The sequence below is a fragment of the Lactuca virosa genome, chromosome 9 (assembly GCF_052849685.1).
Source record: "Lactuca virosa cultivar CGN04683 chromosome 9, Lactuca_virosa_CGN04683_v6, whole genome shotgun sequence".
Classification (NCBI taxonomy): Eukaryota; Viridiplantae; Streptophyta; class Magnoliopsida; order Asterales; family Asteraceae; genus Lactuca; species Lactuca virosa.
Genome location: NC_136434.1, coordinates 49,005,399 through 49,077,487, shown reverse-complemented (window position 1 = coordinate 49,077,487; position 72,089 = coordinate 49,005,399). Strand labels below are relative to the sequence as shown.

The 72,089-nt window shown below is 43.0% G+C and overlaps 2 protein-coding genes across 3 annotated transcripts; both read left to right on the top strand.

Moving 5' to 3' along the window:
• Nucleotides 1-50,906: 50,906 nt before the first annotated feature.
• On the top strand, nucleotides 50,907-54,166 carry RCF3 (RNA-binding KH domain-containing protein). The gene is made up of 8 exons (XM_079071175.1): nucleotides 50,907-51,835; nucleotides 51,925-52,401; nucleotides 52,495-52,743; nucleotides 52,829-53,077; nucleotides 53,391-53,470; nucleotides 53,552-53,660; nucleotides 53,753-53,879; nucleotides 53,965-54,166. The coding sequence occupies exons 1-8, from the start codon at nucleotides 51,125-51,127 to the stop codon at nucleotides 53,979-53,981; spliced, it is 2,019 nt and encodes a 672-aa protein (XP_078927301.1). The 5' UTR covers nucleotides 50,907-51,124; the 3' UTR covers nucleotides 53,982-54,166.
• Nucleotides 54,167-63,065: 8,899 nt separating this feature from the next.
• LOC145141374 (Tetratricopeptide repeat (TPR)-like superfamily protein) lies at nucleotides 63,066-66,320 on the top strand. 2 transcript variants are annotated; one of them, XM_079074658.1, is made up of 9 exons: nucleotides 63,066-63,297; nucleotides 63,739-63,963; nucleotides 64,148-64,388; nucleotides 64,478-64,628; nucleotides 64,810-65,032; nucleotides 65,120-65,211; nucleotides 65,301-65,436; nucleotides 65,499-65,830; nucleotides 65,936-66,320. In XM_079074658.1, the coding sequence occupies exons 2-9, from the start codon at nucleotides 63,740-63,742 to the stop codon at nucleotides 66,184-66,186; spliced, it is 1,650 nt and encodes a 549-aa protein (XP_078930784.1). In that variant the 5' UTR covers nucleotides 63,066-63,297; nucleotide 63,739; the 3' UTR covers nucleotides 66,187-66,320. The 2 variants fall into 2 exon arrangements, with proteins under 2 accessions (XP_078930784.1, XP_078930785.1); XM_079074659.1 differs by having other exon boundaries at nucleotides 64,076-64,388.
• The last annotated feature ends 5,769 nt before the right edge of the window (nucleotides 66,321-72,089 follow it).

Sequence of the window (72,089 nt, the reverse complement as noted above, 5' to 3'; positions counted from 1 at the left end):
GGTGGCTCAACTACTTTCTAAGTCACATAGTGAGTTCTTTTGGGAATCCTATGAAACAGACTAAGACAAGACCCTTAATGATCTTATCTATTTGCTAAGATCAACTTCCTAAAACGCTATGGACATTGACAATGATGCCATTGGATATCCAGTAAAGCTCTCTCTTCCCAATGGAAAGGGATCGGCCATAGTCAACTCTGTTGACCCAATGGTAAAGAGAGAGGCGAAGTCTGAGATAGTCCCATTATCAAGGATCCATAGGTAACTATTGCCAAAGGAAGGGGCATTGGTTACGAAGCTGCCAAATTTACCTAAGGATGTTAAAGTCAATAAGTTTGGCTCTACTTCAGGTAAAGTCCATTGTCTAACTCTATTAAGTACACGCTGATTCTGATCGCGAAGATGGATTTCAATCGCATGGTTCGGTGATCAGAATTTTGGGCTATTACTTAAGAGTTATGATATTTATATTGCTTAGGAATAGATAACAACAAGGTTTTCATATGGATTGTAAGGATAAGTTTTTCCGCAAAGTTTTAAAATAAAAGAAAAAAAGGTTTTGATTTTATTTATTTTAAGTATCCTTACAATGGCATTTGTGAAAAGTTGTTGCTTATAAGATTCCATTGATAGCAATATTGGAAAAATGGATTTGATTCTTTCGGTTGTGGTAGTGTCTAATATTACCAAATAAGGAAAGATTCTCATCACCCAAGGTTCAATTGGACCGAAATTTGGAATCATGCAAGTTGTATAGTATGATGAATGAGAACTTTCAGCTTGGAAAATTAAGACTAATTCCTTATGTGAATAAGGAAAGGACTAAGGGATCGAGTACACATTCTTGTGCACTGGTCAAGTCCACCACAAAAGATCAAGAAGACTATTCGTCATGATTTACTTAAGTTCAGTAAATATGGTTATACTTATAAGTTTAAGTATAAGTCTGTAGCATTGGAGAAGTTTCAATGTGAGACAGAACGAATAAGAAGAATCAAAGTATGGCAGAAAGATAAAAGTTTCTCAAATCTGAAAAGATGGGAGAGTACTTTAGTATCATGTTTATGATCATCTTAATGATTAAGATACCATATCACAATTGGTCCTCTAAAGTCAAGAAGAGGAGTCATGAATTGTTGAAATGGTTAAATCAAAAAGATGAGTCATAGTTCGTTCCAAAACAATTCTTAGAGTCATACTCCAAGATTGTAACTTGAGTGACATATCTTAAAGAGGGTTTGTTAACACTAGTCAAATGTAAGAGTAAAAGGTTATCTACTCTTGTACATTTGAAATTGGTAAGTTGTGATGTTTTGGATAAAACAGAGACCAACTTAGGCCAATTGTGTAAAGTGTTAGTCTTGATAAAGAATCCGCACTATCTCTTGAATATTTGACAAGGGAGTCTTATATGTCAAGAGGACAGTGGGAGTCTTAAAGCTCTTGAAAGTTTCAAGACTTAATCAAGAATAAAACCTAAAGTCCTTCACTAGCACACGACTTGAGGTTTATAACCTATCGTGTTGAAATTTTTGTGCCTATTCAAGTTGGCTTTGCATAGGAGTTCTGAGAGTTCTCAATTGGTTGCACAACTACTTGGAAGCACTGGCAGGCACCTGAGCTGCCAAATGGCAAGAATTTAAGATTGCACAAGTTTAATCAATATGAGTTTGGATTTGTCACTAACCTTGTCTTGTGATTATGGTTTTGACAAATTCACATGGATAAGAACACATACACTATTAAATCTAAGTGTCATAAGGTTTCTCTCCGATTCATGAAAATGATGGTGAGGAAACACTTTCACTAAGTAGATTTTAGCTAGATATCAATTGTGATATTTGCATTCTCAAAGTCGTTAGTGGAGTGTGTGTGGTTTACCGGCACACTAACATGGACTTGTGAGAAGTGGCAAAGGTCTAAACATTTGAGACTATGATTACGGCATCCCTTTTCATAGTTCTAAAATTGTTTAGACACACATGTGTGCTATCTAAGAGAGGTGTATGATTTTGATAAAGTTTTATCAAAACAATCTAGTATCAGAAATATGAGCTTTGGTAAGAAAGTCAGCTGATTTCTGAGTACATGTCAAAGCTAGTGGGAGCATAAGTGTTATGCTAATAATCATCATGTTAGTGGGAGCATGATAATTATGACAAAGGTTGCAAGTTAGCAATGTTAATTATAGAAAACAAAAGTTTCAATTCGTGAGGTTGCAGGAGTTGAAAAAGTTGTTTTGCTATAATTAAGGGAGAGGAAATTATACTTCATTTCAATTCTAAAAAGCTTAGATTGAGATTTTAATCGTATTTAATCAAGGATATATATATGAATTTCATGTTGGAATGACTCAACATAAGGAAATTCTATATATGGGTCCATTATTTGCGTTCTAAAATTCGATTATGATTACGGCATCCCTTTTCATAATCTGAATTTTGAGAACTTGGCAAATTGAAATGGAAATATTATAGCAAAAGACTGGTTTAGTCTTTATGTGAGACATCATGAATCGTGTCCCATATGCTTCGGATATAGGATCGATTACATGTGCTATATTCATCCTTTCTAAAATTTTCCAAATGCCTGGGGCATTATGAAGGGAAAAGGTCTAGAATTGGATATGACTAAAATGATTAAGCAATTGTCGAGGACAATCTAAGGTTTACCAAAGATTGGTTGCTCAAGGACAGTTGGAAGTATAATGTTAATTCTGGAAGGACCATATTGACATAATTTGTAAGGAGGCAACTCTTGTTCAGAAGTGATAGTCAAAATGGAATATGGAAATGTTTCAAAGTTAGAAATTATTCAATCTGTGTAAGATTAGGAAACTTAATGAAAGAAGGATGTTTCCAAGGAGCTGATCTCCTTTGGAATGCTCTTTAATGATTGTTGTCAAGTCTTTCTGACTTTGTGCATAATCATTAAGAGGATCAATGCATATAAGTTTAGAATCTAACAGATTTCAGTAAATGGCATGAATTTGGAATTCTTGCATTTGCAATAAGGATTTGGGACTGTGAAAAGAGGATCATTGGAGTGATGTTCAATTGATCTATTTTACAAAGTAAAGATCATAGACAAACATAGTATGCATACTTGGTGTATGGCATGACTAGTGTTTAGAAAACATAGTGTACATGCTTGGAGCATGGGACAACTATTGTTTTAAATTCAAGTATAAAGTTGATAAAACCGAAACAATGAATAATGAGTAATCAGTATGGTGATAAATAAAAGTGTTTATTTATATTCATAGGGTTTGATACCATATTTGATTCATTTATTTTTGTGTTTCACTTTGCATGTTTTGACTTCCAGAATAACTAAGTCGCTCTTCCTGAATGATTAAGTTATTCAAACCATCCACAGTCGGTCATATGTTGGAAGTAGATATGAATCAAGACTGTCATGGGTTGGTTTGTAGAGGTCCAAGTTGGTGGACAAAGTGGTGCTACAACACTCATGAGTGCTCATAAGTTCTGAGTATTGGATTCAACCCGCGCTCATTTGAATCACTTCATGGATTTTATCACGAGTGATCATGAGACGATAATATCTTATATTCTTCAAACCTAGAGATATGAGTTGTTACTATGAGTTGGTTATACATTGATTGCACGAAAACGCATTGGTAACTCGATGTTATAAAACGTGCCTTTGTGTATGATTCAACAAGTAGTAGAACAAGCCATATGAGTCGAAGTTTATCCATTCCTTTTACCTTCGGGATAAAAGCGATATCTGTGGGCCCCTCGATGATTTAAAGATGATACATGTGAGTCCTTGGCCAAGCCAGGACTGATTTGATTTGTTCAATCAGTCAGTCATCATGAATCGGAAATCGGGAAACAACAAATGGACAGAGAGAATGATTGATAATCCATGTCTCAGTCCATATGATATCTAGAATGGAGGAATATATGATCCCTTATCTAATGGACAAGTCATTGACAAAGGTCAGAGTTCATCGACAAGGTCAGAGTTCGACAGAAGCTTTTGAGAGCTACGATTGCTGATCGGTTCCTGAAGTCATACGCAATAATAGTTTTAGACTTATCCAAGTGGGAGACTGTTGGATTAATGTCTAAGTCCATAACTATAATTGGTAAGACTTGACCCGACCCGGCATGGTCCATTTGGGTTGCATGGCATCATGCATTTGGATAGACTATAATGAGAGAAATAACACTTAAGGTTGGTTAATATATTATAAGTTCTAATATATTAATAAGGTTATTTAATTAGTATTGATCAAGAATTAATTTGGAATTAATTAAGTGATCAAAAGGAGACTAATTAAATATATGGGTTGATTGTGTAAATCATTCATTCTTATATATGTGGGCTTGTGATCCAAGATTCCTTATGTTGGACTAAGTCCATGGGGTGACCCATGGATACTCCATGGAGGTTAAAATCCATGGAGCATAAGGAATGGGTAAAGTTATGAGTTACATGGTGTAACCCTAATAGCCACCATATAAAAGAATCCCATGGCTCAAGAAATCGTGGACTAATGTGTGAGTGTGAGGGGCTAGACGATTTCAAGGAGTGTTCAAGTTTCTCTCAAGTTATTCCAAGTGTATTTGGTGTTGTGTGAACCATTTGAGGTGTCACACTTGGGGCACTAGGCACTCAAGCTTCATGAAGACATTCTACATCAAAGAGGTATGTATTCTATCTTGTTATATTTATTATTTTGTATGCTAGATTAGGATAATACCTTGGATGTTCATAATTGTATGTATAATAGAGAAAACATAGATCCAAGGTATTTAGGGTTGCATGTACACTTAGGAGTGTTAGAATGCTCATAACCCAACAATTAGTAGACAGGTACTTCTAGGCTTTTGGAGAAGTCGGCGCGTTAGAGTCACGTCTTTCGATTTTACTTTTGTTATGAATAAAACCTTGTATTAAAACAATGTAAACCTTTTTCATATATGTATTCAATGTTTGGTTGTGTTTACTATGCTTGCTATGATACAACTGTTGTGATACTACGCATGACATCAACCACCCCCGAACGTTTCCGTCGTTCCGGTTTGGGGGTGTGACATATTCCAATAAGACCCTCTACAAGGTGCATGGAGCAAAACCAACCATTTGAAACCCATTTTTATGATTCAAGACCCTCCCAATGGTCTGAAACGACAACTTAAAGGGTAAATAACATGCTTTGTTCATGAAACACCACATTTGGGACAAAAAGAACTTAAAACTAACCCAAAAAGATCTACAAGAAACTACACCAAGTTCGAAAATTGATACCTAAAAATAGTGCCAAAATGTGGTGTGATCCTGGATCTAGAGAGTTTCATGTTGGATTAGTGTCTAAGTCCATAACTATAACTGGTATGTACTTGACCCGATTTGGCATGGTCCATTTAGGTTGCATGGCATCGGAACAATTTGGATAGACTTTTGTGAGAAAAGGATATTTATGATTTATTAATATATTATAAGTTCTAATATATTAATATGAAATCATATTATTTAATTAGTATTGATCAAGAATTAATTTGGAATTAATTTTGTGATCAAAAGAGACTAATTAAATATATGGGGATTGATTGTGTAAATCATTCATTCTTATATATGTGGGCTTATGATCCATAGTTCTTCATGTTGGGCTAAACCAATGGATACTCCATGGAGTTTTAACCCATGGAGCATGAAGAATATGGAAAGTCATGAGTTACATGGTGTAACCCTAATACCCACAATATATAAAGACCCCATAGCTCAAGAAATCGGCCCTAAGGATTCATATGAGAGGGTAGCCGATTTTGAGCATAAAAACTTTTCTCTCAAGTTATTCCAAGTGGTTGGTGGTGTTGTGTGAACCATTTGAGGTATCACACTTAGGGCACTAGGCTCTTAAGCTCCATGGAATCAAGCTACAGCAAAGAGGTATGTTATCCTAACTAGTGTCTTATATTGTTTGTGTAAATTGCATGCTAGTTATAGGATTATTACCTTGGATACAATTTGCATGTATAATTAGTGAAAACATAGATCCAAGGTATTTAGGGTTGTATGTGCACCATAGGATGTTGTAGTATACTAAAACTCAACACTTCACTCCTTCAAGTTGGTCTCCTCTTCCTTCCTTCTTCTTCAAGAGCACCAAAACACACACATAATCTTAGAAGTGGCTCCTCAAGATGATACTAGGGCTGCAAACACGTATAAGAGGGTTGAAGGCAGTTGAGGTGAAGGAAATAAGGCCATAAGAGTGCTTAAATACGAGCCAAACCCTACAGATTAAGGTTTCCTTATCTGGAAAGTATGCCTTATGTACACACGTATACATGGTGTACTCCCCCAAGGCCAATATTACGAAAATGACACCAAGGCCCTTTTGCATACATTTCTCGAACTTTGGGACCAAAATGTAATATAAATGAACTAAAGGGTTTAAATTAGAAGTACCTCACATCGGGATGTTACAATTCTCCCCCACTCGATCCATACTTTGTCCTCGAAGCTGGCAACGGCGAATAACTCAGGATAATGCTCTCGCGTCTCGGTCTCCGGCTCCAAGGTCAACTCGGAGCCTCTCTGATGCTGCCACTATACATTTACCAGAGGTATCTCCTTGTTGCGCAGGACCTTTATCTTCCTTTCTAGGATATCCACCGGTCTTTCAACATAGTTCAGACGCTCATCGACCTGAATATCATCCAAGGAAACCACTGCCTCATCATTCAATATGCAATTTCGTAACTGTAAAACATGGAAAGTGTTGTGAATCTGACTGAGCTCCTCAGGGAGATCCAACCTGTAAGCCACCTTGCCAACCCTAGCAATCACCTGAAAAGGTCTAATATACCGGGGACCCAATTTCCCCCTCTTCCTGAAGCGGATCACACCCTTCCAGGGTGAGACCTTCAGGAGTACCATACTGCCGACCTGAAACTACAACTCAGATTGGCGCCTGCCGGCATAGCTATTCTGCTGAGTCTGAGCGGTCTGCAGTCTCTGCCTGATCTACTGAATAAGCTCCATGGTATGAAGGACTACTTCAGTCCTTCCCATAACCCTGTGACCAACCTCTCCCCAACAAACAGGGGTACAACATGTAACGCCCGGTTCCTGCTTGAGAAGGAAGAAGAAGCTTGGGAGTTCAAGAGGAAGCAAATAGATCCAGAGGTTGTGTTCCATTTCCATCTCTTTTGACGTATAAAGTTTATACCTTGATTATTCATTTGTTAGATCCCTTCATGGAGTAGTTTAGGGCTTTAAGGAGCCATTTTGGAACCATTCATGGATGCAAGCATGTTTTGGGGCTTAGACTTCAGATCAAGGATCCTTGAGGGATGCCATGGCATAAAGGTGCCAACTTTATGGCCATGGGAGTCCCACGCATCCTATGAACCACTTTTTAGGGCTTTTTGAGCTAAATAGCCCATGCATGAGCGTAAAGTTTGTAACTTTACATGTTATATCGACCCTAGGAGGCCAGATCTATGTTTTGGATGCATTAAACCCGACTGAAATCGACTGTATAGATTTAGATCATGGGGGATTTGACGAGTTGTTCTTAGGACTCGACGAGTCGGGTCGTGGTTCCCCCAACCTTCTCTGTTACTTAGCAAATTGTTGAGTCTAGAAGATAACTCAGCCAGTTAGACGTGTTTTGGACCTAAAGGTCAAGAACTCGACGGGTCCAAGGATGAACTCGCCGAGTCAGTGAGTAAATGTCCCGACTGTATGAAGGAGAACTCAACGAGTCCAAGGAACGACTCGGCGAGTTCAAATGGAAAGTCCTGATTATGTCATAAGGAGAAACTCGGCAAGTTAGAGGGTAACTTGACGAGTCAGATCGTGAATTCGAGATTCTCTAAATTATGGAACTCGACGAGTTGAGTCAACCAGGATGTTGACTTTGACCAGAGCGTTGACTTTGACTTTGACTTTGACCTTTATCCAAGATTGAACCTTATAGGGGATATGAATATGACGAGTAACTAAAGGAGACTGATATGTGTAGGAGTTTGAGGAGAGTTGATCCCATCACCGAGGACAGTTCAGTCACTGCACGACATCGATGTGAGTTACCTTCCAGTGGAAGTGGGTCTAAGGCTACAATGTCGGCCCACTAGTAGGAGATGTTTGTTAGATGATTGTCTTTGTGATAATTATCTGGTATGTCATGTTTATGTATTAGTATGCTATGATGATATCTGATAATGGTAGGAAGGGTAGGATAGACCCTAGTACCGGTCGATAGGGCCGAAAGGGTATGACAGCACCCGAATAAGCTAGGCAGTATATGATTTATATATTATGCACTAGGATGTTATGTGGTAGAAGTAGGGGTGAAATAGTCCCCGGTACCGGTCGACAGGACCGAAGGGGTAAGCCAGCACCCTGATATGCTAGGCTAGGTACCGATCAATAGGACCGAAAGGGTAGGCCAGCACCCTAATATGCTAGGCAAGTTACCGGTTGAAAGAGACTGAAGGGGTAGTCAGTACCCATATATGTTAGACAGTATGCGTTATGTATGGTATGTGGTATGATGGGGGAACTCACTAAGCTTTGTGCTTATGATTTACAATTTTTGTTTCAGGTCCTTCTTCTTCAAAGGGAAAGGAGCTGGCTCGTTAGCAGGGCATCACACCATTATTTTCCGCACCATGATGTTCTTGGGATTTTACTCTGACATTATTATTCCATGACATGTTTTATGACATTTGACTTATGGGTTTATGGGTTTGATATGATATTGATGATGTTTTTAGTAAACTGTTTTATAAATTGCTTAATTAAAAACAAAATTTTTTGGTCTTAAAATTTGGGATGTTGCAAGTTGGTATTAGAGCCTTGGTTTGAGGGATTCGGACACACCTTCGGGGGTGTCTGGACTCAAATCGAGGGTTTGAAAGATTTTTACAAGAAAATAATTTTCTAAGTTTTTAAAATAAAAGGTTTTGAGAAAGAACAAGGTGTGTGATGCATGCAACCAGCTGAGCTCAAGTAAGTTTTCCCCAAGATACCCATACATGTTATGTTACGATATGATATGATTATGAGAACTGCATGCTAGATTAGGGCTAAAGATCTAGGAAGGATGACTTATATGCCTATTATATGTGTATGAGAACTGCATGCTAGATTAGAGCTAAGGATTTAGGAAGATACCTTATGTGCCTGCTATATGTGCTTATTGAGTTACATGCTAGAACTGATTAGTCAGTAATATGATGGCCTGAATAGGATATGCGAATGTTGCTTGCTTTGTGCTTTTAGGAGTTCTATTTATCTTTGGCTAACTAGTGAACGAATACACTAAGTTACATATTGCGAGGACTAAATAATTTCAAAAGGTTAGGTCTATCCCTATTTCGCAGCTCTTGTTTGAGTCCAACCGTTGTAGGGTAGGACCTATCATTCAAAGAATTATCTGGTCTTAGTGATATGTAATATTATTTGCAAGCTAGTTAGGTAAAGGTAGCAGGGATTCCCTATGCAGCTGATGGCGGAGAGTAGGTCAGAGAGTTACCCTAGGGTAAGCCTAGGATGAGATTAGTGCAGTGAGCAGTAGTAGTAGAAGGGACTTGGTGAAGTCAAGGCAATCCTTAAGGAAAGTACGGATAGATGTGGAAGGTAGTATGGGCTCATACTATTGAAAGTAGAGGATCCGTACTCGAGTCAAAGAGGGCTGAGACAGAACCAGGAAACTTGTAGTATGTGCGACCTCTCGAGGTTATGAATGACCCTGACAATTATATGTTTTGTTTCAGAATGGTGGTGATTACACGACAGGGAGGGGGAGGTTCAGGGTCAGGATCAGGTTCGGGATCAGGTTTGGGATCGGGTGTCGAGCCCGTCGATGAGGGACTACGTGAGTTCATTGCTTCTGAGATCACGAGAGGCATCCTTGAATCGACCCCAGTGATTTTCGGTTCGGTCAAGGAAGGGATTATCGAGCTGATGGAGGATCGTCTCAGGGCATTTTGGAGTGACATGGCAGCCACTCAGTCAGGGACACTCACACTCTCCTTCAAGTAATTCAGCGGATGTGGTGCGCCAGACTTCCACGGGGTGAAGGACCCCATTGTTTCCAGGAGGTGGATTTTAGACATCGAGTCTGCACAGTTGACGAGCTTCTGCCCTGAGGGGTCGAAGGTCCAGTATGTTGCAGGGTGCTTGAGAGACCGAGCTCGATATTGGTGGGAGGCGGTCAGTGATTCGTAGGAGCCCCAGCCGTTGAGGCTATGACTTGGTCAGATTTTTTGACCAGGTTTAGGGCGGACTTTGCGCCAGCTGTACAGATTCAGCAGCTGGCCAGATAGTTTCTTGACATGAGGCAGACGACTGAGTCAGTGGCGGAGATTACCGCCAAGTTCAGGGAGAGCGCCTTACTGGTGCATCAGTACGCGGGTGATAAGGAGATGAGGAAGACCTGGTACTATGATATGCTGAGATCTGACATCAGGAAACATGTCAGCTACTCAGCATGTCCGACTTTGGAGGACATGATAGCCAGGGCGAGAGAGAGGCAGATTGATATCGAGCACATCCGGAAGAGGAAGGCGGAGACTGGGCAGGTTGCTGGGGTTTCGGGGAAGAAACCCAAGGGATCCGAAACTAGGTCGAAGGTCCAACAGGGTCGGAGCCGCTGTGGGAAATGCAGCAAGACTCATGAGGGGGTTTGTAGACTAGGATCATCGGGATGCTATAAGTGCGGCAAGCTTGGGCACTTTGGTAGGGATTGTACTGCCCCTACCCCCACCTTTCAGACATCAGACCTGATTTGCTTTCATTGCAATCAGAAGGGCCACAAAAAGGCCAACTGCCCGAGATTGACAGCAGCAGCGCCAGTGGCGGCGCAGCTCCAGTCACCCTGCGGATCACGGATGGCCGACAGGGCAAGACAAATGCTCCGGTCATGAGGAGTCGAGCCTTCCAGTTGACCGCCGAGGAGGCGCGTGCCGCACCAGATGTGGTGACGGGTATGTTTTCTTCTCCCTAACTCTTATTTCATGTCAGTTATGATATTTATGTGTTGTGCTTATGTGTTATATTTAGGATTGTTCCATATGAACGGCATCCCAGTTCAGGTGTTATTCGACTCGGGGGCTACCCGATCATTTGTCTCTCTTGCGCTTAGCAAGAGGTTTTCTGAGCCTTCAGGCATGTTAGATTGTCCTTTAGAGGTCGAGATTGCTGACGACCGATCTGTCCGAGCATCAGAGGTCTTTAGAGACTGCGTGTTGAGGTTATATGACAAGCATTACCTCGTAGATTTGGTTCCCATTCCGTTACGTGGGAATAAGGTTATCATAGGCATGGACTGGTTGAGCCCTAATAGGGCGGTGATCGACTGTGCGTAGCAGCTGGTGCATATCAGGACCCCAAGTGGGGAAGAGTTGGTGATTCAGGGCGAGAGGCCGCAGCGAGGACCAGCTTTGTGCTCAGCGGCGAGGGCTAGGTGCTACCTTCAGCAGGGTTGCGTAGGGTATGTCGCCTACGTTATGGATACCCGGGAAGCAGGTAAGACGACCGTGAGTGATGTGTCAGTGGTACGAGAGTACCTAGATGTATTTCCAGATGAGCTTCCTGGGATACCTCCGGAGAGGCAGGTGGAGTTTCGGATCGACCTAGTTCTAGGTGCGGCTCCGATAGCCAAGGCACAATATCGGTTGGCTCATCCCGAGATGCAGGAGTTGTCTACGCATCTGCAGGAGCTACTAGACAAGGTATTTACCAGGCCGAGCAGTTCGTCTTAGGGAGCCCCGATCCTGTTTGTGAAGAAGAAGGACGGGTCGCATCGGATGTGTATAGATTACCGGGAGCTGAACAAGGTAACGGTGAAGAACCATTACCCACTCCCGAGGATCGATGATCTCTTCGACTAGCTAGAGGGGGCATCTTGGTTTTCCAAGATAGATTTGCGTTCAAGCTACCACCAGATGCGATTCAGAGAGGAGCATGTGCAAAAGATTACTTTTCGAACTCGCTATAGCCATTACGAGTTCGTGGTGATGCCCTTCGGGCTCATCAATGCTCCTGTCGCTTTCATGGACGTCATGAACCGCGTGTGCAGACCGATGCTGGATCGGTCTGTGATAGTTTTCATTAACGATATCTTGGTTTACTCCAAGACGCAGGAGCAGCATGAGGAGCACTTGCGGGAGGTGTTGGATACCCTGAGGAGGGAGAGCTTGTATGCCAAGTTCTCCAAGTGCGAGTTTTGGTTGCGCGAGGTGCAGTTTCTGGGGCACCTTGTCAACCAGAACGAGATTTTGGTGGACCCGGCCAAGGTGGAGGTCGTGATGAGATGGGAGGTTCCGAAGTCTCCATCTGAGATTCGGAGTTTGCTAGGGTTAGCAGGCTATTACCGGAGATTCATTCAGGACTTCTCCAAGATAGCAGTACCCTTGACCCGGCTGACGAAGAAGGTCGTTGTGTTTCGCTGGGGGCCTGAGCAGCAGGAAGCATTTGAGACTTTGAGGCAGAGGTTGTGCGAGGCACTGATCTTAGACCTTCCTGAGGGCATGGAGGATTTTGTAGTATACTGCGATGCGTCCATTTCGGGATTGGGCGCAGTGTTGATGCAGAGAGGAACATCATCGCCTACGCCTCGAGGCAGCTGAAGCCTCACGAGGCAAACTACCCGACGCATGATCTGGAGTTGGGGACGGTTGTTTTCGCCCTCAAGATTTGGCGAAATTACCTCTATGGGGTCCGTTGTACCATTTACATGGATCACAAGAGTCTGAGGTACCTTATGGATCAGCCGAATCTGAACATGAGGCAGCATCGGTGGCTAGACGTGGTGAAGGATTACGACTGTGAGATCCTCTACCACCCGGGGAAGGCCAATGTTGTGGCTGATGCTCTTGGCCGTAAGGCAGCCTCGATCAGAGATATTTGCTTACGGATGATGGTAGTGACTCCGCTTTTGGAGCAGATCCGAGAGGCCCAGAAGGAGGCTATGAAGGAGGAACAACGGAAGAGCGAGCATATTGTGGGTCAGGTTTCCTCCTTCGACTATGATAGTCGTGGGTTGTTGAAACTACACCATAGGGTGTGGGTTCCATATCATGGAGGCGTGCCCCACGTTTTGATGGAGGAGGCACACAAATCCAGGTTTTCTATTCATCCCGGGGCGACAGAGATGTATAGAGATCTTCGTCCTGATTACTGGTGGTCCTGCATGAAGTGGGATGTAGCATGGTACGTCGAGAGATGCCTGACCTGCAGGAAGGTCAAGGCCGAGCACCAGAGGCCTCATGACAAGACGCATCTGTTGGATATCCCCATGTGGAAATGGGAAGATATTACTATGGATTTCATCAGAAAGCTTCCCAGGACCGCACGAGGAGTGGATTCGATTTGGGTCATCGTGGATCGGTTGACCAAAAGTGCTCATTTCATACCGATCCAGGAGAGCATCTCGGCCGAGAAGCTGGTCGATATCTACATCAGAGAGGTAGTAGCTCGACATGGAGTGCCAGTTTCCGTGATCTCTGACCGTGACATGCGATTCACTTCCAAATTTTCGAAGAAATTCCATGACGAGTTGGGTACTCGTCTGCATTTTAGCACAGCTTTCCACCCTCAGACGGATGGTCAGAGTAAGCGAACTATCTAAACCTTGGATGATATGTTGCGAGTCTACATATTAGACTTCAGTGGTAGCTGGGATGCCTACCTTCCCTTGGGAGAGTTTTCCTATAGTAATAGCTACAACGCAAGTGTCGACCGTCCTCCCTTCGAGATGTTATACGAGAGGAAGTGCATAACCCCGATATGTTGGGGTGAGGTTGTACAGAGGGTCATGGGGAGTAACGAGGTGGTACTCAAGACGATAGAACGGATCCAACAAGTCAGGAGCAGGCTTCAGACTGCTCAGATTCGGCAGTTTAGCTACGCCGACACACGTCGATCGGACCAGGAGTTTCAGGTTGGAGATAGGGTTCTTCTGAAGGTTTCACCTTGGAAATGTATCATCCGGTTCAGGAAGCGGGGCAATTTGGGCCCCAGATACATTGGTCCTTTCAGGGTTGCAGCCCGGGTGGGCAAGGTGGCGTATAGGCTGGATCTGCCAGCCGAGCTTAGTCAGATCCACAATACCTTTCATGTCTCTTAACTACAGAAGTGCTTGGTAGACGACTCTGCGGTGGTGCCTCTAGAGGATATTCAGGTTGATGACAGCCTGAGCTACATTGAGCGACCAGTATCCATCCTTGACAGGAAGACGAAGGATCTGAGGAACAAGAAGGTCGAGTCGGTGAAGGTGCAATGGCAGCACCGCAAGGGCTCAGAATGGACTTGGAAGCCGGAGGACGAGATGAGGGAGCACTACCCCGAGCTTTTTCGGATGCAGCAACAGACTTCGAGGATGAAGTCTAAAATAAGTGGGGGAGATTTGTAATGCCCATAACCTGCTTGAGAAGGAAAAAGAAGTTTGGGAGTTCAAGAGGAAGCAAATAGATCTAGAGGTTGTGTTCCATTTCCAGCTCTTTTGAGGTATAAAGTCTATACCTTGATTATTCATTTGTTAGATCCCTTCATGGAGTAGTTTAGGGCTTTAAGGATCCATTTTTGGAACCATTCATGGATGCAAGCATGTTTTGGGGTTTAGACTTCAGATCCAGGGTCCTTGAGGGACTCCATGGCATAAAGGTGCCAACTTTATGGCCATGGGAATCCCATGCATCATATGAACCACTTTTTAGGGCGTTTTGAGCTAAATAGCCCATGCATGAACGTAAAGTTTGTAACTTTACGTGTTATATCGACCCTAGGATGCCAGATCTATGTTTTGGATGCATTAAGCCTGACTGAAATAGACTGTATAGATTTGGATCATGGGGGACTCGACGAGTTGTTCTTAGGACTCGGCGAGTCGGGTCGTGGTTCCCCAACCTTCTCTGTTACTTAGCAACTTGTTGAGTCTAGAAGATAACTCAGCCAGTTAGACGTGTTTTGGACTTAAAGGTCAAGAACTTGACGAGTCCAAGGATGAACTCTTCGAGTCAGTGAGAAAATGTCCCGAATGTATGAAGGAGAACTCGACGAGTCCAAGGAACGACTCGACGAGTTCAAATGGAAAGTCCCGATTCTGTCATAAGGAGAAACTCGGAAAGTTAGAGGGTAACTCAACGAGTCAGATCGCAAATTTGAGATTCTCAAAATTATGGAACTCGACGAGTTGATGGACCAACTCAGCGAGTTGACTCAACCAGGATGTTGAATTTAACCAGAGCGTTGACTTTGACTTTGACTTTGACCTTTATCCAAGATTGACCCTTAAAGGGGATATGAATATGAGGAGTAACTAAAGGATACTGATATGTGTAGGAGTTTAAGGAGAGTTGATCCCAACATCGAGGACAGTTCAGTTACTGCACGACATCGAGGTGGGTTACCTTCCAGTAGAAGTGGGTCAAAGGCCATAATGCCGGCCCACTAGTAGGAGATGTTTGTTAGATGATTGTCTTTGTGATAATTATGTGGTATGTCATGTTTATGTATTAGTATGCTATGATGATATGTGATAATGGTAGGAAGGGTAAGATAGACCCTGGTACCGGTCGATAGGGCCGAAGGGGTATGCCAGCACCCGAATAAGCTAGGCAGTAAATGATTTATATATTATGCACTAGGATGATATGTGGTAGAAGTAGGGGTGAAATAGTCCCCGGTACCGGTCGACAGGACCAAAGGGGTAGGCCAGCACCCTGATATGCTAGGCTAGGTTCCGGTCGACAGGACCGAAGGGGTAGGCCAACACCCTGATATGCTAGGCAAGTTACCGGTTGAAAGAGACCGAAGGGGTAGTCAGTACCCAGATATGTTAGACAATTTGCATTATGTATGGTATGTGGTATGATGGGGGAACTCACTAAGCTTTGTGCTTACGGTTTACAGTTTTTGTTTCAGGTCCTTCTTCTTCGAAGGGAAAGGAGCCGGTTCGGTAGCAGCGCATCACACCATTATTTTCCGCAGCATGATGTTCTTGGGATTGTACTCTGACATTATTATTCCATGACATGTTTTATGAAATTTGACTTATGGGTTTATGGGTTTGATATGATATTGATGATGTTTTCAGTAAACTGTTTTATAAATTGCTTAACTAAAAACAAAATTTTTTGGTCTTAAAATTTGGGATGTTACAAAACATCTCCGACCATACAAGAGCTCAAAAGGCGAGGCACTAATGTTCAAGTGATAACTATTGTTGTAGGAGAACTCCACAAGAGTTAGGTAGGAAACCCAACTCCCACCATAATCAATGACACAGGCCCACAACATATCCTTAATGGTTTGTATCATCTGCTCACTCTGGCCGATGGTCTGCGGATGATATGTGGTGCCGAAATGCAAACCTCGTGCCCAGTTCCTCGTGGAACTTCTGCCAGAAACGGGAGGTGAACTGAACATCTCGGTCAGAAACAATGGAAACCGGAACCCCATGGCGAGCGACAATCTCTCGGACTTAAACATCGACCAACTTTTCGGCCGAAGAGCTCTCCCCGATGCCCAAAAAGTGGGCACTCTTGGTGAATCGGTCCACGATGACCCATATATCATCAAAATTGTAACACCCCGACTCTCAGGTATAAACTTTCCAGTCTTATATTTCCATTTTTTAAGGTCGACTCGACGAGTTGGATGCCCTGACTCGTCGAGTAGGCGCAAATTGGGCCGCGTGTTTAAGTGACCAACTCGGCGAGTTGGAGGACCAACTCGACGAGTTGGAACTGGAGAATGAAACCCTAATTTCCGGTGTTTTGCACCCTATTTAAAGGATCATTAGCCTCCCTTACAACCCCCTTTGAGTCCAGAAACCCTAAATCGCGTTTTCTCTCCATATTTGTGTGTTTTAAGCTTGGAAGGTGGATCTTGGTGAAAGGAGCTTGAAGATCAAGAAGCTTTGAGCAAGGAACAGTTGAGGATCAGACTCTTCTGCTTATTGTGTAACACCCAAAAATTCTAGCCAATTTAAAACTTTTAAAACATTTCCAAAACCATTAACCATTACAAAACTTGTTTTCAAAATGTATAATATCAGAGTATCCCAGAAACAAAGTCATAAAAAGTGAGGAGTGGTACGATCACGCCTTTGCCTTGCCACGATCCCCTGATGTACCTGAAACAATAAACTGAAACTGTAAGCCCGAAAGCTTAGTGAGTTCCCCCAAAATACCCATACCCGCAACAATACACATATAATCATAACCGCATACTATGGGTCCAATCAACCTTCGGGTTGGAATACCCCAGGCCCACAACCAACAGGTTGGATTGCCAACACACTATGGGTCCAATCAACCTTCGGGTTGGAATACCCCAGGCCCACATCCAGCAGGTTGGAATGCCCACATACTCTGAGTCCAATCATCCTCGGGATGGAATACTCACGGCCCACAACCTACAGGTTGGAATGCCCAGGTCTATTGGCCTTCGCGCCAAGCAGATAAGCCTCAACCGCCAAACAAACATGTGCACATATAATAGATAATCACATAACAGTCTATAGACAATACTTGATCTAATGGATCTTACCACATAGCACATAACACCATCCTATCTACCAGGATGCCAATCTAACAGATCATACCACATATTATATAATATTATCCTACCCTCTAGGATACCGATCTAACAGATCATACTAGCATAACATAACCATATAATAATCCAAAGGGCCGGCCTTGGTGCCCTAGACCCTTGAGTATAGTGAGGAAAACTCACACATTAAATCAATACCTGATAATCGGGGCGTTACAATTCTCCCCCACTTGAACTAGACTTCGTCCTCGAAGTCTGGTGCAACGAATAACTCCGGGTAATGCTCCCGCATTTCAGCCTCCGTCTCCCACGTCCACTCGGACCCCCTCCGATGCTCCCACTGTACCTTCACCAAAGGTATCTCCTTATTCCTCAGAATCTTCATCTTTTTCTTCAGTATGGCCACAGGCCTCTCTATGTAATTCAGGCGTTCATCAACCTGAATATCATCCAGCGGCACCACCTCCTCTTGATCCATAATGCACTTTCGCAGCTGCGAAACGTGGAAAGTGCTGTGTATCCGACTAAGCTCCTCCGGCAGCTCTAGCCTGTAAGCTACCTTGCCAACCCTAGCAATAATCCTGAACGGCCCAATATATCGGGGACCCAATTTTCCCCTCTTCCTGAAGCGGATCACACCCTTCCAGGGCGAGACCTTCAGGAGTACCATGTCACCGACCTGAAACTCTAACTCAGAGCAGCGTCGGTCGGCGTAACTCTTCTGCCGACTCTGAGCGGTCTGCATTCGCTGCCTAATCTGCTGAATCTTCTCGGTAGTCTGCAAGACCACCTCCGTCCAACCCATCACCCTGTGACCAACCTCACCCCAACAAACCGGGGTGTGACATCTCCGCCCATACAACAGCTCGAATGGTGGGGCGCCAAGGCTAGAATGATAGCTGTTGTTGTAGGCGAACTCCGCAAGCGGTAGGTGAGAATCCGAACTCCCACCGAAATCAATGACACATGCCCTCAACATGTCCTCGAGGGTCTGAATAGTCCGCTCACTCTGGCCGTCTGTCTGCCGGTGGAAAGCTGTGCTGAAGTGCAACCGCATGCCCAGCTCCTCGTGAAACTTTTGCCAGAAGCGGGAGGTAAACCTGACATCCCGATCAGAGACAATGGAAATGGGAACCCCATGGCGAGACACGATCTCGCGAACGTACAATTCGGCCAATTTCTCGGCCGATGAGCTCTCACGTACGGCCAAGAAATGGGCACTCTTGGTCAATCGATCCACGATGACCCATATAGCATCAAACCCCTTCGCCATCCTCGGCAACTTGGTAATAAAATCCATCGTGATCTGTTCCCATTTCCACATGGGAACCTCCAGGGGCTGCAGCTTGTCATGCGGCTTCTGATGCTCGGCCTTGACCATCCTACAGGTCAAGCACCTCTCGACGTACCAAGCGATTTCTCGCTTCATGAACGGCCACCAATAGCTCAAACTCAAATCCCGGTACATCTTGGTGGCCCCTGGGTGAATAGAGAAATGAGACTTATGAGCCTCCTCCATAACCGTCTGCCTAACCCCACACGACATTGGAACCCAAACCCGACCGCATCGGGTCAATAGTCCCCGACTATCCTGCACGAACCGGGTATTCTCGCCCTTGATCCTCTCCAGCTTCCAATTTTCCGATCGTATGCCCTCAACCTGGGCATCTCTGATCAAACTCACAAGCGGAGAATCCATCGCTATCCTCATACATACCGCTGTGGTGGAAGACCAAGCTGACTTGCGGCTCAAAGCGTCCGCAACTACATTCGCTTTACCAGGATGGTAAAGGATCTCGCAATCGTAGTCCTTGACTACATCCAGCCACCTGCGCTGCCTCATGTTCAGGTTTGGCTGATCCATGATATGTATCAAGCTCTTGTGATCCGTGTAAATGGTACAGTGGACCCCATAGAGGTAATGTATCCATATCTTGAGGGCGAACACCACCGCCCCCAGCTCCAAGTCATGCTTAGGGTATCTCCTCTCATGCGGCTTCAGCTGCCGCGATGCATAAGCTATCACTCGTCCCCTCTACATGAGGACCGCCCCTAAGCCCGTGATGGATGCATCATAGAACACCACAAAATCCTCAACTCCCTCCGGGAGTGTCAAGACTGGGGCCTCGCACAACCGCTGTCGGAGGGTCTCAAACGCCCTCTGCTGCTCAGGGCCCCACTGGAAATCCACGCCCTTCCTCATCAGATGAGTGAGGGGTACCGCAATCTTGGAGAAGTTCTGTATAAATCTCCGGTAGTACCCTGCCAATCCCAAAAAGCCCCTGATGTCTGAGGGAGATTTTGGAACCTCCCACTGCATAATCGCCTCGATTTTGGCCGGATCGACCAAAATCCCCTCTTGGTTAACGAGATGTCCGAGGAATTGGACCTCTTGTAGCCAAAACTCACACTTCGAGAACTTGGCGTACAACCGTTCTCATCTCAGAACTCCCAACAACTCCCGCAGATGCTCCTCATGCTGCTCTCGAGTCTTGGAATACACCAAGATATCATCTATAAACACTATGACCGAGCGATCGAGCATCGGTCTACAGACCCGATTCATCAGGTCCATGAACACCGCTGGCGCGTTGGTAAGCCCAAACGGCATCACCACGAACTCGTAATGTCCGTAACGAGTTCCCAACGCGGTCTTCTCCACGTCCTCCTCTCTGACTCTGACCTGATGATACCCAGAACTCAAGTCTATCTTGGAAAACCAAGATGCACCCTGTAACTGATCGAAGAGATCGTCTATCCTCGGGAGTGGGTAACGGTTCTTCACCGTTAGTTTATTCAACTCCCGGTAATCAATGCACATCCGGTGCGAACCGTCCTTCTTCCGGACAAAAAGAATCGGCGCTCCCCATGGAGAACTGCTAGGTCAAATGAACTGCTTGCCCATCAGTTCCTGTAGCTGCGACGACAGCTCCTGCATCTCTGGTGGTGCCAATCGGTACGACGCCTTAGCGATAGGGGCCGCACCTAGCACCAGGTCGATCCTGAACTCGACCTGCCTCTCCGGAGGTATCCCTGGCAACTCCTCCGGAAACACATCTGCAAACTCCCTGACCACCGATACATCGGAAACCGAAATATGATCCCTGACTCGCGTATCTACCACATACACTAGATAACCCGCACACCCGTGCTGAATGTACTGCCGAGCCCTGGCAGCTGAACAAAACCCTAATCCCACTCTGGTGCCCTCGTCATATACAATCAGTTCTCCGCCACTTGGTGTTCAAACTACCACTCGCTGGCCCTCGCAATCAATCATAGCACCGAACCGACTGAGCCAATCCATGCCTACAATCATGCACACCTCCCCAATGGGGATCAGAATCAAATCTATCGGAAAGGACTCCCCGAAAATCTCCAAGTCACACCCTCGATAAACTAAAGAAGCAGAAACCCCGTGTTTGTTGGCGATAGACACTCGCAACGGACACTCTAACTCGCCCACTGGCGCACTGAACTCCCAACTAAATGACTGAGATACGAAGGACCGACTCGCCCCCGAGTCGAATAAAACCAAAGCAGGCAAAGAGTTCACTAAAAACGTACCTAATCATAGGTACAATAGATAAGCATAACACAATCATAATAAATGAGATAGAGGGGAGAAACATATCGGCAACCACATCTGGTGCTGCCCTGGCCTCCTCTGCAGTCAACTGGAAAGCACGACCCTGAGCCTTCGGAGGCTCTACCCTGACTGGTCTCCCATTCGTGATCCTCAAGGTAGTCGGCGCTGGAGCCTGCGCCGGCTTAGCGGCTAGTAGAGGACAATGGGCCTTCATATGGCCCACCTGCTCACAATGATAGCAAAGCCTGACTCCGGAAGTCGAAGTCGGCTGCCTGCAATCCCTGGCCAAATGGCCCTGCTTGCCACATCGGTGGCACCCACTCCCTGTACGGCACATCCCTAAATGAGCCTTCCCGCACTTCCCACAAGTGCGGCCTGGCTGTCCCCCAGTCCTCGTATCAGCGGTCTTGGACCGCTTTGGCACCGGCTGTGACTGTGCCGGGGCCTGCCGCTGCTCCCTCAACTCCAGCTCAATCTCCAACTCACGCCGTCTAGCGGCCTCCTGCAACTCCAGAAGTGTATCACATCGTTGGGTAGACACAAACTGACGGATGTCAGTCTTGAGCATGCTCAGATAACGGGTCATCTGAGCCTGCTCGGAAGCAAACTCCAGGCAAAACATCTCCCTCTCAGTGAACATACGGGTGATCTCCGTCACCGACTCCCCATCCTGTCTCAAACTCAGAAATTCTTGTGTTAAACGCTCCCGCTCGACCCGCGGAATGTAACGGGCACGGAACATGTCTCTGAACTGCTCCCAAGTAACAGCAGCTCTCTGGTCATCAGTTTACGACCCAGTCGCAAGTCTCCACCAGTCCTTGGCCCCGGACCTTAGCAGGTTCAGAGCACACTTGACCTTCTGGTCAGTAGGACACGAGTAGGTGAAGAAACACCCCTCCACATCCGAGATCCACCTCATAGCCTTGATGGGATCCTACGTCCCATCAAAAGTAGGGGGCTTCGTGTTATCGAAGTCCCTGTACTGAAAAACTCGCCCCGCTCCCCCTCCCGCCGCTGTTACAGCCGCGGTGGCTGCAGCGGCAGCTGTCTCAACGAGGGCTGCAGATCTGTCGTCGAAATACTCCATCATAGCGGACTTAATAGTCCCGAACAACTCCGGAATCTGACCCCGGACAATCTCGACCACCTCCTCGCGGATGATCTCCCTGACCCGATCCTCTGTCAACATTGGCCCCTCCTGGCCGGTAGCCTCAGGTGCCACTGGGGCCTCCTGATCACCCTGTCCTGATCCTGATCCGGACCCCGACGTGAAATGCCTCGTAACTGCCATTCTGAAACATAACAGGAAGATATCAGACAATCCGCATAAGTAACTGGGAACCAACTCCCGACAAATCCCTAGGGGTTGTGACTTCATTGCTACGCGTATGGGTCCTGTGCTTTCAGTAGTACAGGCCCATACTAGCTTCCACACCTACCCATATTTGTCTCAAGTATCACCACAACACCCTAACAACATACATATCATAGAGAACACTCAATCCTCACTCCTAGAGGAAAGGCTAACCGTCTCACCACTGACCTACCGGTCCCCTTACAACTTACCCATCCATGAAACTTCCACCAACCCCTGCAGCCCTAGTGTATGTCAGTCATACATAACGCTGGACCCTATAGACTTTCGAATATCCAATCCTACCCTAAGCTCCCAATCAAACAATAACAGAACATAAGGCTAAATCAAACATTCTCAGGCTATAAGATCTTAGTTATGTATAGCCGTGATGCATACACTAAGAAACTACAGTAATGATGTCAATCCTATATAAAGATAACCCTAGGCTAACAGGCATCATGTAATCAAGCAATTCTATCATGCAATTCCTGAAGATCCCTAGCCTAGTACTAACATGTTGTTTTAACATATCACATAATCAAATAACTGTATGGTATTTTGGGGCTACTTACTGGCTCCGGCTGATCGTACATCCTGTATCCTCATTTACTTATTTTGAAAACCATTTTAGAAATCATTTTGAAAACCTTTCCTTGATTTGAGACTGCATTCACACGCATGTTCCTCCAATTCACTCAAACCAAGGCTCTGATACCAACTTGTAACATCCAAAAATTCAAGCCAATTTAAAACTTTTAAAACATTTCCAAAACCATTAACCATTACAAAACTTGTTTTCAAAATGTATAATATCAGAGTATCCCAAAAACAAAGTCATAAAAAGTGAGGAGCGGTACGATCACGCCTTTACCTTGCCACGATCCCCTGATGTACCTGAAACAATAAACTGAAACTGTAAGCCCGAAAGCTTAGTGAGTTTCCCCAAAATACCCATACCCGCAACAATACACATATAATCATAACCGCATACTATGGGTCCAATCAACCTTCGGGTTGGAATACCCCAGGCCCACAACCAACAGGTTGGATTGTCAACACACTATGGGTCCAATCAACCTTCGGTTTGGAATACCCCATGCCCACAACCAGCATGTTGGAATGCCCATATACTCTGAGTCCAATCATCCTCGGGATGGAATACTCACGGCCCACAACCTACAGGTTGGAATGCCCATGTCTATTGGCCTTCGTGCCAAGCAGATAAGCCTCAACCGCCAAACAAACATGTGTACATATAATAGATAATCATATAACAGTCTATAGAGAATACTTGATCTAACGGATCTTACCACATAGCACATAACACCATCCTATCTACCAGGATGCCAATCTAACAGATCATACCACATATCATATAATATTATCCTATCCTCTAGGATACCGATCTAACAGATCATACTAGCATAACATAACCATATAATAATCCAAAGGGCCGGCCTTGGTGCCTTAGACCCTTGAGTATAGTGAGGAAAACTCACACATTAAATCAATACCTGAGAATCGGGGCGTTACATATTGGCAACATTTTGAAGGTAACAAGTCGTTACCTTGACTTTCCTCCTTCTAGATCTCTTTATGTTAAAGATTAGGGTTTTTCTAGCTTGTATGTAATCCATTTTCGGGTGTGGGCTAGGATTTGAAGTTGCAACTTCAGATCTGAACTTATCTTGGTCTCTATAACTATAAAGTTTCCAGCTTTAGCAAGTATGAGCTATTCCCTTTGAGTAAAACCCCATTTTAAGCTTGGAATTGGTATTCTAAGCCTTTAGAGCCTTACATGCACGTAAAGTTTGCAACATTACGTGATAAGCATGCCTTAGGAATCTAGATCTACCATTTGGAGCTTTGGAATGGCTCAAAATCATCTGGACAAGAATTGGATTGTATGAACTCGACGAGTTGGGAAGGGTTTTCCAGTTGTTTGGTTTCTGCATGGACTCGGCGAGTCAGCAGAGGACTCGACGAGTCAGTTAGGGTTTTCCCCGTCTTATGGACACGCTTAGACTCGACGAGTTGGTCGGAAACTCGGCGAGTCAGTGAGGGTTTTTATGACCTTCTAAACTCTTAAGGAACTCGACGAGCTGAGTCAACATGGAATGTTGACTTTGATAGTTGACTTTGACTTGGACCAAGGGTTGACCGGTTTGACCTTTGGGGGTATTTTGGTGATTTGGGAATTTATGGAAGGGAGTCACCGGTGGTTGTAGGTGTTGGACTTGGAGCTGCATTTGGAGGAGTTTGACTTTATCACTTTGAGCTACTTGCGAGGTGAGTTCTCCTCACTATATCAACAGGGTCTAAGGTACCTATGTCGGCCCTTATTGGACTTGTATCCGAGTTTATTGCATGATATGCTTATTGATTTACATCCTGGTAGTTAGGATGATGATATGCTTAGTGACCTGGTAGGTCGGTATCCTGGTTTATAGGATTATGCTATGTTAGTGATCTGTTAGATCGGTATCCTGGTTATAGGATGATTGTTATGTTATTGATCGATTAGATTTGTATCCTGGTTATAGGATGGTTTCCATGTTAGTGATTTGTTAGATCCATATGATTATCTGTACATGCTAGCTAGCGTATGATATTATGTGCACATGTTTGTTTGATTAGGGGTTGGGTTGAGGCGGACCTGCTTTGTGCAGAAGGCCAACATACCCAGGGCGGTCCAGATAGACTACAGGCCCAGGAGGGCATGTCAGTCAGACCGAAGGCCCGGAGAGCGGTCCGGATAGGCTGTAGGCCCTGTGAGGCGGTCCAAACGTGCCAAAGGCTCGGAGAGCGGTCCAGATAGGCTGAAGGCCTGCGAGGCAGTCCAGTCAGGCTGAAGGCTCATTATGCATGTTGTTTGCTTATAAGTTTATATGATATGGTTATATCTGTATGGCATTGATATTTTCGGGGTAACTCACTAAGCCTTCGAGCTTACATTTATCGATTATTGTTTCAGGTACTTCTGATGATCGCCGGAAGGCGAAGGCGTGGTCGTACAACTCTTCATATTTCACGATTTTATGATTTGATTCTGGGATACTCTGACATTATACTATTTTGGAAACAAGTTTTGTAATAATCATTGGTTTTGAAAATGTTTTAAAAGTTTAAATTTGGCATGATTTTATGGATGTTACAAAAACCCTTTGCCGTCTTCAGCAAGTTGGTGATAAAATCCATGGTGATTTGCTCCCATTTCCACATAGGAACCTCCAAGGGCTGCAGCTTTCCATGCGGCCTCTGATGCTCAGCCTTGACCATCCTGCAGGTCAATCATCTCTCGATATACCAGGCTATCTCCCTCTTCATACACGGCCACCAATAGCTCAATCTCAAATCCCAATACATCTTGGTGGCTCCCGGGTGTATAGAAAAAAGCGAGACTTATGAGCTTCCTCTAACACAATCTGTCTGACCCCACTAGAAGCTCGAACCCAAAAACCCGACCACACCGGGTCAACAACCCTTGACTATCCGTGAAAAATCTGTTAATCTCAACCCTGATCCTTTGCTGTTTCCAGTTCTCTTTCCGAACCCCCTCTACCTGGGCCTCTCTGATCAATCCCAAAAGCAGAGAATCCACGGATATCCTCATACACATTTCCCCGACTGAAGACCCAACCGACTTGCGGCTCAAAGCATCTGCCACCACATTCACTTTACCCGGATGGTAAAGGATCTCACAGTCATAATCCTTGACCACGTCCAACCACCTGTGTTGCCTCATATTCAGGTTCAACTGGTTCATCAGGTATCTCAGACTCTTGTGATCCCTGTAGATAGTACAACGGACCCCATATAGATAATGTCTCCAAATCTTGAGGGAAAACACCACTACCCCCAACTCCAGGTCATGCGTAGGATATCGCGTCTCATGCGGCTTCATCTGCTGCGAAGCATAAGCAATCACTCGTCCTCCCTGCATGAGGACCTCCCCCAAACCGGTGATGGATGCATCAAAGAATACCACAAAATCCTCGACCCCGTCTGGGAGGGTCAATACCGGGGCCTCACATAATCTCCGCCGAAGAGTCTCAAGTGTTTACTGCCGCTCAGGGCCCCATCAGAAATCCACCCCCTTCCTCGTCAAACGAGTGAGGGGTACCGTAATCTTGGAGAAGTCCTGAATGAATCTCCGATAGTACCCTGCGAAACCCAAGAAAGTCATGATCTCTGAGAGAGATTTTGGAACCTCCCCCTGCATCACAGCCTCGATCTTGGCCAGATCGACCAAAATTCCATCTTGGTTAACGAGGTGCCCAAGGAACTAGACCTCTCGCAACCAAAATTCACACTTCGAGAACTTGGCATAAATCTGTTCTCGCCTCAAAACCCCCAAAAGCTCCTGAAGGTGCTCCTCATGCTGCTCTCTGGTCTTGGAATACACCAAGATATCATCAATAAACACAATAACGGATCGGTCGAGCATCGACCTACATACCCGATTCATCAAATCCATAAACATAGCAGGCGCATTGGTGAGCCCAAATGGAATCACCACGAACTCGTAATGCCTATAACGAGTCCGGAACGCGGTCTTCTCCATGTCCTCCTCTCCCACTCTCACCTGATGATACCCATACCTCAGATCTATCTTGGAGAACCAAGATGCACCCTGCAACTGATCAAAGAGGTCATCAATCCGCGGAAAGGGATAACGGTTCTTCACCATTGACATGTTCAACTCCCAGTAATCAATGCACATCCAGTGCGAACCATCCTTCTTCTTGACGAGCAGTATCGACGCTCCCCACGGAGAAAATGCTCGGTGGGATGAATTTCTTGCCCAACAGCTCCTGCAGCTGAGATGATAGCTCCTGCAGCTGAGATGATAGCTCCTGCATCTCAGGCGGTGCCAAACGGTTTGGCGCCTTGGCAATCGGGGCTGCACCTGGCACAAGATCAATCCTGAACTCGACCTGTCTCTCAGGAGGCACACCAGGTAGCTCCTCCCGGAACAGGTCAACAAATTCTCGGACAACAGGAACCTCTGAAACTGAAATCTGATCCCCATCTCAAGTATCAACCACATAAGGCAAGTAACCTGCACATCCATGCTAAATATACTGACGAGCTCTGGCTGCTGAACAAAAACCTGAACCAACCATGGTGCCCTCCCCATAGATAACCAGTTCTCCCCCACTTGGGGTTCTAACTACTACTCACTGGCCCTCGCAATCAATCATGGCACCAAACCTGCTAAGCCAACCCATACCCACTATCACGTATACATCTCCCATGGGGATAGGGATCATATCAATCGGATAAGGCACCCCGAAAATCTCCAATATACAACCCTGATACACTACGGATGCAGAAACCCCGTGTTTGTTGGCGATAGAAACTCGTAACGGACACTCTTACTCCCCAGTAGGCATATCAAACTCCCTATTGAACGATCGAGATACAAAGGACCGACTCGCAACCGAGTCAAATAACACAAGAGCAGACAAAGAGTTCACTAAGAACGTACCTATTAGGAGCATATATAGATAAGCATACCATAAAACATAATCAACAAAATAATAAATAGAAACATAACGGTCACGACATCTGGTTCCGACCTGGCCTCCTCTGCCGTGAGTTGGAAAGCGCGATCTCGAGCCCTCGGGGGATCCGCCCTGCCCTGACTCCCATTCGTGATCCTCAGAGTAGCCGGTGCTGAAGCCTGCGCTGGCTTGGCAGCAAGCAAGGGGTATTGGGCCTTCATATGACCCACCTGATCACAATTATAACAAAGTCTGATGTCGGAAGCTGGAGCCTGCTGCCGGCAGTCCCTCGCAATGTGGCCCTGCTTCCCACATTTGTGACATCCCGAAGAAGATCGACAAGCTCCATTATGAACCTTTCCGCACTTCTCACAAGTACGACCCCTGTGACTCCCAAATCTAGTATCAGCGGCCCTGAACCGCTTCGACGTAGGCTGCGACTGCGCCGGGGCCGGTCTATGCTCTCTTGTCTAGAGCTTCATCTCAATCTCAAGCCGCCTGGCAGACTCCTGCAACTCCAACAATGAACCACAATGTTGAGTGGATACAAACTGTCTGATGTCCGTCTTGATCATGCTCAAGTAACGGGTCATCTGATCTTGCTCAGAAGCAGCAACTTAGGACAAAACATGGCTCTCTCCGTGAACATCTTGGTGATCTCTGTCACCGACTCTGTCCCTTGTCTCAAGTCCAAATACTCCTGGGTCAACCTCTCACGCTCCACCAGCGGAATATATCTAGAATGGAACATCTCCGAGAACTGCTCCCAAGTCACTGCAGTCCACTGCTCAGGAGAATATGAAATGGTAACAAGCCTCCACCAATCCTTCGCTCCGGACCTAAGAAGGTTCAGAGCGCACCTAACCCTCTGATCAGCTAGGCAAGAGCAAGTGAAAAAGCATCCCTCAATGTCAGACATCCACCTCATGGCTATGATCGGATCCTGAACTCCATCAAAAGTTGAGGCTTCGTATTGTTGAAGTCCCGATACTGAAAGGCTCTCCTAGCACCAATCCCAACAGTTGTAACGGCTGTGGTGGCTGCAGCAGCAGCAGCAACTTCAGACAATGCAACATAGCACTCGTCAAAGTACTCCACCATGGCGGTCTTAATAGACCCAAAAATCTCTGGCAACTGTGCTCAAAAGTGAGCAACAACCTCCTCTTGAAGGATCTCCTTAATCCAATCCTCGGACACAACTGGCCCACCCTGGTTACCAGCTCCCAATCCCGATCTGGATCTTGTCTCAAATCGTCTTGTCGTCACCATACCGAAAATAAACCAGGGAGATATCAGATAAAATGCATATCATACCACGGGAAACAACTCCCAACAAAGCCCTAGGGGTTATGACTTCCCTGCTACGCGTACGGGTCTTGTGTTTTCAGTAGTACGGGCCCATACTACCATCCACACCTACACATATTTGTCTCAATGATCATCACAACAACCCTAAAAATACACACTAGAATATACATGCACTCAATCCTCACTCCTTAGAGGAAGGCTAAACATCACGAAACTAGTCGACTGACCCCACACAACTCATCCATGAAACTTCCACCAACCCTACAACAATCGTGTTTGTTAATCATACATAACATCAGACCCTAAATACATTCAAATATTTGATCCTACCCTAAGCCCTTCATCAAACAAGAACAGGAAATAAGGCCAAACCAAACATTCCCAATTTATAGAATCTTAGTTATATACAACTATGATGCATACACAAAGCAACTATAGTAATGATGTCAATTCCATATAAAGGAGAACCCTAAGCTATCAGGCATCATATGATCAGACAATTCTATCATGCAATTTCTAAAGGTCCCTAGCCTATCACTAGCATGCTATTCTAATATATCACAAGATCAAATAGCAATGTGGTAATTTGGGGTCAACTTACTGGCGCTGGCTGATCATACACATCACATCCTCTTTTGATTATTTTGAAAGCAACTTTGGATTTTTTTTAAACCCTTACTTTGAAAATCATTTTTAAAACCCTTTTTCCTTAGTTTGAGACTGGATTCACACGAGTGTTCCTCCAATTCACTTAAACCAAGGCTCTGATACCAACTTGTAACATCCCAAAATTTTAGCAAATTTAAACTTTTCAAAACAACTCATTTATTAACAAAAGTGTTTACAAAAACATTGTCTCCAAAACATGATTTACAATCAGATTCTCCCAAGATCCAATCTGTTGTAAAACCAAGGATGTGTATTGTTACGCCTTCGTGTAACACCTATTCCAGGTATTACTTAATTTATGTAAGATCTAGGGTTTTGGTGTGTGGACTTGGCGAGTTGGGAGTCTAACTCATCGAGTAGAAGTCATTTCAGGGACGCGGGATCTATACCCTACTCGACGAGTTGGAAGTCCGACTCGGCGAGTAGGCGCTGTTAAGACAAAACCCTAATTTTAGGGTTTACACCCTATATAATCTCCTTATGAGCCTTGAAGCTGACCTCCCATCAGCCTCCAAACACTAAGAATGTTGGTGCTAACCCTATTCCCCATTCTCTTACATTTTGTGAGCTAGAGTAACCTTTGAAGCTTAAGAAGAAGGAGATAGTGAGGAGATCCAGCAAACCAAGCACCCATCCTTGAGCTTAATCACCTAGAGAACTGTTGTAAGTCTTCAAGACTCGTTTTTTATCAAAGAATAAGGCTATATCTTTAGTTTACTCCTCATTTCCTACCCTTCTTGTTGAATGCATGCATGGGATTCATAAAGTTTGCAACTTTATGAATCTCCAGAGCAAAATGGTCCCAAGGTGGGCTAGATCTGGCTTTTGGTTGTGTAAAGACACCATGCAAGGGTTTTAGGGCATATTTCCCTCTTTTTGGCCATTCTGACATAGGGACATGTATTGGACATGCCTTTCATAAAGCTTCAATCTTTGGGACGTTTTGAGGACTACGAACCTTTCTGGAAAGGAGGGATTTCAGATCCCTAGAGTTTTGGATCAAATGGCAAAGCTTTGGAGCTTTCCAACCTTTATTAAGGACCTTAGAGCGGTTGGAATGGTTCTAGAAGGTAAAGTTGGAAACTTTATCCTTTTAAGCATCTTAGGGCTTCAGATCTAAGCCCTAGAATCCTTGTATGATCACGACCAGCAAACAGGAAGGGGGACTCGGCGAGTTCCTATATCAACTCGACGAGTCGGCCAAGGAGTTTACGGCTAAGGGGTTTTCGAATGGATGGGTTTGCGGTCAGGAGTTTGCGGATGAGGGTTCACGACCGCAAACAATCGGGGAACTCGACGAGTCACTCTAGTGACTCGGCGAGTTGACGAGTTATGCCAGGAACTCGACGAGTGGCAGGTTCTACTCGACGAGTTGAGGTCAATATGGACTGTTGACCTTGACTTTGACCTTGTGCAGGGTTGACTCTGAGGGTATTTCTAGATTGGTGTTAAGTTAATCACTTGATGATTATAGGCAGTTGAGAAGGAGCAGCATGTGGGATATATTTGACTTCAGCTTACCAGTTCAGCCTTTGAGAGGTGAGTTTTCTCACCATACCAATGGGTCTAAGGCACCAAGGTCGACCCATTTTATGTTATATGGATTGTTGATTGATTATGCATTATGATAGTATGACATTGCATAGAAGACCACGTGGTGGTTCCTGTGGCATTTGGTATAAGACCTTAGAGGGTTTCCATGGCATCCTAGTATATCTGTTTGTATAGTTTGCATTATGTCTTGTTTGGTAGTGAAGACCTTGTGGGGGTTCCCAAGGCAGGAAGACCATGTGGGGGTTCCCATGGCAGATAAGACTACGCGGGGGTTCCCGTGGCATTGGGTGTAAGACCCTGGAGGGTTTCCATGGTTTCCTTATATGTTGTATGCATGTCTTATGAGATATGTGTAGCTTTATAAGCTAATTTGATATGTATATGTGGGTTGTGTGTGGGGTATGCTCTGGGGGACTCACTAAGCATTAGCTTACAGTTTTTGGATTTGTTTCAGGTACATCGGAGCCCAAGGGCAAGGGCAAAGCTTGATGGCACGACATGCACTCTCTCGTATTTTTGTGGGACACTCTGAAGTTTGGAATAAAAGTTGTATTTAAATTATGTATTGAAAACAATTATAACTGGATTTCTTGAATTGGAAATGTGTTTAATTATTCAAAAATGAAAATTTTCTTTGAAAAAATTGGGTCGTTACAAGTTGGTATCAGAGCCTTGGTTTGAGGGATTCGGGCACACCCTCGGGCGTGTCAGGACTCAAACTAAGGAAATGGTAAAATTGTTTTCAAAAATAACATAAAAAGGGTTTTAAAAGATGAGAGTGCAACGCGCGTGATCAGCCGAGCCAAGTAAGTAGTTCCCCAGTATGTTAGCCATGTTATACTGATATTTGAGCTTGATAATCGTATGAAACTTGCTATGTGTATGTTTCTAAAATTGTATACGGTTAGGAGCTTATAGCCTTAGAATTATTGATTTGGCCTTATCTCATGTTCCTTGTCTGGTTGTGGTCCTAGGGTAGAATGTCTTATTCGAAAGTCTATTTGATCCTTTTCTATGTATAATTTGCATGCATAAAGGCAACCTGTCATGATTGGTCTATTTGATGTGGGTAGAGCAAATCTTAGGACAGCCTGGGATTTGGGTTATGCGGTGGCTGGTGGTATATGATTTATTGTGGAATGAATTGGAGTTGTCAGGTAGAGCTTTAGGGAAAGATACAGGTAGGTGTGGAAGGTAGTATTGGGCTCGTGCTACTCAAAGCACAGGACATGTTCCCGAACCAATGTTAGATCTGACAGCTTTAAGGAGGACCAGTATGGGAAGATCCCCTATATATATGTCCTGATTATTATGGTTTATGACATTTCAGTTCAACATGGTGGTGACACGATTTGGGACAGGGGGATCAGGATCGGGATTAGGATATGGATCCGGATCGGGCAGCGGTGCAGAGCCCGTTGATGAGAGGCTGCGCGAGATCATTGCAGCCGAGGTTACGAAGGGTATCCATGACGCTAACCCAGTGATCTTTGGGACGGTCAAGGGGGGTATTATGGAGATCATGGAGGAGAGGCTCGGGTCATTCAGAACTGAGATTGATGCAGGCCAGATCGGGGCCCGAACTCCCTCATTTCGGGAGTTCAACGCGTGTCGAGGGCCGAAGTTTTTCGGGGTCAGGGACCCCATCGTTAGCCAACGCTGGGTGGCGGACATCGAAAACGCCCAGCGCACGAGTTCTTGCCCTGAAGCGGCGAAGGTGGGTTTTGCTTCCTGTATGTTAAGGGACAGAGCCCGAGATTGGTGGGGAGAGGTGACCAGCCAGGTGGGAGCAGTCGGTGTGGCTGAGATTATGTGGGCCGAGTTTGTTAGGCGGTTTGATTTGGAGTTTGCACCACCGATTGAGGTGCAACGGCTTGTGAGGGAGTTTCATGACCTTCAGCAGACTACCGAGACTGTGGCGGAGATCACCGCCAAGTTCCGGGAACGAGCCTTGTTGATCCCACAATAAACTATCGATGAGGACATGAGGAGGAGACGGTATCATTCCATGTTGAGGGATGATATCTGGGAGTTTGTGAGCTTCACAGGGTGCAAAACCCTGAACGAGATGGTGGAGAATGCCCGTGAGCGGGAGATGGAGTTAGACTTCTGCACCAAGCGGAATCCTGAGCAGTCACAAGCAGCAGTAGGTCAGGCTAAAAAGCCTAAGACCTCAGATTCATCTAGAGGGGTCAGCAGGGCCGCGGCCGGTGTGCCAAGTGTGGGAGATCTCATGGGGGAGCTTGTCGGGGGTCGAACCCGGTGTGTTATATGTGTGGTCAACCGGGCCACGTGAGCAGGGACTGCCTCAGGAAGGGCTTGATATGTTTCCACTGCAACCAGACTGGCATTAAAAGGCCGATTGTCCGAAGTTGCAGGGAGGAAGAGGAGCAGTGGCGGTGCCTGCGCCCGCCACTTTGAGGATTACCGATGGCCGCCCTGCCAAGGCGGATGTTCCGGCGGTGAAGAGCCACGCATTTCAGTTGACCACCGAGGAGGCTCGGGCAGCACCAGACGTTGTGGCTGGTATGTATCTATTATTCTCTGCTCATTATGATTTGTATGGCTTATGTATATATTATGCTTGTATAGGGACCTTTATGGTCAATGGTATGTCGGCTCATGTTTTGTTTGATTCGGGTGCTACCCGATCGTTTGTATCTCTTGAGCTTAGCAAGAAGTTTCGGGACGCGCCGGGAACTTTGGATTCCCCGCTCGAGGTAGAGATTGCAGATGACCGCACTGTGAGTGCTACGAGGGTGTATCGGGACTGTGTCCTGAATGTGCTTGGTGAGAGGTTTCGTGTCGACCTAGTTCAGATACCGTTGTGAGGGCTGAAGGTGATTGTAGGGATGGACTGGTTGGGGGCCAATGGGGCCATGATTGATTGCGAGCGCCAGTTGATTAGGGTCCGAACTGGTTATCCACGGTGATAGGGCCTCGCAGGGGCCGACCCTCTGTTCGGTTGCGAGGGCGAGGAGATTTCTACAACAGGTATGTACGGGATTTCTGGCCTATGTCTCGGACATGAGGGTAGAGACCATGACAGAGGTGGGCATTGTGCCGGTTGTGCAAGACTTTCAATATGTTTTCCACGAGGAGTTACCGGGAGTGCCTCCGGATAGGCAGGTGGAGTTTCGCATCGACTTGGTGCTTGGTGCCGCTCCAATAGCAAAGGCACCATATCGGTTGGCACCACCTGAGATGCAGGAGTTATCTATCCAGCTTCAGGAGTTGCTAGACCGAGGGTTCATACGTCCGAGCAGTTCCCCATGGGGAGCACCCATCCTTTTCGTGAAAAAGAAGGATGGACCGCACAGGATGTGCATCGACTATAGGGAGCTGAACAAACTAACGGTGAAGAACCGTTATCCGTTGCCAAGGATCGATGATTTGTTCGATCAGCTGCAGGGTGCATCTTGGTTTTCCAAGATTGATCTTCGGTCGGGATACCATCAGATGAGAATTCGGGATGAGGATATACCGAAGACGGCTTTCAGGACTCGATATGGGCATTATGAGTTCGTGGTGATTCCGTTTGGACTCACCAATGCCCCAGCAGCGTTCATGGATCTTATGAACAGGGTGTGCAGACCGATGCTGGATCGGTCGGTGATCGTTTTTATTGATGATATCTTGGTATATTCTAAGACCAGGGAGCAGCATGAGCAGTATTTGAGGGAGGTACTGGAGACCCTGAGGGCGGAGAAGCTTTATGCAAAGTTCTCCAAATGTGATTTTTGGTTGCGGGAGGTACAGTTTTTGGGGCATATCATCAATCAGGAGGGCATTTCGGTTGATCCAGCCAAGGTTGAGGCTGTGATGCTATGGGAAGTACCGAAGATCGCATCAGAGATTCGTAGCTTCTTGGGTTTAGCGGGCTATTATAGGAGATTTATACAGTATTTCTCCAAGATTGTTGTGCCATTGACCCGTTTGACCAAGAAGAATGTGACCTTTCAGTGGGGCACAGATCAGCAGATGGCTTTCGAGCCCCTGAGACGGAGGTTGTGCGAGGGTCCGATCCTAGTACTTCCCGAGGGGTTAGACGATTTGGTGGTATACTGCGACGCATCGATTTCGGGGTTAGGTGTTGTACTGATGCAGAGGGGGCACGTGATAGCTTACGCCTCGAGGCAGTTGAAGCCTCATGAGGCGAATTACCCCACTCATGACCTGGAATTGGGGGCAGTAGTGTTTGCCCTCAAGATTTTGAGGCACTATTTGTACGGAGTGCGGTGCACCATTTATACAGATCACAAGAGTTTTAAGTATTTGATGGATCAGCAGAACCTCAACATGCGACAGCGGAGATGGCTGGATGTACTGAAGGACTATGATTGTGAGATCTTATACCATCCCGGGAAGGCCAACATGGCGGCTGATGCCTTGAGCCGCAAGGCGGCATTTCCCCGATTGGGAACGTTTGTTTGAGGGTGACCGTGATCTCTCCATTGGTGGACTTGATAAAGGAGGCCCAGGTCGAGGGGGTGAAGAAAGAGAACTGGAAGATAGAGCGGATTCGAGGCCAGTATCCTTTGTTCGTTAAGGATAGTCATGGTCTTTTGACGCAGTGTGGTCGAGTATGGGTACCGATGACTGGGGGAGTGAGGCAGAGGATATTTGAGAAGGCACACAAGTCTAAGTTCTCTATTCATCCAGGGGCTACAAAAATGTATAGAGACTTGAGACTGAATTAGTGGTGGCCCTGCATGAAGCGGGAGATCGCCTGGTTTGTGGAGCAGTGCTTGACCTGCAGGAAGGTCAAGGCCGGGCATCAGCGGCCACACGGAAAGGTTCAGCCGCTACCCATTCCCATGTGGAAATGGGAAGAGATCACGATGGACTTTATCACGAAGTTGCCTAGGACGACGAGGGGTGTGGACGCTATATGGGTGATCGTAGACAGACTGACGAAGAGTGCCCATTTCATAACAATGTCCGAGAGTATATCCGCAGAGAAGTTGGCGGATATTTATGTTCGGGAGGTGGTGGCGAGGCACGGGGTGCCCGTGTCGGTAGTCTCCAACCAGGATGTGTGGTTTACATCTAGATTTTGGAAGAAGTTCCACGAGAAACTGGGCACCCAGCTGCATTTTAGTACAGCGTACCATCCCCAGACAGATGGCTAGAGTGAGAGAACAATCCAGACACTTGAGGATATGCTGCGAGCATGTGTGTTGGATTTTGGAGGGAGTTGGGATACGTATCTCCCATTGTAGAGTTTTCGTACAATAACAGCTATCATGCCAGTATCGACCGAGCTCCATTTGAGATGTTATATGGTCGAAGGTACAGGACTCCGGTTTGTTGGGACGAAGTTGGGCACCGGGTCACGGGGAGCACTAAGGTAGTGCTCAAGACTACCGGGTTGATTCAACAGGTGCGCGACCGTCTGCGGGTCGCGCAGAGCCGCCAGAAAAGTTACGCTGATCGGCGGCGGTCAGATCTTGAGTTCCAGGTGGGGGACTTTGTGTTACAGAAGGTGTCGCCCTGGAAGGGGGTGTTCAAGTTTCGGAAGAGGGGCAAGCTAGGACCTCAGTATATAGGCCCGTTCAGGATCACGGCCCGGGTGGGCAAGGTGGCATATCGCTTGGATCGGCCAGAGGAGCTTAGCCAGATGTTGTGTGATTATCTGTTGTATGTGCTATGTGGTATGATCCGTTAGATCAGTTTCTGTCTATAGACTGTTGTGTGATTATCTGTTGTATGTGCACATGTTGTTGGTGGTCGAGGTTTACCTGCTTTGTGCGGAGGCCAATGGACCGGGGCATTCCAACCTGTTGGTTGAGGGCCTGGGGTATTCCATCCCGAGGATGATTGGACCCATAGTGTGTTGGCATTCCAACCTGTTGGTTGAGGGCCTGGGGTATTCCATCTCGAGGATGATTGGACCCATAGTGTGTTGGCATTCCAACCTGTTGGTTGAGGGCCTGGGGTATTCCAACCCGATGGTTGACTGGACCCATAGTATGCTGTTATGATTATATGTGTATTGTTGTGGGTATGGGTATTTTGGGGGAACTCACTAAGCTCTCGGGCTTACAGTTGCAGTTTATTGTTTCAGGTACATCAGGGGATCGCGGCAAGGCGAAGGCGTGATCGTACAACTCCTCATGTTTTGTCTATGTTTCTGGGAAAAACTCTGATATTATACATTTTGAAACAAAATTGTAATGATTTTAATGGTTGGAAAGGCTTTTAAAAAGTTTAAATTGGTTGTAAAATTATGGGTGTTACAAGTTGGTATCAGAGCCTTGGTTTGAGTGAATTAGAGAAACATGCGTGTGAATCCAGTCTCAAATAAAGGAAAGGTTTCAAAATGTTTTCTAAAATGATTTTCAAATAAGTAAATGAGGATGCAGGATGTACGATCAGCCGGAGCCAGTAAGTAGCCCCAAAATACCGTACAGTTATTTGATTATGTGATATGTTAGAATAGCATGCTAGTGCTAGGTTAGGGATCTTCGGGAATTACACGATAGAATTGCCTGATAGTATGATGCCTGATAACCTAGGGTTTCCTTATATGAAATTGACATCATTACTGTGGTTGCTAGGTGTATGCATCACGGCCATAGATAATTAAGATCTTATAGCCTGAGAATGTTTGATTTAGCCTTATGTTCTGTTCTTGTTTGATTGGGAGCTTAGGGTAGGATTGGATATTCGAAAGTCTATAGGGTCCAGCGTTATGTATGGCTAGAATACACTAGTGCTGCAGGGCTGGTGGAAGTTTCATGGATGGGTGGGTTGTATGGGACCGGTAGGTCAGTTGTGAGACGGTTAGCTTTCCTCTAGGAGTGAGGATTAAGTGCTCGCTATGTATATGTATGTTGTTAGGGTGTTGTGGTGATACTTGAGACAAATATGGGTAGGTGTGGAAGGTAGTATGGGCCCGTACTACTGAAAGCACAGGACCCATACGCGTAGCAAGGAAGTCACAACCCCTAGGGATTAGTCGGGAGTTAGTTCCCGGTTATTTATGCGGATGATCTGACATCTTCCTGTTATGTTTCAGAATGGCAGTTACGAGACGTTTCACGATGGGGTCCAGATCAGGATCAGGACGGGGTGATCAGGAGGCCCCAGTGGCATCTGAGATTGTCGGCCATGAGGGGCCAATGTTGACCGAGGATCGGGTCAGGGGGATCATCCGCAAGGAGGTAGTCGAGATTGTCCGGGGTCAGATTCAGGAGTTGTTCGGGACTATTAAGTCCGCTATGATGGAGTATTTCACGACAGATATGCAGCCCTCGCTGAGACAGCTGCCGCTGCAGCCACCGCGGCTGTAACAACGGCAGGGGGAGGAGCGGGGCGAGTTTTTCAGTACAGGGACTTCGATAACACGAAGCCCCCTACCTTTGATGGGACGCAGGATCCCATCAAGGCGATGAGGTGGATCTCGGATGTGGAGGGGTGTTTCTTCACCTGCTTGTGTCCCACTGACCAGAAGGTCAGGTGTGCTCTGAACTTGCTAAGGTCCGGGGCCAAGGACTGGTGGAGACTTGAGACTGGGTCATACACTGACGACCAGAGAGTTGCTGTTACTTGGGAACAGTTCAGGGACATGTTCCGCGCCCGTTACATTCCGCGGGTCGAGCGGGAGCGTTTGGCGCAGGAGTTTCTGAGTTTGAGACAAGATGGGGAGTCGGTGACGGAGATCACCCGTATGTTCACTGAGAGGGCGATGTTTTGCCCGGAGTTTGCTTCTGAGCAGGCTCAGATGACCCGTTATCTGAGCATGCTCAAGACTGACATCCGTCGGTTTGTTGCCACCCAACGATGTAATACTCTTCTGGAGTTGCAGGAGGCCGCTAGGCGGCGTGAGTTAGAGATTGAGTTGCAGTTGAGGGAGCAGTGGCAGGCCCCGGCACAGTCACAGCCGGCGTCAAAACGGTCCAAGACCGCTGATACTAGGACTAAGGGATAGCCAGGCCGCACTTGTGGGAAGTGCGGGAAGGCTCATTCAGGGATGTGTCTGACAGGGAGTGGGTGCCACCGATGTGGCAAGCAGGGCCATTTGGCCAGGGATTGCAGGCAGCCGACTCCGACTTCCGGAGTCAGGTTTTGCTATCATTGTGAGCAGGTGGGCCATATGAGGGCCCAGTGTCCTCTGTTAGCCGCCAAGCCGGCGCAGGCCCCAGCGCCGGATACATTGAGGATCACGGATGGGAGACCAGCCAGGGCAGAGCCTCCGAAGGCTTAGGGGCGTGCCTTCCAGCTTATAGCCGAGGAGGCTAGGGCAGCACCGGATGTGGTTGCTGGTATGTTTCTATTCTTGCTCCCTTTAGTTATATCTGTTATATGCTTATCTGTTGTACCTGTGATCAGGTACGTTTTTAGTGAACCCCTTACCTGCCTTGGTCTTATTTGACTCGGGGGCGAGTCGGTCCTTCGTATCACAGTTATTTAGTAGGGAGTTTAGTGCGCCAGTGGGCGAGTTAGAGTATCCGTTGCGAGTGTCTATCGCCAACGAACACGGGATTTCTGCTTCTTCAGTGTATCGAGGGTGTGACTTGGAGATTTTCGGGGTGTCCTTTCCGATAGATTTGATTCCGATCCCCATGGGGGAGGTGTGCGTGATTGTAGGCATGGATTGGCTCAGTCGGTTCGGTGCTATGATTGATTGCGAGGGCCAGCGAGTAGTAGTTCGAACCCCAAGTGGGGGAGAACTGATTGTATATGGCAAGGGCACCAGAGCGGGATCAGGGTTTTGTTCAGCTGCCAGGGCTCGGCAGTACATTCAGCACGGGTGTGCGGGTTATCTAGTGTATGTGGTAGATACGCGAGTCAGGGATCAGATTTCGGTTTCCAATGTACCGGTGGTCAGGGAGTTCACAGATGTGTTTCCGGAAGAGTTGCCAGGGATACCTCCGGAGAGGCAGGTCGAGTTCAGGATCGACCTGGTGCCAGGTGTGGCCCCTATCGCTAAGGCGCCGTACCGATTGGCACCACCAGAGATGCAGGAGCTGTCGTCGCAGCTACAGGAACTGCTGGGCAAGCAGTTCATTCGACCTAACAGTTCTCCATGGGGAGCACCGATTCTTTTTGTCCAGAAGAAGGACGGTTCGCACCGGATGTGCATTGATTACCGAGAGTTGAATAAGTTAACGATGAAGAACCGTTACCCACTCCCGAGAATAGACGATCTCTTCGATCAGTTGCAGGGCACATCTTGGTTTTCCAAGATAGACTCGAGGTCTGGGTATCATCAGGTCAGGGTCAGAGAGGAGGATGTGGAGAAGACCGCGTTCCGAACTCGATATGGACATTACGAGTTTGTGGTGATGCCGTTCGGACTCACCAACGCGCCAGCAGTATTTATGGACCTGATGAATCAGGTCTGCAGACCGATGCTTGATCGCTCGGTCATAGTGTTTATAGATGATATCTTGGTGTATTCCAAGACCCGAGAGCAGCATGAGGAGCATCTGCGAGAGTTATTAGGAGTTCTGAGACGAGAACGACTGTACGCCAAGTTCTCGAAGTGTGAGTTTTGGTTACGAGAGGTCCACTTCCTCGGACATCTCGTTAACCAGGAGGGGATTTTTGTCGATCCGGCCAAAATCGAGGCAGTTATGCAGTGGGAGATTCCGAAATCTCCCTCAGATATTAGGAGCTTTCTGGGATTGGCAGGGTACTACCGGAGGTTCATACAGGATTTCTCCAAGATTGCAGTACCCATCACTCGTCTGACGAGGAAGGGGGTGGATTTCCGGTGGGGACCCGAGCAGCAGAGGGCGTTTGAGACCCTCCGTCAGCGGTTGTGCGAGGCCCCAGTCTTGACACTCCCGGAGGGAGTTGAGGATTTTGTGGTGTTCTGTGATGCATCCATCACAGGCTTAGGGGCGGTCCTCATGCAGAGGGGACAAGTGATAGCTTATGCATCGCGACAGCTAAAGCCGCATGAGACGAGATACCATACGCATGACTTGGAGCTGGGGGCGGTGGTGTTCGCCCTCAAGATATGGAGACATTACCTCTATGGGGTCCACTGTACCATTTATACGGATCACAAGAGCTTGAGACATATCATGGATCAGCCAAACCTGAACATGAGGCAGTGCAGGTGGCTGGACGTAGTCAAGGACTACGATTGCGAGATCCTTTACCATCCTGGTAAAGCGAATGTAGTTGCAGATGCTTTGAGCCGCAAGTCAGCTGGGTCTTCCACCCCAGCGGTATGTATAAGGATCGCGGTGGATTCTCCGCTTGTGAGTTTGATTAGAGATGCCCAGGTTGAGGGCATGCGACCGGAGAATTGGAAGCTGGAGAGAATCAAGGGTGAGAATACCTGGTTCATACAGGATAGTCGGGGACTATTGACCCGATGCGGTCGGGTTTGGGTTCCGATGTCTGGTGGGGTTAGGCAGACGGTTATGGAGGAGGCTCATAAGTCTCATTTCTCTATTCACCCGGGGGCCACCAAAATCTACCGGGATCTGAGTTTGAGCTATTGGTGGCTGTGCATGAAGCGAGAGATTGCTTGGTACGTCGAGAGATGCTTGACCTGTAGGATGGTCAAGGCCGAGCTTTAGAAGCCGCATGGAAAGCTGCAGCCCCTAGAGATTCCCATGTGGAAATGGGAACAGATCACGATGGATTTTATTACCAAGTTGCCGAGGACGGTAAAGGGGTTTGGTGCTATATGGGTCATCGTGGATCGATTGACCAAGAGTGCCCACTTCTTGGCTATACGGGAGAGCTCATCGACCGAGAAATTAGCCGAATTGTACGTTCGCGAGATCGTGTCTCGCCATGGGGTTCCTGTTTCCGTTGTCTCTGATCGGGATGTCATGTTTACCTCCCGCTTCTGGCAAAAGTTTCACGAGGAGCTAGGCACGCGGTTGCACTTTAGCACAACATTCCACCTGCAGACAGACGGCCAGAGCGAACGGACTATTCAGACCCTCGAGGACATGTTGAGGGCGTGTGTCATTGATTTCGGTGGGAGTTGGGATTCTCACCTACCGCTTGCGGAGTTCGCCTACAACAACAGCTATCATTCTAGCCTTGGCGCCCCGCCATTCGAGTTGTTGTACGGGCGGAGATGTCGTACCCCGGTCTGTTGGGGTGAAGTTGGACACAGAGTGATGGGTAGTACGAAGGTAGTCTTGCAGACTACCGAAAAGATCCAGCAGGTTAGACAGCGTTTGCAGACCGCTCAGAATCGGCAGAAGAGTTATGCCGACAGACGCCGATCTGAGTTGGAATTTCAGGTGGGTGACATGGTACTCCTTAAGGTCTCGCCTTGGAAAGGCGTGATTCGCTTCAGGAAGAAGGGAAAATTGTTTCCCCGATATAATGGGCCGTTCAGGATCATTGCCAGGGTTGGCAAAGTGGCTTACAGGCTAGAGCTGCCGGATGAGCTTAGTCGGATACACAGCACTTTCCACGTTTCGCAGCTGCGAAAGTGCATCATGGACCAGGAGGCAGTAGTATCGCTGGATGATATTCAAGTCGATGAGCGCCTGAACTATGTGGAGAGACCTGTGGCCATTTTGGAAAAGAAGAGGAAGATTCTGAGGAATAAGGAGATATCTTTGGTGAAAGTACAGTGGGAGCATCGAAGGGGGTCCGAGTGGACGTGGGAGACGGAGGCCGATTCTGGTTCAAGTGGGGGAGAATTGTAACGCCCCGACTCTGGGTATGGATTTAAATAAAAGGTTAATTGGTTTAATGTCCTACTCGACGAGTTGGTTGCCCTACTCGTCGAGTAGCAGCGGGGTTGGAACGCGTGTTTAGTGACCTACTCGACGAGTCCACTAAGGGACTCGACGAGTAGGATATGGCAGGAGAAACCCTAAATCTCGGGGTTTTGCACCCTATTTAAGGAATGATAAGCCTCCTATGGTCTCTTTGCAGTCTTTGAGAGCCCCTTAAAACCCTAATGCGTGTGTGTGTGCCCATTGTGTGTTTGAAGCTTGAAGAGAGGATCCTTGGAGGGAGAAGGCTTAGAGGAGAAGGAGATTGGAGCAAGTAGAGTGTGGGAATCAACTCTTATCTCAGTTATAATCTTCTGGAGGTAACCAAATTGCCTTTTCTTTGTGAATCTCTTCTATTGGTTGAATTTTAGGGTTTTTGGTGAGATATTAAGTTGGAAAGATGAGCTATGGGCTAGATCTGAGGTTGTAACTTCAGATCTGAACCCTCCTTAGATTCTATAAGCATAAAGTTTCAGTTTTGGTCATGATTAAGGTCCCTCTTGAGCATGAAGTTCCATTAAGAACTTAAAATAGGCATTTAGAGTCCTTATAGCCATGCATGCACGTAAAGTTTGCAACTTTACGTGATAAGCATGCCCTAGAAGCTTGGATCTGTGATTTGGAGCCGCTGCATGGCTCAAAACAAGTCTGTATTGAAAAAGGACTGAATGGACTCGGCGAGTCGCAAGGTTGACTCGGCGAGTCACATGAAGATGGCCGTGGACTCGACGAGTTGGATGAACAACTCGGCGAGTCCGATGAAGATCACCATAAGACTCGGCGAGTTGAAGAACAACTCGGCGAGTCGGATGAGTTTTCCCCAAGTTATGAATGTGTGTGTGTTCGTCGTGTGCAAAAAGGAAAACTCGACGGGTGGCCTTAGGGTTTGGTCGAGAATCGGAGAAACTCGACGAGTCACCTCGATGACTCGGCGAGTGGGATAGTGTTCCAAGGAACTCGACGAGTAGCCGAGGGTACTCGGCGAGTAAGGTCAACATGGACTGTTGACCTTGACCGAGGACTTTGACTTTGACCAGGGGTTGACTAGTGAGTTATGGAGTACCTTATAAGGTTAAGGACTTATGAGTATATTGTGCTATGGTATTAGGTGGTGAAGCCTGTGCCAAGTGATTCGAGAGTTGGGTTTTATCTTCCGGGTCGACATTTGCGAGGTGAGTTATCCTCACTATACTCAAGGGTCTAAGGCACCAAGGCCGGCCCTTTTGAATTGTTATATGGTTACGTTAGGTAGTATGATCTGTAGATCGGTATCCTAGAGGGTAGGATGACATTATATGGTATGATCTGTTAGATCGGTATCCAGGTAGATAGGATAGTATTATGTGTTATGTGGTATGATCCGTTAGATCAGTTTCTGTCTATAGACTGTTGTGTGATTATCTATTGTATGTGCACATGTTGTTGGCGGTCGAGGTTTACCTGCTTTGTGCGGAGGCCAATGGACCGGGGCATTCCAACCTGTTGGTTGAGGGCCTGGGGTATTCCATCCCGAGGATGATTGGACCCATAGTGTGTTGGCATTCCAACCTGTTGGTTGAGGGCCTGGGGTATTCCATCCCGAGGATGATTGGACCCATAATGTGTTGGCATTCCAACCTGTTGGTTGAGGGCCTGGGGTATTCCAACCCGATGGTTGACTGGACCCATAGTATGATGTTATGATTATATGTGTATTGTTGTGGGTATGGGTATTTTGGGGGAACTCACTAAGCTCTCGGGCTTACAGTTTCAGTTTATTGTTTCAGGTACATCAGGGGATCGCGGCAAGGCGAAGGCGTGATCGTACAGCTCCTCATGTTTTGTCTATGTTTCTGGGAAAAACTCTGATATTATACATTTTGAAACAAAATTGCAATGATTTTAATGGTTGGAAAGGCTTTTAAAAAGTTTAAATTGGTTGTAAAATTATGGGTGTTACAAGTCCGCAGTCGTTTCGTTGGACGACATTCAGATGGATGAGAGTCTGAACTATATCGAGAAGCCGGTTGCGATTCTTGATAGGAAAACCAAGGGTCTTCGGAATAAGGAAATAAGATTGGTAAAGGTGCAATGGCAGCACCGAAGGGGCTCCGAATGGACTTGGGAGCCGAAAGAGGAGATGAGAGAGCACTACCCGGAATTGTTTGGATCAGCTGACTTCGAGGACGAAGTCTAGTTCAAGTGGGGGAGACTTGTAACACCTGTTCCAGGTATTACTTAATTTATGTAAGATCAAGGGTTTTGGTGTGTGGACTCGGCGAGTTGGGACTCCAACTCGTCGAGTAGAAGTCATTTCAGGGACGCGGGATCTACACCCTACTCGACGAGTTGGAAGTCCGACTCGGAAAGTAGGCGTTGTTAAGACAAAACCCTAATTTTAGGGTTTGCACCCTATATAATCTCCTTATGAGCCTTGAGGCTGACCTCCCATCAGTCTCCAAACACTAAGAACGTCGGTGCTAACCCTAATCCCTATTCTCTTCCATTTTGTGAGCTAGAGTAGCCTTTGAAGCTTAAGAAGAAGGAGATAGTGAGGAGATCCAGCAAACCAAGCACCCATCCTTGAGCTAAATCACCTAGTGAACTGTTGTAAGTCTTAAAGACTCGTTTTTTATCAAAGAATAAGGTTAGATATTTAGTTTACTCCTCATTTCCTACCCTTCTTGTTGAATGCATGAATGGGATTCATAAAGTTTGCAACTTTATGAATCTCCAGAGCAAAATGGTCCCAAGGTGGGCTAGATCTGGCTTTTGGTCGTATAAGGACACCATGCAAGGGTTTTAGGGCATATTTCCCTCTTTTTGGCCATTTTGACATAGGGACATGTATTGGACATGCATGTCCATAAAGCTTCCATCTTTGCGACATTTTGAGGACTAGGAACCTTTCTGGAAAGGAGGGATTTCAGATCCCTAGAGTTTTGGATCAAATGGAAAATCTTTGGAGCTTTCCAACCTTTATTAAGGACCTTAGAGCGGTTGGAATGGTTCTAGAAGGTAAAGTTGGAAACTTTATCCTTCTAAGCATCTTAGGGCTTCAGATCTAAGCCATGGAATCCCTGTATGATCACGACTAGCAAACAGGAAGGGGGACTCGGCGAGTTCCCCTATCAACTCGACGAGTCGGCCAAGGAGTTTACGGCTAAGGGGTTTTCAACTGGATGGGTTTGTGGTCAGGAATTTGTGGCTGAGGGTTCACGACCGCAAACAATCGGGGAACTCGACGAGTCACTCTAGTGACTCGGCGAGTTGACGAGTTATGCCAGGAACTCGACGAGTGGCAGGTTCTACTCGACGAGTTGAGGTCAATATAGACTGTTGACCTTGTCCAGGGTTGACTCTGAGGTTATTTCTGGATTGGTGTTAAGTTAATCACTTGATGATTATAGGCGGTTGAGAAGGAGCAGCGTGTGGGATATATTTGACTTTAGCTTACCAGTTCAGCCTTTGAGAGGTGAGTCTTCTCACCATACCAATGGGTCTAAGGTACGAAGGCCGACCCATTTTATGTTATATGGATTGTTGATTGATTATGCGTTATGATAGTATGACATTGCATGGAAGACCACGTGGGGGTTCCCGTGGCATTTGGTATAAGACCTTGGAGGGTTTCCATGGCATCCTAGTATATCTGCTTGTATAGTTTGCATTATGTCTTATTTGGTAGTGAAGACCTTGTGGGGGTTCCCAAGGCAGGAAGACCATGTGGGGGTTCCCATGGCAGATAAGACTACGTGGGGGTTCCCGTGGCATTGGGTGTAAGACCCTGGAGGGTTTCCATGGCTTCCTTATATGTTGTATGCATGGCTTATGAGACATGTGTAGCTTTATAAGCTAATTTGATATGTATATGTGGGTTGTGTGTGGGGTTTACAGTTTATGGATTTATTTCAGGTACATCGGAGCCCAAGGGTAAGGGCAAAGCTTGATGGCACGACATACACTCTCTCGTATTTTTGTGGGACACTCTGATGTTTGGAATAAAAGTTATATTTGAATTATGTTTTGAAAACAATTATAACTGGATTTCTTGATATTGGAAATGTGTTTAATTATTCAAAAATGAAAATTTTCTTTGTAAAAATTGGGTCGTTACACTTCGCCTTGCCAAGAATCATCTGGAGAACCTGAAACCATAAACAAAACTGTAAGCACAAAGCTTAGTGAGTTCCCCCAAAGTACCAACACACAAACAAATAGCACATAACAACAGCATGAATTGGGTCCACAGCTAAAAGACTGGATTACCCCTAAGCCCACAATATGAGTCTACCTTGCCTATCGGGCCCACAACTCATATCTGGCCTGCTCTTAAGCCCACAGCATAAGTTTGGCTTGCCCCCAGGGCCCACAGCTTATGTCTGGCTTGCTCCCAACCCAATCAGTCATCAGACTGGAATACCAATGTTCAGCCCTCAGTACGAGTCCGGTATATCAACCGGGTCCTCAGCTCGTATCTGGAATGCTACTAAGCCCTCAGTATGAGTCTGAAATGCCCTACTCGGTCCTCATCTCATATCTGGATTGCTCCAATACCCTTAAGCCCTCGGTATGAGTATGGTATACCAAGCAGGTCCTCAACTCGTAACTGGAATGCACCTGAGCCCTCAGTATGAGTCTGGCATGCCCTACCCGACCCTCATCTCATATGTGGAATGCTCTAGGGTTTGTTGGCTACAACACGAAGCAGTACAACCTCAACCCAACACCATATGCTGACAGCTAACAAACATATACAAGTAATCATGCAGACAAAATCACAGGTAGTCCTACTGATCTACCAAACTAGTATATCAAGACTAGCATGCATATCTATTCCATAATCAGCATATCAACAATATCAGGTTATCAAACCAATGGGCCGACCTTGGTGCCTTCGAACTAAAAATACAGTGAGGAAAAATCACATCGCACTGCCGAATCATACAGACGCTCTGTGGTTGCTGGCTGACAGATCCCCGAACCGCCAATATCAAGACAACACCCCATCAACAGCTGATCCCACGAATAATCTCTGATTTCAGATCTGCTAAAATCCACGCGCTATCAGATACCACAATGACAACCCATCAACATCTAGCCCTTGACTCACACTATGAGTCCAAATTAGGGTAAAATACCTTTTTACCCTTCCTCAAGCTTGGACCAAAACCATGGCCCAACTAGATGTCCAAAGGCCCAAAATCCAAAGTAAACATCTAAGGCCCAAATATGGCCCAATTTTCCAAATTGGGCCCAATTCCTTTTGTGGGCCTTTTCATAAGAAGGTCCAACAAGTCACAACAGCCCAAACATAAAAATCCAGATGACCCAACACTACCAAGCCCAAAAATGAAGCCCAAAACGAAAGGGCCCAAGTTTGCCGAGTATGCAGGGCGTACTCAGCCTGTATGCTCAGCATACAACATGGAAGGCTTGTACCCGCAGCGTACATACTTGTACGCCTAGCGTCCTCACCAGCCATAACCATCTTTCCAATTTAGCACTTAATCCATTAAGACTTGGGTCCAAACTCGGATCTGACTTCTCTAGGGTGGTTAATCACATAAAGTTGCCAACTTTATGTGCATGCATGGCTAAATGGGACTATAGAGCTCAAAGGAGCTTAATACTTGACTTAATACATGCATGGAACCAAAACCACCATAAAGTTTACACCTTTATGCCCAAATAACCCATGACATATCCAGATCTACAATTACAAGCTTCAAAAACGACTTTAACTCCCAATCATCAGACAAAAGGGTCAAAATGAACCAAGAAGAAGATCCATGAAATGAAAAGGCAAGGTTTGGACTTTATACCTCCCAAGCTACCAAAAGGAGATGCAACTGTTAGATCTCAAAGCTTTCCTTTAAAGAATAAGTCTTCAAGCTTCTCCTTCTTCTTATAGATCCACAAAATGAACACCAAATTCTCACCAAAGGCTCAAACACCCAACCATGGAGGCTAAGACTCATTTTTAGCTTGAAAATCCTGGACGACATCTTTCTTGCCTGTCACCGAACATACTTGTACATCCTCCTGCGAAACACCATATCTGCATACGGGGTGAGTGCACTAGTGAATCCCCTGAAAAGGAAACATTATGATTTTGTTCATTTTACAACTAAATAATATTTCGTTATTTTTATAGTATTTTATCTCTCCGGTCATTGCATTGAATAAAAAATCATTGAGTGTACTCATGGACAGATTCAAAGAGCGTTGTTATCGGTAAATTGCATTCATGAACCGATAACATGTGGATGGATTCTGGAATATCAGTATTGAGTGTATTCTAATGGATGTTAGGGAAAAAGGGATCTTTCCCATTTAGCCTGAACAATATTGGCAATCCACTCACATGCGATAGGGCGTAGTTGACGAAAGTTTTATTGAAAATCAAACATTATATATGATTTGCATGTCCGTCAGAACAAAGGATCAAATGTGTTGTTTCTACCAACTCGTAAGCACATAACCATCATTGCCACATTCTTACAATAATACCCATGATATAAATAAGAGAATACTTGATTTAGGGGAAAGTTATCATATCTTCCATATTGGTTATGAACCCCAACATCCTTGAGAGCTTCCTTCAACCTCATTAAGAACTAGGTACAAGAGTCGACACTATTTGTCACGCCCAGACAAAAAGCTATAGGTAGGGCTGGTTGTTTCCGTCCATAGCAACCGCTATGAGCATTGTATATAGGTAATCCCCTCTCAACGGGACACTACCTATAAAGATGATGACAGGTAGCATGCACGTGATGAATGTATGAAACTACATTTTTTTTTTGGTATAATAAAACAATTAATTGTAAAAACATCAAAATTTTTAAATAAACAATTAAAATTTGAAACAAAATTATCTTACCACACATCTAAAAGCCACAAAACAGAGTTGAAAATGATTCATAATATATATATATATATATATATATATATATATATATATATATATATATATATATATATATATATTTGTGTAATTATGGAGTTCGTTTATTCAAGGTTGTGAAAGTAAGCAAACAAGTTAGCAAAAATTTATTCGTTTTCACTATCTGAGAAACTCATTTTGAAATGGTTATAAAACACATTACAAATATTTGGTTGTAAGTGGGGAGGAAAATCTTTCTTTTCGACGCCCGAAATACATGCCCGGAAAGTACAATAACAGTCTATATTCCTGATGTATAGTCCGAAATGTCAGTCAAACATGTACGATTTTGACTATGCTAGTCTGCAACTGACTACGTCAGTCCATAATGTATAGCTATGCATTCTGAAATCCAAACTCTACCAACCCCGCTAACTCTGGATGAACATTACTACTTCCGGAATGATCTAATTCCAAAGAAAATGATCATATTTTCAAATTTGAGTAAAATTGATTATTTTTATTAAATTAATTGTTAGATTACTCAATTTTTCTAAAAAAACATGTAAAATTATGGTATTTTTATAGAAAATAAAAATTGGATTATCTATAAAATCTATAAATAGTTTCCATGTATGATTATTTTAGTGATTAGTTTACCATATTTGATTTCCATTTCCTAAGAAATTTTACGAAACAGATTAGAAACGATAGGTCAAAATCAAATACAATTAATAGTCGTTGATTGATCACACAAAAAAATAGAGATATGTATATATATAGAGAGAGAAAATCTCACAGTTACCAAACATCTTAAAGCCCCAATTGGATTTTCGGATCACATCAAGCTCAAGTGAACTCTCTTTCTCCCTTTCTTTAGGGTTTCAATTTTCAATCGACTCCTCTCAGTTTAGATAGACTACCTACATTTCACGCCACAACTTTTTAACTCAGATTTATGAAGATTACGGACTTTTCTTAACAATGCCCTAAAATTTTGATTTTCGATTGTGAAGAATGATGGATAGATCAAGATCTAAGAGGTACTATTACGATCAGGACTATGACCACATGGAGACTCTACCCAGAACAAAGCAGCGGTACAATAACAACTACAGCGGCGGCCATCATTACGGTCCTAACAACCATCACCAGCGACGGAACATCGGTGGTGGCGGTGGTGGTGGTAGTGGTGGAGGCCGGAAACCCCAAGATCCTTCATCTCTTATGGTTACTACGAGCTACCGGATCTTGTGTCATGATGCTAAAGCTGGAAGTGTGATCGGGAAGTCCGGGAGCATAATCAAGGCCATAAGGCAGCATACCGGGGCTTGGATTAACGTCCACGAGCTGATGCCGGGCGATGAGGAGAGAATCATCGAGATCTCTGATACGCGGAGGAGGGATCCTGATGGGAGAATGCCTTCGTTTTCCCCTGCTCAGGAAGCTCTGCTATTGATACATGAGAGGATTTTGGAGAGTGATGGAGGTGGGTACAGTTTAGGGTACGGCGGAGGTGATGACGATGAGGATATGTATAGCTCTCGGCTGGGTGTCAACAGGCTGGTAACAAGACTGGTTGTCTCCAGGATGCATGTAGGTTGTTTGCTTGGGAAAGGAGGGAAGATTATCGAACAAATGAGGATGGAAACCAAAACTCACATTAGGGTTCTACCTAGAGACCACACAATACCACGATGTGTTGAAATGTCTGAAGAAATTGTTCAGGTTATAAACCCTTCAGCTTTTGCAACATGAAAAATCATCTCTTAATGACTCAAGAATAACAAGTATGTTCTCTTCTCTTTTGTCCACAGATTGTTGGTGAGATGAGCTCGGTGAAGAATGCAGTAGAAATTATTTCTTCACGATTGAGGGAGAGTCAGCATCGTGATCGAAGCCATTTTCATGGTCGGCTACAATCACCTGACAGATTCTTTCCTGAAGATGATTTTATGCATCATCCGAATAACATGCCACGTAGGCCACCAATGGAAGGACCTAATAACTATGGATCACGTTTGCCCAACAATGGCAGAAACTTTAATCATGCTTCACGTCCATCTAGCTATGTTAATGATACTGGAGCTAGTCCTCTATCTGACAATGCTCAATCCCTTTATGCAGAAGATCTTGTATTTCGTATACTTTGTCCAAACAATAAAGTTGATAGTGTTGTAGGCCAATCAGATGGATTTATGGAATTGCTCCAGAATGAAATTGGTGTTGATGTCAAAGTTGCTGATCTTGTGGTCGGATCAGATGAACAAATCATCATCATCTCTTCAGAAGAGGTACTTGTTTATGTTTTCTCCATCTTTATATGATGAATAAGAAGTAATTGAATCAATAAAGATGCTTACTTTATTGTATATATGCATTATTAGGGCCCTGATGATGAGCTATTTCCTGCTCAAGAAGCTCTTTTGCACATTCAGACACGAATTCTTGATCTTGTTTCTGAAAAAGACAACATTATCACAACTCGTCTTCTACTTTCATCTGGTGAAATTGGATGTTTAGATGGAAGAGATGGATTTTTATCAGAGACGAAGAAAATGACTGGTGCAGACATTCAGATCCTACCCAGGGAAAATCTCCCACAATTTGTATCAGTTAATGATGAACTTGTACAGGTGTGTTGGCTACCTTTAGTATAATGTAAACTATTTGAATTTGAGAGAGGGGAAATGACGACAATGCCCTTGTTTTTTTTTTCAGATTGTTGGAGAGATCAAGGCTGCTAGAGAAGCTCTTGTGGAGGTGACATTGAGACTAAGGAGTTATATATTTCAAGGGTTTTTCCAAAAGGATGCATCACAAGTTCCTCCCTTTCTTGCACCTAGCCCTGGGGGTAGTGCTTCAAACTTGGAAGCAGCTTCTAGCAATAACACAACTCCTCGTGAAAATTATTCCGGAAATGACCCTACCACTGCATCCAACCAAAATCTGCAAACTCTAACACTAAAGGTAACCAAACTTTGGCCCTGTTTTTTTCTTTTTTATTAAGTCTTGTCTGGATAAATGATGTTTAAATATTATCTGAGAGAATGACAACTCATTTGGAGAATTGGAAGGAAAAAATTAGGGTAAATTTGTAAAACGTTAGGACTTAATGTGAATTTGTTTTTTGGAGTGTAAGGATAAAATGGTCTCATTCAGACAGTTTATTCAATCTAGAATCGAAACAGACCTTATGTATACATCATTTTATCCAGACAGACATTTTATCCATACAGGACTTGATGGGTAAAAAAGGAAATAAAAAACTTTTGTTATGCAGAGTACTGGTGGATCTAACAATGAAACTGTAAATCAAACCGAAAGTGGAAACCGTGAAGATACACCATCTACAGTAAACAGGTAGTGTTCATGTTTCACTTTTCTAATTTCTTCCCAATTTACCCTTTTTTACATATAAGTTTGGTTTCTTTCTTTTTTTAGAATTGCTGTACCACTAGTTACAAGGAGTATTCTGGAAGTTGTGATACCAGAATATGCAGTTCCCAAGCTCATAACAAAGTCAAGAAATAAGCTTGCTCAGATTAGTGAAGTAAGTGAACTTTTTATATTAATTATTATATTGTTCAAAATGGTTAAAAGTGTTTTTGACTTTTTATGTTGACTATTTGCATCTGAAAAAAGCTTTCGGGAGCCAATGTGAAACTGATTGATACAAGTCCAGAAGCAACAGAACATATCATCCAAATATCTGGGACCCCTGAGCAAGCTGAAAGAGCCCAAAGTTTGCTTCAAGGATTTATTTTGAGCAGTATGTACTTTTTATTTAATATAATATCTTCAGAATTTATTATATTTTATGGTTTTGATTATTGTTTGTTGTTTGAAAAATGCAGCCCAAGAAGACCTATAAAACAAGGAGGGATAGTAGGAATGTGAAGGTACTTGTGTCCCTTGTAGATGAGTTAGTTATATTATAGGATTAAGATACAAAATGAGCACCATAGTAGTAATTTTCAAGTTTTTTTTTATTAATGTTTCTGAATGAGTATGGTGTATGTTTGTATTTATGGTTAAAAAAATATTGTGATTGATGTGTGATTGGGTTCATTGGGCTGAATTTTGGTTAGTTTTAAAAGATTGTACAAGTTTATGGAAGTGTCAAAAGGTTCATTTTTATAAGTGTAAAGTTGTTAATTGTTTGTATATAACATGTAAATGAATGCAATTTACAACAATGGAAAGTAGTAAAAGAAAGGTTACATTAGAAGTTATGACTAATTAGTTGGCACATGTAGACAACCAAGTTTGGTAGTTTGTGTTGATTTTCTTTAAGGGTTCAAAGGTGTTGAGTTTTGACTTTTGTTGGGTGGTCATTCTTAGGGTAAATTACATGGATGGTCCTTATGGTTTAGGGTAATCTGCGTGTTTAGTCCTTAAGAACTTTTTTTTAACTCAGACCGTCCAAAAAAATTTATTTTTTTGCGTATTTGGTCTCTGTTAACTTAAAAAGACAATTTTACCCTTATAATTTTATTTTTAGAATTATTTTTTATTTAACTGTTGTTTAGAAAAACTATTTAATAAAAAGTCCATGTGGGTCCACCACCAAAACCCACTCCTTTTATGTCTCTCTCTCTCTCTTGGATGTTCGATCCAGTCCCTCACCCTTCTTCTCGGCTGCCTCACTCTTACCTCCTCATTCCTCACCGCGACTTGCATCTCATCATTTATCCCTCCTTCATCTTCAACATCGAGTTGCATCTCCTTCCTCCCTTTCTACTGCCTCTCTCTTTCTTGCTTAAATATGACAGACGAAGCATCGGCGACGGGATCCACAATTATCGGACCATCGGACGCCCTTAAACCCCTGGACCGGCGACCATTCCTAAATTCACCATCGTGAAATCAAAACCCTGGATCGTGGTTTCCAGTGACAATGTTGCAGAAAAGATCTCTCCGCTTATTACCGTCAACAAGTGAAAGACCACCCACCACCGTCCCTGCTTCAGTCCTCGTCCACCATCACTGGATCCTAGAACCCTTCACCGTCATCATCAATCTGGAGAAAGAAAAAGAAAATGAGAGAAGAAAGTAACCAGAGGCGTGTAGGGTTCGGTGGTTGGAGCGTTGCTGCATCGGGAGAAAGAAAAGAGAATGAGATCTGAAAGCCAGATGGCCCGGTAATGGTGGATTTCGTCGATTGGGTTCATCTGGTTCTAGCTTCTCTCCACTTCCCTCGTTTTCTCCTCTCTCATCTATTAACGAAACTAAATGACGAAAATGTTTTTCTGGGATTTTTTGGATTTGATGGCATAAGGTTTGAAATCTAGAACATTGAATTCATCGATTGGATTGTAATTGATGTTTCATCAGATTCTGTGTGATGTTTTGTGATTTCTATTACATCAGATTTTCCTGTTTTGAATCCAGTTTCATCAGATATTGGTTTTGGTTGTGTTTTTTTTTCCACAAAATTGATTAGTAGTTATGAGCTTGGTTATGGATCTTACAAGAAACACCTAAGGAGGTGAGCAAGCAGGAAGATGGCGTTTTGGTCGGAAGAGGATGAAACGGAGTTATGGGTGGTTTGCCGGAGAAAACGAGGTTGTGGGTTGTTTACCAGAGAAGAAGAGGGTGGGGGTGGGGTGGGTAAAGTAGTAATGGGGTGGTGGGACCCATCAAATGTTAATATTTAATTAATATCCTTTTCACATTTAATTAATATTCATTGATAATTTAAAAAAATAAAAAAGAAAACAGCAAGGGTATATCAGTCTTTTTAGAACTAATAGGGACCAAGCGTGCAACAAAAATATAAATCAAGGACGGTCCGAGTTAAAAAAAGTTCTTAGGGACCAAACACGCAGATTACCCTAAACCACAGGGACCATCCGTGTAATTTACCCTCATTCTTACAATGTTGAGGGTTACTGTTTTTTATTACTATTTTTTTTGTGTGATGGAAAATCGAAGCGTGACTCTATATTTGACTCGATAGTAGCAATGTCTTTTTCTTGAAATTCCTAAAGGTTACGAGTTGATGTAGGAAGTCTAATGCATTTTTGGGTGGAATGATTAAAAACCACACAATCACTAAATTGTAAGGTGTAAGTTTAATATATGGATCCGTACTCGATAGTTATTGGTAGGTGTGGTGGTGATGTGGCCTTGTATGTGTCGGGATGTATCAGTTTTCCTTTAATGAAAGCTGATGTTTTCCTTTAATGAAAGCTGATACCTGATGTTCTTTGCTCGTTAACTTTACTTTACCCATTTTGGACACTCATCTCTCAGGTGCTATTGTATTTTCGAAACGAAAGTTTTTGAAGTCTGCCGACCATATATGCAATCCTCTGCATCAGAAGAAGTAGATCAAACGACTGCAACATGTAATAAAAAGTTTGTTTGTTTTTAACGTTTGCTAATAAACTGAAATTTAAATAAACTGATTTTATAAAATTAAAATAGTTTTTTAACACAAATTTTAAAATTTTAAGTCTTACAACATTGAAACAAAATTCATTACATTTTTTTATAAAAACATTTAAATACTATTTACAAATTAAATGAATTAACATTAAAATTACATTGTTTTAGCTAAATAACGTCCTTGTGAATTGCTTCAAATTGTTCTTGATTTAGAGATCATTCACAAAAACTTGATTAAACACTTGGATAAACATTCTTTTGGTCCTTGTGAATTGCTTCAAATTGCTCTTGATTTGGAGTTCCTTCACAAAAGCTTGATTCAATACTTGGAATAACTTACTCTTGGCTCCTGTTTGCCTTTGCTTCACCTGCTCCACAAATACAAGTATGATTTCAAAGAGCATAAATACATCACATTTTTATCAGCATACCTCAAAATAAATACATCATATTTTCACATTTTTATAAAGAAATTACCGGAGATGTGTCAATAGCTTTGTAACAGGCACAAGCAAAGACCATTTGACAATTTGCAAATGTTACTAGATATGTGTTAGGTAAGACCAAACAAAATGCAGTTAAATTAAACTTCAATATTATCTCAAGCATTTCATCGAGCACCTGTAGTGCACAACTTGTTTCCATATTAAATTACCACTATTAGACGTATATAGATCCACCCCACTCTTTAGACATCCAATTCAGCAAAGAAAAGAAACATATATAAGGGTGGTATCAAATTGGCATAACAAAAATCAAACTTTTTCTTGACATTCATCAAATTAGAAAATGGATTTTGAGAAAGCCTATATATTTCAGCAAATCAGAAAAACCATTTCTGTAAATCATAAATCAAAAATCAATTTCAGAAATCAGTATAACAAAAATCATTTTTAGGCTATGTAAAAAGAAAAGGACATGTCGATGATTCACGAGGGCTGTGACGACGAAGGAAGGCTGATGCGGTGACTGATTACATGTCATTCTCTTATTTATATTGATGCATTCCAGATTACATATCATTCCGAAATTCCATTTGGACTGACATTTCAAACGTCATATCAATCATTCATGTTTAGTCAAATCAATCATACATGTCATAGATTCCTGACTCACGGACTCATGGACACATATTCCGGACACACATTCCGGACAAAACATTTTGGATACCCATTTCCGGACATAGTAAATTTTGTTACAATTTCCTAATTTGTGGAAACCAATATATGTATTAAGATCTGTAACGATTATTGTTCTAATGTTAATGAAAAACATTGTCATTTTAGATAACCCTACCATTCATTTTACATAATTAAGTTTCAAAAGACATTACAATATTTAAAATTAAAGTACATTTCCAAGATAACCGGGAAGTTCCATACGGTGCAAACTAGCTGTGTCTACATGATTTTCAAACAATTCTAGGAATGAGCATACGACCCGTTAGACCGGAAAAAACCGGAACCGGACCCGAACCGAACCAGAAATATTCTTTTAAGTAGGCCAATTTTCGGGTTTTGTTTTTTACAATAACTGGGTTTCGGGTTTGGACCGGACCGGACTTGGAATAAGGTTTGTAAACTAGACCGGATCGGAAATCAAAGTTTATTAGCTTTTTTGAGCAACACACATTGAATGTTGACATTTTTGTGACAAAATATTAAAACCACCTTGACATTTTTGTGACAAAATAAATTTTAAAACTAAACATATGCAATTTTCAAAAAACACTCCGACCAAACTTGTAATTTACAGTAAATTTATTTTTTTTATAAAATTAAATTAGATAAATAGTATTCACGTTTTTAAAAAAGTCATATATTTAGTCTCTTATATTTTTTTTGTTGGTAAAGATGGTGTATATGTGGTTTTAAATTCTTGCGATTGGTCCTTATGGTTTGGTATCCGGACCAGGACCGAAACTGTAAACAACCAGTGACGGAGCCAGGGTCAAAGTAAATGGGTATCCCAAAGATAAAATTGTGTAATATACAATAAGAAAAAGATAAAAACTGCAATTTCATTATACTTAAAGCTCAACTTCCATAACAAAGTTACGTTTTAAAGTTCACATATTCGTTCAATCATTTTACAAAAGCGATTAATTATTTTTCCAGTCTTAATATTCTTAATTGCTTCATTTTCTACACCACAAATCAAAGCATCATTCATAAAATTTCACATGAACCATAGTCAAGTTGTTGTTGGTAAATACGATATCGATGACGGCTTTAAAAGTCAAAAAAGATGTGTAATGCTTGTTTCGATTTCGGTATGTCCTTGTTATTATTTTTATAGTTAATAATAATAATAATATTATTATTATTATTATTATTATTATTAAAATAAATCAATTTATTTAATATAAATAAGATTTATATGTCCAAGGGGGTATTGTGCTAATTTTATAAATCAGTTTGCTAAAGAATTTCGGCTTAAGGGAAGATTCTGTCAGAATGGGCATAATATTTGAAAGTAGTTTATCTTAATCTCTTAAATTTCCAAACAACAAGCAACGACGTAGTCCTTGGTTTCTTTCCCGTTTTAGCACCTTGTAGACTCAAATATCTGAACGTAATTTATCTTAATCTCTTAAATTTCCTCTCTTTGACTATTATATCGATTACTTCTGTAACGCCCGTGTTTCTAGGCTATACATTAATATTGATGTAACAGTCTAGGTTAACCTTTGTAGCCCGTTTTGAAATAATAAAAATGTATTATTTGAGTATTATGTGTTCATGCTTAATTGTTGTGATTTAAATGAATCAAAGAATAAATATGAGTGTTAAAATAAAATATTAGATAAACCCAATATCTATGAAGGAAGTTGTAGTGGTCGTGACAAGGATTCCGGATATATAAAGAATGCCGAAAAATCCGAGTTATAACGAAGAAGTTATATCCTGTCGAAGTTTCGCGACAGAACCGGTACGACACTGCGTGACGTAAATAGTGAATTTACGATAGAGCAATATTTAGTCTTAGTGATCTAAACGAAAGTCGTAGAATACGTTAAACCGAGAGCGTGCGTAAAAAGAACGTCTAAATCTGACTTCGTATGAGAAAGTTATGATTTTTCGAAGTTTCAACTTAGCAGTATGCAGCCCAAAGTTCGAGTATGAGATCGAGTGATTTCTAGCCGAAATAATCTAAACGAGAATCGAAGATCTCGTCGATAGTAATGCAACGGTAAAAAGACAGACGAAAACGGACGTCAGATGAAGAAGTTATGAATTTCTAACGGAGTTTTCCTGTCCCGGCCTACTAAAAATATTATAATAAAAAATAAAGTCAAAATTAGCCGACAGGGTCTAAACGAAAGTTGTAGAGCATAATCTCACCTACGCGTGGATATAAAGAACGTCAAAAACGAAGCTCGTATGCGAGAGATATGAATTTCTGAAGTTCGGGGCACGAACTTCCACCACTGTCAGAGTTCAAGACGTGAACAGGGTGTTCACGACGTGAACAGATGATGGACGTCTTCCAGAGCCTGACAGACCCAAGTTGCGATGACGCACCTGATGACGACTGAACTCACGACGTGAACATTTGAGGTTCACGACATGAATCCAGAAAATCGGCCCTATAAATAGAAACCGAAGGGCAGCCGGCCATGGTTGCTAATTCCTTCATTCTCTCACTCTCTACACCCTCTCTAGACCTCTTGAAGCACACCGAAGCCCCTATATCATCCCGACACCCGAAGCCAGTCCCGACGTTCCGAAGATCCCAAGAAGAAAAGAGTTTTCGAGCCGAAGCTCTGCCCGCGAGAAGCCCGGTGTGTGAAGATATCCCGGATTCATCGAATAATTACTACTTGAAGAGCCGTAGTGCTGTCCGAGCATCGTCTTATCAAGTGAGTGCATAGTCCCTTTCATAAACACGATTTTAATACAAGTATTGTTTGAGTGTATTAGATATATGTTTTGTGTGAGCGTATATTCATTTTCTTCTAACACATAGGTATGTAGTATCTTCTGTAGAATACGTGCTATGTGTATATATATATATATATATATATATATATATATATATATATATATATATATATATTATCTGTGTATTTGGAGTAAGTATTGAATGAATATTTTATACAGGTTTTAAGCTGTACATGAATGTATAAGTATATTGTTATCTACAAAAATGTTGGGTAAAACATGTGTAGATAGTTGACGTGTGATAAAATGATGAGAGGCCTCGATGTTGTTGCTGATTCAGTCATCTAGCGGAGTTTAGATGACAACCACGGACTCTTCTAGATAGTCTAGTGGAACGCTGACAGGCTCGCCACCTGTAGGTGTTATTGAACTTGGGTGTTCAATTGTTGTACTCCATCCCCCACATGGTTGCCTTGTTTGACATATATTGCTGAGGAACCCCTGAAGCATGTGTTGTCGCCCCCGATGAAAATCCTTAGGCTAGGTCCATTGTGATAGTTGTTTTAAGGACGTAAAGTGAGGATAACAGGAATGGGTAACTGGGTTATTGTTGATTGATGAAATTAATATAATTATTTATTGTGGGTTGAAATCCCTATATGATCATCAGGCTCTCAAGCCTGACCCACTCAGTTTTCTTTGTATTACAGGTAGTGGCGCGAGAGCATAAGTTGGATGACTTATCAAGATATTTTGATTATAGGCATGTAGCTGTAAATAACTGTTGTAAGGCTTATAATGTGCCGTTTATGCTTTTGGTCTGTATCGGAACATGACATCCCGAGTTTTGTTATATAATGAAAATACATTTCTTTAAGAAATGCTTTGGTAAATCTTATTTTATCATATTTCGTTTTGGGAACAAATTCCGCAACTCTTTTAATCAAAGGATTACTCTGAAATTATTTTAAAAGCATAAATTAAACCGGTCTTTTCTGGCCGTGAATTTGGGGATGTCACAACTTCCTTCTTTTTGGTTGTAAATCCCGAGATCAGTCGAGATTCCCTCTCTTGTCCGCAATAGTTAGGACTTGAGAAGAAAGTTGTTGTAACACTCGATCTAAACCATCACACGGGTTTTACACTACTGGAAAATTTTTGAGGGGCATCCAGGCTCTACATTGAATCCGCCTGTGTAAACAACACTGCCAAAGTCTAATTTGGTTCAAAACTCGAAACCCCGTTTGGTACTTGAAATCGGACCAAACTAAAACCGAACCAAACTAAAACCGAACCCGATACACCTAACCAAATCCGGTTTTCGGGTAAGGTAAATCACGGTTTTCGATCTTCAGGACGATTCGGTCCGGGTTTGTCCCGCTGCTCATCCCCAAACAATTCCATGTAGGTCTCAGTTAGGCTGAAGCCATTATTCGTCATTTGGACTCGATCTTATATTGTTGTAGTTGTCATACGTGCTTCTTCGATGATGTCCGTTGTGTCCACAAATTGTCGTATATCAATATATCTTCAAATAATCGTAATGAGGAACATTTGCATATTACACAATGTTAGTTTTCTCCGCTCCTCAGTTGTAGAAGGCGGTAATGAGATTTCCAGTATTATCATTCGTTGTTTTACACGTTGATAATCATCAATCATTGTTAACACAGTCGTATCAACAAGACGTCATTGTCCGACTTTAAGACGTAGTATTTCATATTCGATTGGCAACTCATCATCATCGATTGAGTTACTAGATGTTGGAGACTTAAAATATAATATATTTAAATACGCATTAAAACCAACTTGCATAAATGTATCCAAACTTAAAACTAACTTGTTGGAACGTATACATAACAAAAATTATTAATTTGCAACTAGTCTATAATAACAAGTTTGTTTAAACTTGCTTCTGTCTCATTTTTCGAAGTTCCATCTACTTTTAGTTTAAGCTTTAACACCTTTATGATTTCTTTCTTAATTTTATAGGTGCTTTTAGTGGTTTATTATTATTATTATTATTATTATTATTTATATACATACTAATTTAGAAGTTCTTGGTGAACGGACTTGCTTCCTATTGGACCACTTCTATTTTTTTTAGTTTGTTTTTATTCATTTTCTCCAAGAATTGCCTTTTATTCATCTGATTTTATCTACTAGATGGCACGTAATGGCCAGGTGTTATCTCCTCAAACAACCCACCGCCCATTCACACTTTTCTCCATGTTCCCCACCGCTTCCTATTCTATAATCCAACAATCTACGGACTACCATCCATTCTTCTCTGTGTCATCACTGCCCGATCCTTCCACATCTTGGTTCTTATCTGCAAAACAAAATTCCAACAACATTTTAATACATTACAATATAAATAAAATAAAATATCAATTAGAAAGTTTTGTAATTTGATAATACCTTTATAAAACGTAATTCTTTATAAAACGTAATTCTGAAAACTCATATAAATTGAATACAATTTGGTGATTAGAAATTTTTGATGTTACGAATTATTTTATATTTAATATAAAATTTAATATCGGATCCAAACCTATGTTTCGGTTGACCAAGCACCAGCCCACTGGACATGTATCTGACGAGCCCATTGGATATAGTTTGGCTCACATTGAAGTTTCTCAAATATCAAAAAACCCATGAAGCCCAATGAAGCATTATACGACATGAGACACCGGACGAGATAACAGTTCGCCACAGAACCGCCATACGCCACCGTCTAAAAGCACGAAACCACTTTTCCTTCTCGTATTCTCGTCGAACCTGTTACAAATAAGTGTAGGCGTGTCTCCCACGCTCATATGCGTGCTCACACCCTGTTTCTTTTGCTACTTATCTGCATTAGTCTTCTCGGTGGTCGGAGTTATTGCCAATTTTGTCCTGAATTTTTCGAAGGTAAGTAATTTAGGCATATCAGTGTATGTAATTTTGATTCGAATTGGAGTTATCTCATTGAGGATGTTCTATTTTGTTAACGTGTTGTTGATTTTGATGATTTTGTGATTTCGACTATCTTCATCAATTCGCAGCTCAATTACCAACACTTGTGTTCATTTTAGAATTAGAACTTGAAAATTTTGTGTAAATTTTCTTGCAATAAATATCTATTGAAATCTAGAGATGCTTCGGAACATTGAGTTCAGACGTGCTAATTTTCAACGTCAAAAATGATAATGAGCTGTTTCGATTCTGAATTCCATGTCAATTTTTAAGTTGGAAGTTATTGGTTATACTTCTTAACATGTTGAGAGTTATTTAGATGTTATGCTACTACTGAATCATATGTTGTCCTGTTGTGTTTGATACATATGAGAATTGCACTCTTGAAATTTTCAGGATGAGTGGATTTTGTCCAAGCATTTTCTCAGACTTGTTACAGATACACATTCCTAGTTTCTATCTTCATCCCCCAAAAGCAACATGTAACACGAGAATGAGGCTGTATGTGGTGCCTAGTAAGATGTTTAGATGTTATGCTACTACTGAATCATTGCATGTAGGCATCACCTCAAATGAAAATCAAGTTTCTCCCATTGTTACTGATCCAGATAAATCTCAAAGGTACAAGCTCATCATCGTTTTGTTTTGACAAACCATGTTACATTTCATTGTTTTTGCTCATTTTATATGTAGTTTGCTGAAAGACTTGACATTTATACTTTTGCACAATTAGGGTTCTAGTTTTAGCCTTTAGGTTACTATTCATAGATGCTAGCACAGTTAATATGTTCTTTAATGGCTGAAGCAAACGTTTGGGAGATGATTTTGAAATGATGTTAGAAGAACTGTTTTCTGAAATCAAAAGCATGATAAGTTTGGGGAACAAAAGTGATGCTCTTGATCTACTTGAAGCAAATTATGAAGCTGTGAAGGAACAAATGGTTGCAGGAAGGAAAAGTATAGAAGAAGCTGCTATTCTGGATGTCATAGCCTTGGGTTACATGGCTATTGAAGACTTCAAGATGGTTGACATTATCATGAATATGGTAGGTACTACACTATTTTTTATAACAAAAAAAACATTTTTTTTATCTATCTATCTATCTAACTATATATTTTTCTTCTAAAACTTTAGTTAAATGAGATTGTACATGATTTGAGTGATGACGAGCCTCTTCTTGATTCGATACTGACACACATGGGGAGTATGAATTCAGCTTTAGGGAGGTTTGAGAATTCCATGCTTCTATACAAGAGAGCACTTACAATTTTGGAGAAAAATCATGGTATGTCTCAAATTTGTTCTTTTGATAGTTATGTAACTTTTAATCAAACCCCTTGTTGGCTTTGCTGCTTATTGACTTCATTCTTTTGCTCTTACAACAACTTTGTATTTCAAAGTTTTACTTTTGTTTTCCTTTTCCGGGGTTAATATGGTAATTTGGGTTTTGTATTAACTTTTTTTAGGAAGTAATAGTAAATCTCTTGTTATGCCATTATTGGGAATGGGCAAGGCTCTTGGTTCTGCTGGAAGGGCAATAAAGGCAATTGACATTTATCATCGCACAATTTCCATATTGGAATCTAACATGGGAGCAGAAAGCAAGGAATTAGTTGTACCCTTGAATGCCCTTGGCAATCTTTTAATCGAAGAAGGAAAAGTCAAAGATGCCGAAAATACTTTTATGAGGTAATTTTTTATCGCTTATATAATAAAACTCAATTTGTACCTTATTTTAACTTTTCAAATCACTCATTTCTACTCTTAAAAGCTTAGAATTGTAGGCATATATACCAATTTATATGGAAAAGACGATGATAGAGTTGCAATGGCTATGTGTTCTTTAGCCAATGCAAAGTGTGCAAAAGGCAAGTTATTTTGTTTTTTCTAGATTCATTAAAACTCAGGGACCAAAAATGTAATTTCCTCAAAAATTGTGTAATTTTGTTGATAACAGGAGATGCAGAAGGAGCCATTGACTTGTACACAAGTGCTCTTCAGGTGATGGAGCATTCAGAAAATATGAATTTAGATGATATTGTATTGGAGAAGACAAGGGTAGAATTGGCAGAGTTGCTTCATGTTGTAGGAAGGTATTATAACTGATGTGAATAAAACAAAAGTTGTAATTATTTATTAACATTTTTATTATTAGAGCAAAGGAAGGGAGGAAACTTCTAGAAGAATGCTTATCCATCACTAAAAAATACAAAGGAGAAGAGGATCCAAGTTACATAACTCACCTTACAAATCTGGCAACATCATATTCACGTTCCAAAAACTATGTGGAATCAGAGCGCCTCCTTAGATCAACCTTAAACATCATGAAAAAAACTGTGGGCCCCGATGACCCCTCCACCACCTTTCCTATGTTACAGCTGGCAGTAACTCTTTACAACCTTAAACAAGATGAAGAAGCTGAACAACTTGCACTTAAAGTCTTACACATTCGTGAAAAAGCATTTGGAAATTCCTCTTTACCAGTTGGTAATTGTTTTTTTTTAATTTTTTTTGATGTGTAACAAGTGAAAAAGTTTGAATAGTTATTGAATTTATAATGTATTTGAATATTATTAATTTTTTAAATTTCAGGGGAAGCGTTGGAGTGTTTGATATGCATTCAAAAGAGAGTTGGAAGAGATGATGGTGAGATATTAGAGATGTTGAAGAGGAATTTAAGGATACAAGAGAGAGAATTTGGTGATGAAAGTGAACAAGTGGTTGAAACCTTGAAGAGGATTGTGTTTTATATGGAGAAAATGGAGATTAAGGATCAAAAGCATCCTTTTCAAAGGAGATTATCTCAACTTAGAAATAAATTTAAGCAACAACTTCAATATTAATGGATTTTGCAGTTTTTTATACATGTTATATATTCGAAAATTTTGTACAATTGCCAAGTTAGGAAATCTAGTCACGACATGGTTCTATGGATATATTAATATTAGTATATGCAGTTATGGACGAAGGTTTATCATCTTGTTTCCATCATTGTTATTTTAGTTTTCTTGTTTGTGATTTAACTCATTTTATTTTATAAACGAGTTGTATAATGTTAATATACTGATTTTTTATATACAAAATTAAATCCAGACAATTTTTACAGGGTGGATTATAAAAAAGTCACATTGTATTTTGCTCAGTTTTGGGTTTTCTCAAGTATGGTTGACAGAAAAATAAATTGTTTCATTTCTATGTACACGTTTATGTGCTACTATTATTTGATCATTATATGATTTTTGTAACATACTCTGTGTTAGACGGAGCTACTTGCATGTATCTAAAGTCTTGTACTTACTTTGTATGTGAATAATTTGTATATATAAACACAAAAACACACAAAAGTTGCTTCATGATGTAGGAAGGTATGATGATTTATATTGTTTTTGACCTATATTGGACTGAAATTGTTGTGTACAGACAAAAGTTGTAATTATCTGTCCCGTTTCATAAACAATAGAATAAGATGTCAATGGAACAACAGTTACAACATTTTGTCCTATAAGGACAACCCATGTGCATCTCTTGTATATATAAAAGACGTAAAGATCATTCTCATTCTCATCATCAAAAATAACCATAGTCTAGGTCAACTATTGTAACTCTTTTGATGTAATAAAGATGAAATATTTGAGTATTATGTGAATTATGTGAATTTATATGCTTATTATTTATTTATAAATGTATAATAAATAAAGAATAAAAATAAGCGTCAAAAATTAAAGTGTGAGATAAGCCCCGATATCTTTACATAAAGTTGTAGTAGTCGAAACAAGGATTCCGGGGATATGAAGACGCCGAAATCCGAGTTATAACGAAGAAGTTATGACTCGTCGAAGTTTTGCGACGGAACCGACACGACATCGGGAAGCATAAATAGTGAATTTACGATAGAGCGAGTTTTAGCCTTAGCGATCTAAACGAAAGTCGTAGAAAAAGTTAAACCGAGAGCGTCCATAAAAAGAACGCCCAAATCTGACTTCGTATGAGGAAGTTATGATTTTTCGAAGTTTCGGCTTAGCAGTGTACAGCCCGAAGTTCGAATATTAGATCGAGCGGTTTTTAGCCGACACAACCTAAACGAGAATCAAAGATCTCGTTAATAGTAGCATAACGATAAAAAGACAGACGAAAACGGACGTCGGATGAAAAAGTTATGAATTTCTAACAGACCAATCCTGTCCCGGCCTGTTAAAAATATAACTTTTAAAATAAAGTCAAAATTAGCCGACGGAGTCTAAACGAAAGTTGTAGAGTACGTTCCCGCCTACGCGTGGATATAAAGAACATCAAAAACGGAGCTCGTATGTGAAAGTTACGAATTTTTAAAGTCGAGAGTGCAATATTGTGAAATCTGATGCAAGACGCGATGACGTGGCTCAATCCTAGCCGTTGCTTGCTCCCCACGGTCTCGCATCCGATGAACGCCACGTCGCCTCGCCTTCGCTCTACGCCCCGCGTCCAAGGCTGGTACGCCCAGCGTACCTTCGGACCTGATCCTCTTGCGAGTGCGAGCCAGCTGGTGCGAGCTGGCACCCTTATCCGAAGTTACGCCCCGCGTAACTTGCTGAACCCCCCGCGTAGATCCGAAGTTCGGCCCCTATAAATACCCTGCGAGGGCTGCCGAGGAAATCACTCCAAAACTCATTCTTTCTCTCACTACTTTCTCTCTCTAACCCATTTTAACCCCCTAAACCCTAGGAAAAATCCCTAGCACCCAAAGGAAGCCCCGAGGCTCCCAGAGTCCCGAGAAAAAGGGTCTTTCGGTTCGGAAACGCTGCTCCGAGCAAAGCCCGGTTTTCTTTAAAATCCGCTGTAAGTGAGCTACGCCTACGCAATTTTTAAATAATTATAATAATGTTATTAGGTCCTTAAAATAATTATTTGGGGCTATTATTATGAGTTATATTGAGTGTTATTTAACGCTTATATAATAATAATAATAGTTAGACTATTAATTAGTCGCGGTTAACGTTAAAACTAAACCCTAGTGGTATTAATACTAGGTTTTGGTCGAGGAAAAATTGTTTTGAGATAACGAAGTGCTGTTCAAGTGCCAAGTCACCACCTAATGAGGTGAGTGCATAGTTACTTTCATCTTACACATAGATATGAAGTATTTTATATAAATTACGTGCTATGTGTGCATATTATCTGAATACTTGCTGTCTATGTTGGATGAATGATTTTATACACGTTTTTCATGATTTAAACTGTATATGTATTTTATATCTACAAAAATGTTGGGGTAAAACATGGGTAGATGTAATAAGACGATGTGTGATAAAATGATGAGAGGCCTCGATGTTGTTGGTGATCCAGTCATCTAGCGGAGTATAGATGACGACCACGGACTCTTCTAGACAGTCCAGTGGAACGCTAGCAGGCTCGCAACCTGTAGGTGTTTGTGAACGATGTGTTCACCGGTGTACTCCATCCCCCTCATGGTTGCCTTTAGGACATTTATTGCTAAGGAACCCCCTTAGCAGTAGTGTCCATCCCGATGATGATCCTTAGGCTAGGTCCCTTATGATAGGTGTTTAGGGACGTAAAGTGAGGATAACGGGAACGGGTAATCGGGTTATTGTTGATTGATGAAATTAATAAACTTATTTATTGTGGGTTGAAAAACCCTATGTGCTCACCAGGCTCCCAAGCCTGACCCACTCAGTTTCATGTATTACAGGTAGTGGCGCTCGAGCATAGATGTGATGTTTTGGATGAGGGATTACGGATATAGGCCCGTAGATATGAAATAATGTAGTAAGGCTTATATTGTACTGTTTATGCTTTTGATCTGTATCGAACATGACATCCCGAGTCTTTTAATGAAATACATTTCTTTGGAAATGCTTTTGATAAATCTTTATCATATTTTGTTTTTGGGACAAATTCCGCAACACTTTTATTTAAATTGTTACTCTGATTTTCAAACAAGCATAAACAAAATCGGTCTTTTATGGTCGTGAAAGCATAAAGTTTGAATCTTGGTGGCTTTCTCATGTGGATCTAGTGTGGTGATCACTTGTTATGTTTGGCCTTTAAAGAAGAAGGAGCTTTGAAAGAGAATAGCTTGAGCACCTAGCTTTTGGATCTATATTCTTCTCTTGTTGGTGCATCTTCCAGAGGTATCAAGTTTTGAACTTGCTTATTGTTGTGCTAGTTTTTGTTTTGGGTCCATTTTAGGGTTTTTGGTCCCAAAGCTTGAAGCTTTATGAGTTGATTGAACTCCAGAGCCTAATATATGTCCCTTTGAGTATATTTAGTGGTGTTATGTCATAAAAATCCAATCTTGGTCGTTGGAATCAAGCCATGCATGAGATAGGAGGTTTTTTAGATAAGGAAGTGAGTGTTTTGGGTGTTTGTGACCTTCCCAGCCATGCATAGGCTTAAAGTCACTGACTTTATGGAGTAAGTGCCATTAGGGAGTCCAGATCTGGGGTTTGGGGTAATGTCTTAACTGTTTAAGACCAAATGAGTAGAAAGAGTGAATCTGGGGAGTACGCTAAGCGTAATTCTTGTACGCCCCGCGTACTGCCCCAGTGTCCCCGATGGCCAATATGGATTCGTGAGTACGCTGAGCGTACCAAGAGAGGTACGCCCGCGTAACTAGGGATGTCAAAAATCCCTGCGGGACCCCGTTCCCGTGGGACCCCGGTACCGTACGGGACTAATTTTTAAAAAAATTCGGGAGCGGGAGCGGGGGCGGGGGCGATATTAACTCCCGTTTATTTTCGGGACCGGGGGCGGGAGTGAGTATTACCGTCCCGTACTCCCGCGGGGGCCCCGTTTATATTTAAATAAAAAATATATATATTTAATTTAAAATAGGAAATTAGGGCTTGAACTTTTCCGTGTTCTGTCGATTTACATTTACTCATTCTCAATTTCTCATAATCTCATTCTCGGCAATACGAATGAAGATTTGAAGACGACTAGTTCCGATTTCCGACTTCAGCTTCCTCCTTCGTCCTTCCTTCCCGATTCTCGATTCCGACTTCAACGCCCACCGGCGACAGGCTAGTAGGCGACCAGCGAGGCAGCGAGGCAGCGACCCCTTCTGCATTCCACGGTAGTGTTTGAAAACTTCTCAAGTTTAACTCTGTAAAGATCAATTGACTATTTGTAATATAAATTACTCACGAATGAAGAATTGAAGACGATTAGGTTCCGACTTCCGACTTCAGTTTCCTCCTTCGTCCTTCCTTCCCGTTTCCCGATTCCGACTTCAACTCCCACCGACGACAGGCGAGTAGGCGACCAGCGAGGCAGCGACCCCTTCTGCATTCCACGGTAATGTTGCAACTTCTGATTTAACACATGTTTAGATAAAGATAATCAGCACAAATGACTCACAAATGTCTCAAGTTCTTCACTTGATGTATCTAACTGTATATATAGATAATCATCACTTTCTAGTGGTAGAAACTATTAGTGTGACTTCAATTTTTGGATCCATATATAAACCTAACAATATTAATGGCACTTCTATTATGGGTTATGCTTCAAGACCAAGTACAGATGAAATTCAACAATATAAGTTAATGTGCTTTGTATGCCCAGTATAAACTAAATGATAAAAATGCATAAATCTTGTTGGTAATAACTAGTAAATATTGAAACAGAGAACTAAATCGCATATCAAACGAGGCATAGTACCTGTAACCTGTTACTGGTGGCTGCCTGCCTGCCAATTACTCCACCTGATTAAAAAAATCAATTAGTATTTGATCATTATTACCGCTTACATATTGTATTCAGAACTCCGATTGTTTGTGTGAATGACTTTCAGATTTCTCACCCATTGTTTGTGTCAAATTAATAAATGCTGTCAAATTACTAAATGTCTCCATACATGTATTTTTTTAGCTAGATAAGTCATATACATGATTTCTCACCGATTGTTTGTGTGAATCATTTTCAGATTTTTTGTAATCATGTCTTCAGCAGAACCGAATCAACCCAATGATTCAAACACGGTTAATGATACTGCCAATTCTGCAGTTAACTGTAACGAGAAACAAATTAAATTCACATCTCCAATGTGGCGTCATTTCACCTATGAAGAAGTTAATGGAACCAAAAAGGCTGTTTGTAAGTATTGTAGAAAGGAAATTACTTATACAACCAAAAATGGAACCAAAGGGATGCATTCTCACCATAAGTCATGCAAAATACGAATTGGGCAAAAGAAAATTGATGATTTTCAGAGTCAGTTAACCGGAAAAAGATCTAAGACGGATGAAAGTGGGGGATCAATTTTAGCAACACATCGGTTTAATTATGACGATTCGCTAACCGATCTTGCTAAAATGATCACAAAACATGATTACCCACTTAGAATTGTTGAACACGAAGGCTTTAGAGATTTTTGTCATGGGCTCCAACCACTTTTTAGGCCTATTTGTAGAAACACAGCTAGATCTGATGTCATGAAGTTGTACGGTGAGGAAAAGGCAAGGATGATGCATTTTTTGGAGAGTATTCAAGGTAGGATTGCAATAACTACCGACATGTGGACTGCCAACTACCAAAAAAAAGGATACATGACAGTGACAGCCCATTTCATTGACGATTCTTGGCAATTACAAAGTCGTCTTTTGAGGTAATACTTAATTTATATTGATTTCTTTAATCTATCAGTATGCATTCTTTAATTAAATTGAATTTATTTTGTTAACTGGTAGGTTTATATATGTGCCATGTCCCCATACTGCTGAGAAACTAACTAATGTGTTGATGAATA

Excerpts from the sequence above, each read along its gene's own strand:
- RCF3 (XM_079071175.1), top strand. The coding sequence starts at position 51,125 with ATGATGGATAGATCAAGATCTAAGAGGTACTATTACGATCAGGACTAT. Across the intron at positions 53,078-53,390 it reads TGCAAACTCTAACACTAAAG|AGTACTGGTGGATCTAACAA; the intron begins GTAACCAAACTT and ends TTTGTTATGCAG. Across the intron at positions 53,471-53,551 it reads ACACCATCTACAGTAAACAG|AATTGCTGTACCACTAGTTA; the intron begins GTAGTGTTCATG and ends TTCTTTTTTTAG.
- LOC145141374 (XM_079074658.1), top strand. The coding sequence starts at position 63,740 with ATGAGTGGATTTTGTCCAAGCATTTTCTCAGACTTGTTACAGATACAC. Across the intron at positions 64,389-64,477 it reads TTGACATTATCATGAATATG|TTAAATGAGATTGTACATGA; the intron begins GTAGGTACTACA and ends CTAAAACTTTAG. Across the intron at positions 65,437-65,498 it reads TTGCTTCATGTTGTAGGAAG|AGCAAAGGAAGGGAGGAAAC; the intron begins GTATTATAACTG and ends TTTTATTATTAG.